Genomic DNA, 55,703 nt, shown 5'->3' on the forward strand with positions numbered 1-55,703 from the left:
AATGGAATAAAAAAGAAGTGTAAAGAAGAGTGTAGCAATCATCACCTAAGATATTTATGGGTTTGATATTAAAGGGACGGTTTTTATTCTTGCCACTTAGACTATTTTTGGGTCAGCAAACAAAATATCTTCCTTAACTTGGCTGATGACGTGGACTTCCTCTGGTGGCAGATTTTAGGTCTTAGATATTTTCATCTCAAAATATCCTTCAACCACGTGTTGTCCAAACCTCTTAAGTTGAGATATCTACTTTCACTTTTGCCCCTAAAATCCTTATAAACTACAGAAATGCCACCACACAAAAATGAAATGATGATTCATTAGTAGTAATGTATTTTTATGTGTTAAAAATATATTGTTTTTTTTTTCAGTCTAGAATTGATTGTATCTCTTTTATTTCTAGGAGTTATACATTTCATTTTTCCTCTTTTAATTGGTCTGTATTATTAGATTAAAATAAAAAAGTATTAAAATATAGAGTATCAAATATAGTTGGATTTTTCAATAATTGTGACTTTTATGTTAGTAGGGTGAAGTTTTTGTGATTCTTCGGTTAGAAAATATAGTTATGTGACTTTTGTGTTATTGGGGTGAAAATTTTGTGACTTTTCTATTAGAAAAACATAATCTTGTGACTTAGGTGAAAAAAAAAAGTCTGACCATTTATGAAATTTACTCCTTTTAAAAGAGGTAAGTTTATAGTTATGTTACATTTTTAAATAGCTTTTAAATATTTCGAGAATGAACTTTAATGTTCCTGTCAGAACCTTCTAATGTGTAATTTCTTATTTTCTATTTCTAGATAATGACAAGTTAACCTTTGAGGTCCAAATTTCTCTTTATCATATAAGGACTGATTTGAGTTGAAATTATTAGAATTTTTTTTTATTTAAAATGAAGTGTGTACTTATTAATTCACGGCAAATAAAACAAATATTTTAAATGGAATGCATATCATTTAATCATGATTATTGTTATTGCTCGGTTTTTTATTCTAAGACCTTCTTTTATGTTCTTTTTAATATGTCTTTCATCCATTTATGAAAAATACAAAAGATGAGATTTAAACCCTTGCTCCTTTTGATAAGCACTACACAACGTTAAATCCAAACTATATACCAAAAATGAGTGAAAAGAATGGTTATTTTTTGGAAGCTTTGCTTATACTTTTCCTTAACGAGGAATCCATTATAGTAGTACTAGAATACTTAATTATTGGTTGGGGCAACTTAAATATATTTTAAGTAGCTAGACAGCTAATTAACCACTAATATAATCCTATGTTCCTCAAATTCTAGTAAATAATTCAATTTTAAATGTAATCAGTGGGTCAAGTGTGACAATGGCATCCATATAATTTATCCTTTCTAGTTCATTTTTTAAAAGTTCAGCAAAATATAAAATCAAACCCTGCTAGTAGTGCATATAAATGTGTATGTTACACCATTTTATATACCTTTGTGTATAACATATTGGTATAATACTATAATAACAATCTCTTATTTATTTCACTTAATTTACCTCGTATATGTGTATACAAACAAGTGCTCCCTTGCTACAAAGCCTAGAATCTAGATATAAAATATTTTTAAATTTCTACTTCAGTACGTCAAAAAAGAATGAGCATGCTTACTGCACAAGAATCAAAATATCCAACCTTGTACCCAAAAAAAAAAAAAAAAAAAAAAAGAAGAAATATTCCCTCCGAATAAAAAAGAGTGTCCATTTAGCCTTTTTTTTCTTGTGTTACAAAAGTGTATACTTATCAAATTAAGAAAGAATTAACCTTATTTTTTCAGATTTATCCCTATTAAGTGCTATGTGATCAAATCCAATACATATTTAATTACGGGGAGTTTAGTCAAATTACTTACTATTTTTTTTCTAGGAATTAACATTTTCTTAAGGAATGTGCAAATAATTAAGTCGACATTCTTTTTGATCCGTTGGGACTATTAACTTTTAACTTTTTTTATCTATTTATATATAACATAAAAATAATATGAATCTTAACTTTATATTATAACTAAGAAGTTTTAAAAATTACAACTCTCTCACAATAATGTCATATAAATTAAGCCAGCTGAAATCGTTTTCAAACTAAAGAATTTAGGACCCGTTTAGCCATGATATTCACCTTTTTCGGAATAATTTTTCACTTTATTTGATAATCAGTGTTTGACCATGAATTTCCCCCATCCAACTTTGAATCTGTATTTCAAAATTTGAAAAACAATTTATAACCTGTTTTCCAATTCACTATTTACTTTTGAAATTATATTTAAGTACATTTAAGCATAAACATTATTTCAAATATTCTTCGCACATATTATAACCATACACAACTCCATCTTCAAATCCGAGACCATAAATATCAAATAAAGTGAAAAATACTTGAAATATGACTAAGAGCCCGTTTGGATTGACTTATAAGTTGCTTATAAGCTGTTTTCAGTTTTTTTGAGTGTTTGGCTGGCCAACTTAAAGTCATTTTGTGCTTAAAATAAGCTCAAAAAAATAATTAGGCCCATTTGACTTAACTTATCTAAAACAACTTATAAGTCAAAAAAAAAAAATTAGACTAGCTCAACTTATTTTTTTTAGCTTATAAACTGCAAACAGCTTACAGGCATAAACCCATCCAAACAAGCTCTAAACGCGTACTAAAACTGTTAAAAGATACTTTGTTTTTCTTTCTTTAGGCTGGTGCAGATATTAAACTAGAAGGTATATCCGTAAATAAGTTCAACATTTGGTCTATTTATCCAACACAGCTCTACAACATATCTCTAAACTGTAACATATTCACTAAAGCACAAGAGATATTTCATTTCTCAAAAAAAAAAAAAAAAAAAAAAAATGGGTGTAAAGAAAATGGAAGTTAAAGAAGAAGAAAACAAGCAAAGAGGAAAAAGATTAAAGTACACAAAAAACATGGATGAATATGAAGAAGAAGAAGAAGAAGAAGAAGAAGAAGAATTTGTTTATGATTATGAAGAAGAAATGGATGAAAATATTGAAGTTTTTTCTTCACAACAACAACAACAACAACCTGTTGGGTTTTTTTATCCTTTAAATACACCTTCTTCAATTGTTGTATCAGATGCATTAGATCCTGATCTTCCAATTATATATGTGAATACTGTCTTTGAATTATCTACTGGTTATCGTGCTGATGAAGTCCTCGGTCGTAACTGGTAAGTTTTAAATTCTGTGTGTCGCAATAGTAATTCAACCTAGTACGTGAGAGCAACTGTTGATTCATATAATTGCACTCATCTAGCTTGGTTATAATTAGCTGATCTTAACAAAATGCAGGGGTTAAGAATTGCAAATAATGAAAATTTTAACACCTAATAATTTAACTTTAAAATGTCTATTTTACCCTTAATGAAATGATCTGTAGCCCCACTCAAACGTCTATTATGAATTATTTTAGACCATGAGTTTTAAAATTCTTTCTTAAACTTCATGTCTAGTTAAAGATATTATTTTTTTTATCTTTTTGTGTTTTGTTTATTTGCTAAGTTTGTGTAGTTTGATTGGTGAAATTTGCTGATTTGAGGTTATATATTGGAAATAATTTTGGCGATTTAGATTGCATTTGAAATCCATTTTACCCTTAATAAATAATATGCAGCCGCACGAACATCTATAACTTATTTTAGACCATAAGTCTAGTCCTGTTTGTATACTTTGGAACTCTTTGGACCTTTTCAACTGAATTTTTGAGGTTTTCTGTTTAGTTTGAGTCTCTGTGCTTGATAAGCTGTTCTCACTTTATATAGGAACTAATTTTGGGTGATTTTTTAGTATATTGTAGTTTGAACAAAATGTTGTAGTTTGAATTGCTAACGGAGAAAAATATGTCAGGAGAATTTAGAGTTTTTTTTTTTTTTTTTTTTTTTAAAGTAGCTTGTGATTGATTTTAGATTTAAAAGTCCATTTTTTTGGCTTTCTTCCTGTTATTGAATCTTTACAGCTATTCCATGTAATTTGAATTTTCATCTGCTTTCATGGAAACAAAATCTAGTTAGTCAATCAATCAATCAGTCAATTATGAGTCATTTCCAAACTAGTTGGTGTCGGTCATATGAATGCTCAAGAAGCTCTATACGGGTTCATTTCATTCCGATATTTTTCGTCTCTTTAAGATTTCTTGACGCTAAATCTATAATGTATTGCAAAAAAAGAAAAAGACACAGGTCACTTTCTATATGTTTGGTCTTCTGATAGAACTCAAGATATGATGCGATATGAAGTGCAGTTTGATTGTCACATAGTAATTAGATAGAACCAGTTTTTTTGTTTTTTGAAATGGAGATATGCCTAGTCTCTTCTTAACTTTTGTCAAAAAGAAAATTACATGTGCCTAATGCTAGTATATTAGAAAATTTATTGTAACTTTTTCTGTCCCTTGACATTAGAATTGTTTAATACAGATGTTATATCTGATTCTTTGTTTACTTCTTTTCTAATGTCTCTCTTTATTTTTGATTTGATACATTTTTATTATTTGGATATTTTTTACTTGTGGACATATTCGATAAGCGCTCTCTTGCATTTACCATTGATTTCAACATTACTAATATTGAAGCATCCATCTAATGATCTACTATATGTTGACATCATTTACTGTTTGAGGAATCTTGACACGTTCACTGAATTATTTTCAGTCGGTTTTTACAATTTAGAGATCCACGCGCTCAAAGGCGGCATCCTTTGGTGGATCCTGTTGTTGTTTCTGAGATAAGAAGATGTCTTGAAGAAGGTGTTGAATTCCAAGGGGAGCTTCTCAACTTTAGAAAAGACGGTACACCTGTTGTGAACAGGCTAAGGCTAGCACCAATACATAGTGATGATGGCACAGTTATGCATATTATAGGGATTCAAATGTTTTCTGAAGCAAAAATTGACTTGAATACTGTGTCATATCCTGTTTTCAAAGAAACTTGCCAGCCTCACTGTGATGAGTCCAGCGAATACTCCATTAAAAGCGGTAATACATTGCATTGTCAGCACCATGAGATATGTGGTATTCTTCAGCTCTCTGATGAAGTTCTAGCTCACAACATTTTATCTCGATTGACACCAAGGGATGTTGCATCCATTGGTTCTGTTTGTAGAAGGATACGCCAATTGACGAAAAATGAGCATGTGAGGAAAATGGTCTGTCAAAATGCATGGGGAGCTGATGTCACGGGTGTGCTGGAACACATGACAAAGAAGTTAGCTTGGGGGCGTCTAGCTAGGGAGCTAACCACTCTTGAAGCGGTTTGTTGGAAGAAACTGACAGTTAGAGGGGCTGTAGAGCCTTCGCGTTGCAACTTCAGTGCATGCGCTGCAGGGAACAGGCTGGTGTTATTTGGAGGGGAAGGTGTTAATATGCAGCCAATGGATGACACATTTGTTCTCAATCTTGATGCTGCTAATCCAGAGTGGCGACGAGTGAGTGTCAAATCATCTCCACCGGGACGTTGGGGCCATACTCTCTCGTGTCTTAATGGTTCTTGGTTGGTGGTGTTTGGTGGATGTGGGAGGCAGGGATTGCTTAATGATGTGTTTGTTCTTGATTTAGATGCTAAACAGCCCACGTGGAAAGAAGTATCCGGTGGAACTCCCCCACTTCCTAGGTCTTGGCACAGCTCTTGCACGATGGAAGGCTCTAAGTTAGTTGTTTCAGGTGGATGCACAGACGCAGGGGTACTTCTCAGTGATACATATTTGTTGGATCTCACCAATGACAAACCTACCTGGAGAGAAATTCCGACTACGTGGGCTCCTCCATCTAGATTGGGACACTCACTCTCAGCTTATGGGAAGACTAAAATTCTTATGTTTGGTGGCCTTGCCAAAAGTGGTCACTTGCGCTTAAGGTCAGGTGAATCATACACTATTGATTTGGAGGACGAAAGGCCACAATGGAGGCAACTTGAATGTGGAGCGTTCACAGGAGTAGGAAGTCAAAATGCTGTTGTTCCTCCTCCTAGACTCGATCATGTTGCTGTAACGATGCCTTGTGGCCGGGTTATCATTTTTGGAGGTTCAATTGCCGGATTGCACTCTCCTTCACAACTATTTCTACTGGACCCTTCAGAGGAAAAACCGTTATGGAGGACTCTCAACGTACCTGGACAACCTCCAAAGTTTGCTTGGGGTCATAGCACGTGTGTGGTTGGAGGAACAAGGGTGTTGGTCCTAGGAGGCCATACCGGGGAAGAATGGATTTTGAACGAATTATATGAATTGTGCTTAGCGAGCAAGCAAGATTCTGATGCGTGATGTGGTTAATTAAATTCGTGCAGAATTGATTTCTGGAAATGCTCGTGGAGTAATGGAGAAACTTTGCGTTTTCTTTAAGAACGGTTCCACTTTGTAGACACTGGAATACGCCATGCCATAGATTCGAGTAGCTTATGCAGCTTGTGTAAATAAGCTTTTGGTCTTGCTGTTTGTAGTCCCTTGTTTGTAGTTCATTTGGTGGCTGTGGAATATTTATGCTTTTTGCTTTGTATCTATGTATTCTATTCACTGATTTCTGAGTCTTCATTTGTAAATTATTATCATTTTGCCAAGATAGTTCATGCTCATATCATTTTGCTTAATGCGTTCTTTCACAAAAATAATTAGTTTATATTACTGTAATCTTAACCAACTGTTATGAAACATTGGAAAGGGAAAGTGGATTACACTCCCAAGAATGTCACTAAAAGGGAGAGTCGGAAGAAAAGATCAAGAAGAATACAACATTATATTATGGAAAACAGGTTAGATAAAATATGAGAAAATGACAAAAAAATGGCCCCTTATGTTTGTCGGATAGGTTCAAAGTAGTCCCTTAAATATATTCTTGAGCAGTTTTGGTCTTATAAGTTTGTTAAAAATAATCACTTCTAGACTTCGCCAAATATTTTAATAAACTTTGTCCGTTAGATTTGAGCGAACTACGTAAAAAAAGATTTAATCAAAAACACGAGTCCCATCAAATCCTAGAAACTTCAACACAAAGGCCAGCAAAAGGTCCACCAGACTCTAAAAACTAGATCAACTTTTGACAAACTTAAAAGACTAAAACTGTTTAGGCATATATTTAAATGACTAATTTGAATCTATGTCAAATATAAGGGCCAACTTTTGTTATTTTCTTGACATTAGACAATAACTTGTACCCGTGAAATACACCAGGCCTATAATTCATGAAAAATAACTTCCGATGCACTTTCTATAATAAATTGGTGCCCATGACATTTTCTCGAGAACACATTTTTTAAGATATTTTGATCAACCAAACATGAAAAAATTAGATATATCAAAACACCTTAAACAGAAGTAACAATAGTTTCCACCATTTCAAAACGAAAAATAGACGCTTTTTCTAAGCCAAGTAACATATACTGTACTACATATATAATAGTTCCTTCTTATTTCTTGGCATGCGATGCAGCTCACCAGTATGAGCCAAATTGGACTAATTAATCCCTTAAAATTACAAAGAATGAAAGAATGACAAATAAAGAAATAAATCCTGGCAGCATAGCTCTATGCTCCTAATAATTTTGTTCACCAACAAATTAAAAAGATTTTACCAGGTAAAACATTTTCGTCAGGAACTCTGTTTGAAACTGAAATCCTTCCAATAAGGTGCATTGGCATCAAGAAAAGAACATGCTCGTTAAAATAAGCCACCGGCCATACGCTCGATAACAATGCCTTCATTTCCTACCACTTTATTTTATACTCTATCAACGATGAGATTTTTTTTTTTTCCAGATAGCCAGTATGTTTTTCCAAAGTAAAAAATGGGATTCATCATTTCCATGCAACTGCATCAATCTCATCTCTGGCTGACTTATATAGCTCAAGCCTTTTGGCTATGGACTCTCTTTTTGACATGAGAGAAGGATCCTCGTCCAACATTTTGCCTAGCTGCTCCTTCTGTAAATACATTTAGAGAATATGACTTATTTTCTTAGAAATATCAAATATTTATCATTTTCCCTTCACCAACAAACCTGTTTCCCTTTGTGGGCTAAGGTTTTCTCACAAAAGATCTAGGAGTCATCTGTTCCAGTGGCGTACGTAGCCACAGTGAAGAGTGGTCAGTTAGTTGAACACCTTCCGTCAGAAATATATTGTGTGTAAAAAAGGTTATATTAAGTATATAGGTAAAAAGTTACTTTATATACATATATATTAAATCTTGCACACCCTTAGCAAAATTCCTGACTTCGCCAATGTTTTGTTCAAATACTAAAAGTTATAGATCTTGACATTTCGATGAAAAGTGAGATATGAAAGCTCTGGCTCTATTATTTTTAGTTTCTCTTTAGTGCTTTTACTTTATCCATCATCCATTTTCCATTAGCATCTCAAAATCTAAATATTCTATCGCATTTGTTGGGAAGCAAAGCATCAAATGCTGTTCGTAATGGAGACAGGATCAAACAGAATTCCAGGAGGAGTTTTTGTCATGATGATCAGATAGAACAATTTATGTCGAGTGTAAGATTTTATTTACCCTTTTTGCTACAAATTCTCCCAGGAAATAAAAATAGTGGAAACAAGTGAAAATTCTTGAATACTTTACCTCTCTCCTTCCGACTTGAGAATAGAACTGATTTAACAATGACCTCTTTGCTTCTCTGACTTGACAATAGACAACAGCCTTTGGAATAGTATTCCTCAAGGTTTCACAGACCATATTAATATAAGCAGAGACATTTGACCCTGTATCAGATGAAGCAACAAAATTTAGATACAGTTTCTCTAAGTCGCTTTTATCTACTTTCATAAGAACAGAATAGAAAATGTTTCACTAAAAGTATCCTACAGGGTGGACGAGGCGTAAGATCTCTTTCATCACATCAGAAAAAAGATTATCTTTGAAATAGAGAATGCAAAACAATATACTCCCTCTGTTCAATTTGTTTGTCTTACTTCCGTTTTTAGTCTGTTTAAAAAAGAATGCCTCTTTCCTAATTTGGCAACTCTTTAATTTCAACTTTCCGCATGGCATGTTTAAGACCATAAGATTAAAGGGAATTTTGATACATTATTCATATCTTTAGTTTAAGACTACAAGATTTCAGATCTTTCTTAAACTCCGTGCCCAATTAAACTAAGACACATCTATTGAAACAGAGGGAATACTAATTACCATTTTTCTGAATATGATAACATCTCCAATTAAAGTATCTTATGTGGTGAACTTCACATGAGACGTCTGTGATCTCAATTTTCATATCACGAAAAAATTATCGGTTGAACAAAAAAGGCGAACAATCTGATACTTGCCAATTCTCCTTAGATGATTATCTGTATACCGGTCTGCATTTGCCGCCTGCGCCTGTGCTTGTGCCTGTGCCTGGTTTGGGGGCGGTTTTTCTGGTTCAGTCTGAAGCTTCCTAAAGAACTCAACTGTCAGGTAAGAAGACTCCATCTCTACCAGCCTTGAAACTGTCTTTCGACTCTCATCACGAAATCTGTCAAGAGCCTCATTCGCTGCGGCTGCAATATCAGATTGAAGTGACGGAAAACGTTTCAATTCCTGCATATGGATTCTAGGTTAGAATTATTATCATTCTATCTTTAAATGTCACCTTAATGTTCCAATTGACCTAATATTTTCAGGTTCATAAAAGATCGATAGGCAAAAGAGTTGCTTCTTGTTTCTTTTCTGTACATGAATCATAATCTTTAGTTTGAGGCATTTTACCAAGAAAAGATGCAATTGTAGAAACTACCATTTAGATTCTTAGTTAACATAAACACAATTCGAATAATTAGCAAGTAATTGTCATGATTTTTAAGCATTCTGCAACAACACTAAGAAAATGTCAGGGAAGAGGTTGTATAACCACGAGCTTTTGGGACAACTCCACAAAATTCCAACTAGCAGGACAACAACGGGCAAGAAACATAGAGCCAATACTACATTCTTCTTCTTGACAAAATTTTGATAAACAGGAAATCATGTGGGAAGAAAAAAATATAATTCCACTCATTGCAGAAAGGTTTACAAGAAGGCCTTCTCCTTTACCTGTGTTTCTGCAAGTGACTTCCTCACAAGTTCTTTCAGAATGGAATGCACCTGCAAATAAATAAAAAGAAAAGCTTTTATCCTTAAAGAAGTAAAACTCGACCATGATACATGCTAGACCCAAACGCTTCATGAGAAATCCAAACCAAAATAGTAATAACTGGTTAAAAGTACAGAAAGTAATATGAATATTTTAACATTCATAGGGAGGCGTTGCAACAGAAATACTTGTCTCTAATTTGTTTTCCATGATTCGAGTGCTGAAGCAGCGTATTTTCTAGAGCACATGATTATGTGGAACTCCTTGTGATTTACGTGATCATCAAGAAGAGTTAGTAGCGGAATTTGGAACTGCTTAGGAAAGGGGTCGAATAAATTGTTGGGGAGTGAAATAGTCTATTTGGGGATAGAGAGACTTGAAGCCTCACGACTTTTAAAGTCGACGGATTTTTGAGCTGAGAGGGTTCGGACTGGGATGATTTTGCGTGCAGATGGCTCAGCAGTCAAGCAATCAATCATTCTTTCTATCAGAACCTTTGAGACAGTAGAAGTTTGACCTTCCCACTATTCGCTGAGGGCCTAAGCATATTGAACCAAATATTTATAATCTTCTGCAAAGAGAAATTTTTCATGTGTGCGTGTTTGGACAATTCAGATTACCTTATAATTTTTCTCCTTTTTAATTCATATACATCACAGTGTTTGAACTACCTAATTGATAGAACTCAAATCTTTCTCACTTCCACAAAGATTTGATGAAACTTTCAGTAATGTCTACCACAAAGAGCATATATAAAAACACTTGAACAAGTAAAAGCATTTGAAACAGGAATCAAAATCAAGAACTTCACTGCATCAACTGAGGCTTCAGCAGGGCCCTTGAAGAAGCCAAGGGATCCATCGATTAGCCTTCTGTAACCTTGCTCAGGAGCAATTAAGTGAGGCTGGTATCCATCTGCCTCAGAAATAACCTTTTTGACATTACTCGTTGAAAGATGACGATCAAACGGAAGCTTCTTAAGAGCAGCTGGTAGCTGATGGTCAAAGACCCCGTATATTCTATCGCCACCCGGCCTCCTGAGAAAAAATAGACATTGTAGCTAGTAACACTTTTAGAAGTAAATAGAACACTTCACATCATGCAATATAGAGCTTGATTCTCCTGGCCCCTTGAACTCGGGTAATCTGTGTAACTTCTTCTAATAAGTTCAGCGTGTCAACTCATTCTCATAAAACAAAGATTCGATCAATCAACTACGTCCTCAATCCCAAATTAGTCGGTGTATATGATTCCTAACTCCATCATTGGCTGCCTCAGTCGACTGTGATTCTAAACTAGGATGCTCACCCACTTATTTATTATCTAAAATAGATTTTATTATAGTTATAAAGGGGAAAAAAGAGTGTGTTACAGAAGCACAGGGGTCTTAAACGTAAAACATGCCTACTCAGAATGGACTACCTTATATTATTGACAGTGGAATTGAACGTCAAAAGGAAGATGCTAGGAAGGAGGAGGAAGGAGGAGGAAGGAAAATAATTTAATCACAGTATGATGTCCAATAAAAGGAAAGTGATATTGAAGACTCTTGAACTTTCATATAGGAACAAAACTAGGATAACAGACGGCAGCATTCATTTAGAGTTATAGCAAGCCCAAATCTGACGGCAACCCTATAGTTGAGACATGCACTATGAATTCAATCAGTCAATCACTTACACAACTTTTAGACATGCATCACCAGCCATTGGGTATATTTTAAAAGTTTTGGATAACACATGAACTTATGGTTGTAGACTTCCAATCAAATAAGTAATGATGCATTAGACAGTTAGCCTTGACATCGATGCCATGAAGTCAAAATCTAGGTGAGAAATAGCATTTTCAGGTTACTGATATTCCACAATGAATTTAGACCTGGATCTATAAGTCATACTTCTAATAATGCATTGATCTTACAGATAACATGTGAGAAATGGAAGTATATTGCACTTTTATTCCTAGTTCTAATTCTGATTTAGCTTTATAATTTTAGAGTACATTACCCTCAAATTGCCAGTAAAGACCAAAATGGAATTAACCATGAATTGAAGGCAAGAACTAAGAATCTGACAACTATGTGTCAACATTAGAAACCGAGTTAAGAAATCCTTTCAAGAGAAGAGATAAGGTAAACAAACTACCAGAAGCAAATTACCAGTTGGAATCTCGTTGCACCCTCAAAGCAATGGACAGAATGAATATATGAAGTTCATTTAAAGACATACTAGCATTCTGTGATGCTATTTATGAAGTAGTAAAATGTTAAGCATTACCCGCCTTCCAGGTGTTCCTTAAATATTCGATCGAATGCACGACACATCTCCAAGATTGTGTATAGTTGTGCCTGTAGAAATAACAAATTAATTCAAATTAATAACAAAGACAAGTAACTCCAGGTTACCATTAGTCCTCAAGTTTAAGCATATACTGTTCATTACCCCTCCATCTACACCAACAGGTCGGCCAATTCGGTCCAACTCAGCATTAAGCTCATCGATTGTCTTATTTATTAGAGCAATAATGCTTGGTATTCGCTGTCTGATCACAGTCTCCAAGTGCTATAATTTCAAAAAGGAAAAGGGAAAAGGTTAATAACGGCTACTCAGGGAATATTAAATTCTTAACCCAAATGTAAACATTTGAAAGCCAAAAAGGGAAACCAACCACACCCAAGGGTGTGGCTTGGTGGTTAATGAAGTGGGTTGAAAACCATGAGTCTCAGGTTCAAATCCCAATAGAGATAAAAACACTAGATGATTTCTTCCCATTTGTACTAGCCTTGGTGGCAGAGTTACCTGGTACCTGTTGCTTGGCGGGAGATGACAGGTATTCTGTAGAATTAGTCGAGGTGCGCACAAGCTAGCCCCGACATCGACAACAACAACAACATATGCAGTGTGATCCCACAAGTGGGGTCTGGGGAGGGTGGAGAGGTGTACGCGGACCTTACCCCTACCTTCGCGGGGTAGAGAGGCTGTTTCCGATAGACCCTCAGCTTTGGACACCACGGTTATTAAAAAAAAAAAAATCTAACCTTTGATAAAAGCTTTGCAAGATATTCAGCTCCCATTTTATGAGCAAGATGCCCATATTCAGGACTTGATTCGAAGTATTCCTGCTCCTTCCGACGAGCAGCCATCATATCTACATTCTTGTTGATATCAGCCTGTGAACGGTTGACAATTCCAACCCATGGATGTTGGAGCTTGTACGATCGACCCTCAAGTACCTTAAAACATCAATAAAACTAAAAATAAGTAAAGAATATATTAGCAACAACTTTCGCAGGGATCAGAATATTGTATAATTTGAGCAACTTCTGAAAAAGGATTAATCGGTCATACATCCAAGGCATTGGTTCCCTTATCCATCAAATCAAGTTTTGTTATAACTCCAAATGTTCTTTCACCTGAAATATGAAATGGAATATATACAATCAGATAATTCAATGTCAGCCACCTGATTTTGCAAAATTAGCATATCCGGCTACAGACAATAGTACCTGAAGGATCAACTTCTCTTGCAAGCTTTATCGCATCAGAAGTTGCAATATCTTGATTGGCAGGAGAGATAGCCAATATGATGCAATTGGGCTAGCACAACCAATAAGTCAAAACTGGTTATAGATAGAGCATGATAACTCGTGCTATTTTGTAGTTGAAAAGTATAGTTTACCAAACAAGATTATGGAAATAAGAAGAAAAAATAGAAATCAAAGGAACTGCCTTTTCAGAGAATAAAGTCGGAAAGTACAGTTGGTAACTCCACATGATGCCTACTATTTAGGACTTTGTGTATCCACAAACTTTTAAATTCTTAAAGATTGGATCGACTCGTTAAAAGTTCCGGGGGACAACTATTCCTCAACTAAACATTCTAGATATAACAGTTTTTGTGGTTAAAGAGTTCCAATCAGACAAGGTAATAAAGTTACAATGACAATGTGGCAGTAAACATAATGCAAGATTTAAGACATCATATCATTTCCAAGTCCAATAATAGGAGAATGTTCAAGTGGTTATAACAGTAAGTACCTACATATATTCCACTGTTTTAATAGAAACCAGAAAGAAATTTGGACAAGTCTTAGTTCCATCACTTATCTAACTTAGGAACAGCCTATAGTTCTTGCAGCTATTGCACCTTCATATATTTCATTATTTGGTAGCAACCGAAAGAAGCTTGGACAACTGGATTTCTCTCATTTTTCTAGCTTAGAAACATCCCTAAATTTCTGGCATCTATGTATTATCTGCAGATATGTACCGTTTATGCTTATGAGCAAAAAGTGAGGCTATAAATCGCGTTAATAAGCATGTTGCAAATAAAGCATCAGAACTATTCCAGATGTCTATTTTCTTGTCATCAATTTAGTGAACCTCAGGTTGCATGAAATTATCACATCCAGCTGGCTCCATTATCATCGAGATGCCGAAAATTGGAGCTTTAAATTTCTTTTTCCACGTTTGCTCTAGCTCCTGATGTGCTTAAGAATTCTTTTCGATCGCCCTATGCCTATAAGTAAAGCAGCAAAAACTATATTGTATTTCCTAGAATTAAAAGTCAAACCAAGACTTTTGTATTAATGATGGACATGTATTTAAATGACAGATGTTCAAAGGTTGCACAAGTGAATTGCAAACTCCACAGCCAACTTTAACTGTTGGCACAAAGCCAAATGCTAGTTCAACAAATAATGGTTCTGTAATTGTGATAGTAAGTTATTCCAGCTTGAACTTAGCCTTACTTTTTCCACATAAGAGCGGACCATCATTTCAATATCTTCAACAATGCTTTCTGGTTGTCCCTCTGCAGAGTTCAAAATTTATCGTTTCAATTTCTTTAACAGCTAAATAATACAGTAGCACAGGAAGATTGGCTCCTTTTCTATACCTATAGGAAAATAGTGATTTCGTGCTCACCTACAGCAACCTTTGTCAATCCAGGAAGATCAATGAGTGTTAAATTTACCACTGTAACACAAAACATGCACTTAATAGTCATTAAATAGAAACATGTAACTATATCAATATGGATATTCACAATTCAAGATTACAGAAGAGGGAACGATAGAAAGAATCTTTAGAAAGGAAATCAAAGATAACCAACATAACACACAGACATTACCTTCTATCAGGTGGACTATAGGTTGTCCATTAATGCAGTTAATATTTGCCATGAATACTTTCTCCATCAACTACAAACTTCGATAAACTATACCCATTCAAATGCCTAACTTTGTTCAAGAGTTACTGATAGGTCATGAAGGACTAGATTGATATAATCCCTCCGTCCCATTTTATGTGTAGCAGTGTAGGTGTTACTATTTGGGGAGTTAAACCATTTTTTCTTTGACTATATTTTAAAAAAATTATTAAATATTTTGCATCATTAGCTATGTTGACTTGTAGTACTTTTGTGTAGTTTTCAAACATGTAAAAAATTTTATAAATATTTTTGAAGAATCTATACCCGAATTCATAGTCAAAATTAAGTGTTTTGACACTCATACTCCGAATTGCTTCACATAAATTGGGACTGAGGGAATATGTGTTAAAACTGATGTAAAACATAAAAACAAAAGTAGACACAATGCTTTAAGATTAGTTGGCTGACTAGAATCCTCGAAGATTCTGTTGGGAAATGTGACATGGCAAGATGGTCAACTTCGACTATCCCCATACCTCAATAATTGTATAAGTGGTATCAGCATAGCAAGATGGATAAGCTGGCAAGGATGCAGAACACATACCATTAGGAGAATAAATGCTCAGATGAATTGGAACATTAGAAATTTGCTTGGACTTCCCCGTTATGCGGTCAGTCTCATCTGCAATCTCTTGACGTACCGAAGCTGCATTAGCAAAAATCACACATTAAAGAATGAAATTTTTTCATTTGAATCGATGATTGTGTTACATCACACATCAAACTTCTTTTTTATAACCGTGGTGTCCGGGCCATCTTGCGTGCACCTCGACTAATTACACAGTATCTGCTACTTCCCACCAGCACAGGTAAAAGTTTCTTACAGTATCAAACTCACCGAAGTCGGTAAACTTCTTTTTTGAAGCATGTAAAAACTCCGCATATTCAGATCCTCCGTCAATCTTATGGAGTTGAAGAACCAATGGCCTCCTTGTGACAATGCCTTTCAAATTTCAAGAGAAAACACTAATTAGAACAAGTATAAAGGGAAGCATATAGCATATAGGGAAAAGGTAATTAGCAGAAACAGAAATGCTAGGATATATATGCTTAACTTCTTACTTCAATTCATAGAAAGACAATCGCAAGTTTGCAATGAATACTTTTTAATCTCAAAAAGCAAACAATCCTGAGAAATTTATGAGAGCAATGATCAATAATATGGTTAGAGACTGGTATATCAGTATGGGAATAATTGTGAGATTTTCTGAACCTCTAAATTAATCTTATAAGACATTAATTACTCACTATGCTTCAATTTATGAGTCTTACTTTCATTTTTAATATGTTCCTAAAAGAATGCCACTTTCTATATTTAGAAACTCATTAACTCTAACATCCTACATGGCATGACATTTTTAATTTAAGACCATAAGATTCAAAAGTCTTCCTTACTTTTCTTAAATTTCATGCCTAGTCAAACTAAGACACATAAAATGAAATGGAGGGAGATTTTGTATTGGAATGAAATTGGTCCGCATAGAGAAAAATGGATGTAGAGGATCCGTATAGCCGATGCCAACTAGTTTGGGATTCAGAGCTATTGAATGTTTTAATGATCAATTACAGACCTACCCAAGCTTTATATGACACCAGTAATTGCACTATCACTTTTCATTCCCATGAAAACAAAGACTTTTGGATCCTTAGCTTAGAGTCAATGTTCTGCATTAGGCTTCTACTTATCAATAATCATAAATCAGAGTTCGACACATATTAAGCTGAAATTCAAAAAGTTTAACAATAGTAAAATTACCTGATCCACGAGGCAGGAAATCTCTACCTACAACACTTTCCAACACCGATGATTTTCCAGAGCTCTGATGATTATCACACCAACAGTCAGAAAATAAAACATTCCCAAAAAATGCATGTAACACTGTTATAATGTAGAGATTCATATCGCAGATCTCAATCTAGGATTTGAAGTTTATGGGTTCTGGAGACCCCTCAATTGTGACCGAACCACTAGCGCATTTATGCTATTGTATTCGCAGGTTATTATAGGTATATATATTTAGTGGATTTCTCAACATATATACAAAATCTAGGCTAAAGCTACAATAAACTGTGTTTCCGCCCCCAAAATCTCCAACTAGTTAGAGATTGAACTATCAATCGACTGTATTACAATGTAGTACATAAGGAAGATGATTGATTAATTTATCTTTCTTGAAAAAAGAAAATCATGTGAATAGAGTAGATTACACTTGTGATTGAGATGTAATTGTTCACAGTGGTGGATGGAGAGTATAAACAACCGATTCAACTGAACCCATCATTTTCGACACAGAACACAAATATTTGTGAAAAGTAACTAAAATTTATAAAAGATATCAAACGAACCCATAGTTTCTGAAATTAATGTGTTCTGTGATAAGAACCTGAACATTGAGCCTGTAAAATTTAAATCCAGAATCTGCCTCTGATTGTTCATAGATTGTTATGAGTAATGTAGAAATTGAGCGGCAAGTAAAAATTCATGGCAACATATTTGGGATTGAGATATTGTTGTTCACAGTGACCGATAGATTATAAAACAACGGATTCAACTGAACCCATCATTTCGACAGAGCACAAATATAATGTGAAAAATTACTAAAAATAATAAAAGACTATCAAGCGAACCCATAGTTTCAAAAGCCTAATATGTTCTCTGATAAGAAGCTAAACACTGAACCCATAAAATTTAATTCTTGAATCCGCCTCTGATTGTTCATAGATACTTATGAATAACACATAAATTGAGAGGTAAGTACTCCTTCATTACACAGAGCACAAATATATGTGAAAAATCACTAAAATTTATTTTAAAATATAAAATTTGAACCCATAATTTCAAAATTCTAATGTGTTATGTGTTAAGAACCTAAACATTGAACGAATAAAATTTAATCTTGAATTCGCCTCTGATTGTTCATAGATTGTTATAAGTAACACATAAATTGAGTGCAAGTACTCCTTCATCCTTGACCAGATGTCTGAGAGTGTAAACATGAATCCAAACTTACGTGAAAACACTAAAATTTATAAAAAATATCAAATGAACCCATAATTTCAAAAGCCTTATATGTTATGTGATAAGAACCTAAACATTGAACCCTAAAAAATTTAAATCCCGAATCCGCCCCTTATTGTTAATAGATTAATATGAGTAACATCGAAACTGAGTAGTAAGCACTGCCTCATCATTAACGAGATGTCTTAGGTTCAAGCCCTACTGGATACAGAGTCGCTTTTGTTGGGGCCGTTTACACTTTCCAGGCCAAACCCCCATCATTTTCAACACTGAGCACAACAACAACATACCCAGTATAGTCCCATAAATGAGGTCTGGGGAGGGTGAGACAGAGCACAGATATATGTGAAAAAATCACTAAATTGTATAAAAATATCACAAGAACCCATAATTTCAGAATCCTAATGTGATTTGCGATAAGAACCTAAACGTTGAACTCATAAAATTTAAATCCTCAAAAAAAAAAAAAATGAAATCCTAAATCTACCTTGGATTGTTCATAGATTGTTACAGTAACATAGAAAATATCCGGTAAGTACTCCTTCATTTAGTCGGGCCTCAATACGCATACTGAACACCGGGTGGAAAATAAACAAAAAAGAACATAGAAATAAATACTAGCCTGGCCACCGACGACGGCAACGGTAGGAAGAGCTTCCCATAGGGACATTCCTTCACCACCATGATCTCCTAAAATAGTACATGCACGTTGAATTCTGTTAACCAATCCAATCAAGCTTTCTAACGTAGCCATTGATGCACTCTTTATATTATTATTTTTTTATTTGAGAATAAGATTGAAAATTTAAGGAATTGGAATTTGAAAATGATTTGTGTGAATCTTGATCTGAAAGAGAAAAGACGAAGCAATGGAAAATAACGAGAATAACGGTTTAGTTGTTGCAACGTGCCATTTTTCTTTCTTGAGGACTCTTATTTTTTTAACATATACTCTATCCGTTCACTTTTATTTGTCTATTATATTAAAATACTTTTTCATTTTTAGTTGTGACTTATAGCATTTCAAGAGAAAAACATACATATAATATTTTTTTTTTTTCATGTTTTACCCTTAACATTAAATAGTAATTCTCAAATCATTTCTCAAGACCTAAGACTAAACATCAATTATATGGACATTGTGGTAAAATATTCATGTCAATTAATATTTCCTAAAAGATGTGAACGGAGAGAATATTTACATATATGTTTTAGGCTTTTAGCTAACAGTGAAAATGTGAAACTTTTCTCTTGTCACAGTTAGGGGTGTACCTGGTGATTTTTTTCCTTAAAAAAAGAACCAAATCAATTTTTAAATATTAAAATTAAATTAAACTAATTAAATTGGTTTTTATTGGTTCGTTTTTATCAATATTTTTGTCGATTTAATTTTTTAAAAGTATGTAATATATACGATCAAACATATATTCTAAGGATTATATTCCAGCATAACACTACCTACTCTTTAAGAAAAGCAGAAACTATAGTATGTAATCAACTACTCCATATATGCAGCTTTAGCTGAAAAATTGTATGTATGATTTAAGAATTTAGTTATTCCAAAGAAACTTAACTCTGTCATTCCTTTATTAACTTGTATAATGAAACAAAGCTTTTTAGCATCTCTTACATCGTAAATAAAATGAACAGAAACTCTTTAGCATTCGAAATGCTCTTATAATGAAAATTCTTACAATAAATTCTTTTTGTGCAAAACAAAAAAAAAAAAAAAAATTAAAGAATTGTCATTTACCAAAACATCATAATGATAATAGAATTAAATCATAAGTAATGAATAATTCAGGGATCCAAAGACAAGTTATTTTTAATGTGAAATAGATTCTTGGACTTGATAAAGTTTAATACAAAGACTACATTTATGAACAAATAGCACATTTTTCATAGTACAGAAGCAAGCAAATGAATCATACAAGAGAAATAAATACAAAGCAAATTACAATACATTGATGTTTCAGTCTTCTTATCAAGTAGTACTAATAAATATGGACTCAATTTTTCTTATCTTTTCCATTTGAGGAAGACTTGAACCATGGAATCCACACAGAAGTAGTCTTTTGGTAGAGCTTATATGCATCAGCTCTGTAGTTATCTCTAACCATTTTCTTCTCCACAAGCATAGTAACGTATCCCAAGCAAATGCTATTTATAAGTGGACCAATAAATATCCAATTTTGGCCCAAATTCCATGTAAATAAGGCCAATCCCCACCACCACAATTGTTCACCAAAATAATTTGGATGTCTTGAGTAACACCATAGGCCTTTTTCAAGATTTGGAACCATTGGCTGGCCAAGTTCTTTCAGTTTTTTATTTCTGCATTTAAAATTGTTGAGCTGTGTATCGGCGTAAAAGGCTATTGTAATGCCGGAGAGGCAGATGGCTATGGCAATGAAATCCAAAAAGCTCCATGGCTTATCCACTATATGGACGATATACATAGGCAGGCAGATCCCTATCTGTAAAACCTGCAAATAGTAGCGAAGTCAGAATTTTTACTGAGGGGATTCAGAGTGTACAAAAATAAACACACGAAGAAGTCACGGGAATTTAACGCTATTATATTTACATAAAAAGAAATAGCTCCGTTAAGGTGATTCGGATGAACCCCCCTGCGCCCCTGCCTATAAGGGCAAATGTATTCTTTTCTTCTTGTCTTTGTTTCTCCCAACTCACATAATGCAGATGTGATTTAATGTTTTTTTTCAGTTATTATGAACATTCAAATTTGATTGCGAAATGAAGAAAGCAAACAAAATCTTGATAATATTAAGGATCTCGATGTTGCGTGTCGGATCCTCCAAAAATAGTATATTTTCGAGAATCCAACACGAGTGCGGCAAAAATGTTGGAGAGTCCGAGCAATATTGATTAGAACAATTAGAATAGACAGCTGCTAGAGCTTGGGGAAAGGCTAAGAAGGTTGATACTAATTAAGTTAATAATCTTGCCACGTTCCCTCTATTTGGTTCAACACTTGTTTATGTGTTTGTTGTGGCTTCAGAAATTGCATATTGCAGATAAACTCAATCAAAGGCTAATACTGCAAAATGATCTATGAAAAACCTGTAGAATATTAGAATATTTTGAAACATGTTAAGGAATGGATATTAGGCCTAAACCTTAAAGCTAGCAAAAGTGGGGATTACCCAAATCCATATGAGGAGACGACACATATTATCAACAAGCGTGGGACCCTAAAAAAAACCCCACATGCCCAGAACAGGAATTCTGAAGCATGGATAACATAAAATTAGTGCCCAAGATTGGATAAACGAGAATAGGAAGTGGTCTAGTACTGATATTATGTGTTAAGAAAATGAATCTAGTGGACTTTGAAACTAGCTCAAAACCAAAAAGTAGCTTATGATGTCATGGGAGGTTCTAAAGTGTAACATCTGTGTTCATGTGGACTCAGTAGCTTTTTACTATACCCTAGTATGTATTAAGAAATCACTAAATATCTACAAACATTTGACTGTGAACAGAGTTATCATTGTATATATTAATTTGAGGTCGCTACAGGAACCAATTACTTTAAATCCTACATTCGACTTGAAATGAGGACTGTCCAAAACCATACGATGAAATAACAACACATACCCTCAACCAATGTGAGCCTCTAACTATTTCAATCTACTAGATTTTTCACAAACAACATAACAAAAGAAACAGAATCATTTTGTCATAATTTCATCAACCAAAAACATTACAAATGAAAGAAAAGAGTTAATACTAATCAATTACCTGCTGAGAGAGATAAATTGCAAAGAAAGAAATCCACCACCAGTTCTTTCCATATTGGTGGCTCATATCTATGTATCTCCAGTCTTGCCTAGCTCCCAACTGCCAATTTTCCCTTCTGAAGTAGCTATGAATCATCCTAATACTCCAAATACATGTCAAAATTGTCACAGTCCATGACCTCAATTGATTGTACTGTGCCATTGGATGATTTGCATAGAAATGTAGCAGCATTACTGGAATCAACATCCAGTACAAACCTATCATCTGCAAAATCAATTTCGCAAAACAAAAACAGGCTAAAATTAAGTCGATTAATCAACTTCGTCTAGATTAGTTGGAAGTGTACATGAATCCTTTTAGGAAAATTAACTTAAATAGTCGTCCGCAAAGAAAAATAGCCGACAAATGCATAGTAATATACAATTAGTACATAACATATGCATATTGATTAGCAACTGTAAGTATTTTAGTCAAACGGTCAAATGTGTAACTTCCCCTATCTTTTATGTACATTACTATCATTGTTCATAAAATCGTGCACATTTGGCACAAAACAAACAATATCACATCACGTTAAAAAAAAAAAAAAAAAAAGTATATTTAGGCTGACTTAGTCCAACACCTGTGATTATACATAATAAGATATTTTCAACTAGTTGGTGTTTTAATACTATGCTTTTATTATATTTGGCTAAAATTTAAAAATAACCACTTTTTAGTTCTTGTACTTGAAAAAATAGCCACTATCATGACGTTTCAAATTTACGGGGGAAACTTCCAAGATATTATCATGTAGTTTTACTTGTAGAATTTAAAACTCCATAATAATTAACTATTTTGCAAACACATTAGATAAATTTGTATTGATTCCAAGAGACACCGTAATGCCTTATAGAACTTCCATGGAAAAAAAGAACTTAAGTACTTAATTCATCAAAGTAAAAATAAAAGAGTTAATTACCCAATGGAGGCTTGATTGAAGAAGAGAAATGAACCAAAAGAGGACATTGACATTGAGGAAAAACATGATATTAGCAAGCAAAAGTGGATGGTGATTGCACCAGTTCCACAATGAGTTGTTTTCATTGTGATGCTGAAGGAAAGAGAGGTAGAAGAGAATAGAAGGAAGAGGGGCTAAAAATGCAATCAGTGCATTCTTGAAATTGCTATGAGTAGCCATGTTAATTTCAGTCATTAGCTAGTAATTAGTATCCTATGTTGCTTGTGAATTGTGAGGGTCTAATTTATACAGGATTCTACGAGCCATGGCCCAAAGAAAAGAATTTTAATATGATTCTTTTTTGTTTGTCTAAAAAAGAACAATAATTTCGCATCCGTCTAGATATTTGTGGCACGACTGGGCACAAATTTTCAAAAAGAATCCGAGGTTTTTGAAATTTATGGTCTAAAATAAGCATTAAATATTTATGGCTAAATGCAATTTTTGAAGTTAAATTACTTCTACATGCAGAAAGATGTTGAGATAGACTAAAAAGGAAAGTGTGTTATATAAATTGGGATATAGAGAATACCTTTTTGTATTTAGGAACCATTTAATGTTAAACTTTCTACTTTACCTTTAATAAGATAATTTATAATTGCATAAATGTCATGGCATATTTAAGATCACAATTTCCACAAGTCTTTCTTTTTCCTTTAACATCAAGCACATTTACATAAAATGAGACAAAATAAATATTAAGAGGCATGGTAAACTGATTAAGATTCCACACTCGACTAGAGATCTCGAATTCTCCTGAGAGTGAAAAACATTTTAGTAAAGAGCACTATACCAGGGGCGGAGCTAAAAGAACGAAAAGGAGTACGGTCCAAACCATATATATATATATACATATACGATCAATTTTTCTGTGTATATAGTAAATGTTAAATTTCTTAGCGAAATTTATCCCTTAATGGACTTGCACAAAGCGAATATAAACTAAATACTTTTAAAAAAATGAGTATGGACTGGTCCAAGAAAGCAAAAAGGGCTACTTTACATTGTCCATTGCACTATCTTTCTGATTTGAAAGTTATGATTACTTCCCGCTATCATTTTTTCTTTATTGTTTTCCAACTAGCATGCGTTTCATCTTTTCTTCAATACATTTGGACGTACCAATTTTGCAATTAATTAAAGATGATAAATTTGATGCTGTCATACTTTAGATTTGGTCAAAGAAATTTCGTTGATTTGATCGTATATTTATAAATATTAATGTGAAGGAAGTTATATTAAAAAAACTACAAGTATGATTGAGTTGTTTGATGATGTCTATATCAATATGTTGAGAATACTGAGTAGAGAAATTTCAATAAGTGTCAAGTTACAAATTTTAGTGTTGAGTCGTGACAACTATATATAAAATAATATCAAGAAAATTCAAATAGTTATCATATATGGTGAAAAAAAAAATTATTATCAAATAATACTTTATCTGGCTCTAAATTTTCAACTCGACTTAGAAAAAGAGCTCATACAATAATTTTGACTAATATTGGCCAATCGAACTTCAAACTCAAAGTTTTCATTACAAGATTATATATTTCTGATCCAAAGTTTGATATTCTTATTCTCGTGAGGATTATCAAATAGGAGTAACTAGATTTCGGCCTTCCATTTTTAATCCAATTGTTTGGTGGTAAAAATTAAATTATCATTGCTACCTTCACTACAAACACAAATAGTTAATAGCAAACCATAAGTCATTATTGAAGTCCCCATGCAAATCCAACATTATTGTACGAATAACTAGGATTACTCGTAACGGTGATATTAATGATTATTGTAGCTCACATTGGTGGTGTTAATCATTTGCAAGAATCATAACTTACCTGGCACCCATAGCGCGCCAAAAGTGTATAAAGGTCCCATCTAAACGGCTGCCCATGGTCCTCTTTAAAAGAAAATTAAACTTTCATATATTTAGGTTTTATCCGGTGTCTGGTATCTGCTTTGAGATTCAACCAATCCAAATTGGGTGTTAAGAATTCCCTATCAATTATAGTGGCATACGCAGAATTTTTCATAACGGTATCAAACCACAGGAGAGATAACCAACACACGTTTCCTATCAATTATAGTGGTGTACGCAGAATTTTCGTAACATTATCATTTTTTTATGACAAGAGAACCCGCGTCCACTACTTTTCGGGTGCGCATAGGGTAAACCTCGCTCCTGTGCAATAGCCGACCGCAAACCACACAAAAGAGATAACCCACACTAGGAAAGCCCCGTGCGACAAGCTGGACCCAAAAAGCAAATCCCCTGCTGTCGCAGACAGGGAATGTCGAACCTGAGACCTCCATTATGGAAGTCTCGTGCTCAACCAACTGAGCCACCCTTGCGGGGTATAACGGTATCAATATTTGAAGAAGGAAGAAATGAATACACTCTATGACAACAAGTGATGTCACGTATATCCACTCATGCTACAGAGTTTAGAATGGAGGGATACTTACCACCTCACTGGATTCTATTATAAACTTAAGAGAAAACTGGCATGCAATATATATGTATCAAATTAGGTACCAAACCAACAAACGCACAACATATTTAAATTTCTAAATAAATGTTTATTACTGAATCGTTGAAAATTAACATGGAAAAAAGTACCCACCATGTTGTTTTACAACGATTCAATAATAAAATTTGATTTAAAATTTAAAATACGTTGAGGAATATTGAATTGGTTCATAATCTCATACATGATACATATTGCAGGAAAGTTTTCTCTTAAAATGGGTACTTCGCACTTATAGATTAATAGAAAATTTAAGAAAACAGGAATCTTCTAAGATTTATTCTTTTAGGTATAACAATGTCTTTTTCTTTTTTCCTCTTTTATTTTTATTTTTTTGGTAAAAATTCAAGTATAACACTGTCAAGGTATCGTTCGTTAAAATTTCCAAATTTTATAGCGAAGGACTTTAAAATTCAAAGTAATTATTCATGATAAAGGAAGAAAAAATAATAAGCACAATGAACATAACTTGTAAAATGTTTTGAATTTTTAACTTAGAAAATTAAATTAACTTATTGACTTGATAGAATAAATCTCCCCCTCCTACAACTCCCCAAAGACTCAAGCTGCAAAACTTTTTTTTTAATCACCAAAGGATGTGGTGGATGGGTAGAATATCCGACACTAATAAAAGGTCTCGGACAGTCTTGTATATGAAAAATATCCCAGTAAAATAAGTCTTTCGCCGCGATGAATTAGCCGAAGCCCCAGTAAAAATATCAAATATAGAGCCTGTTTGGATGGGCTTAAAAAAATAAGTTGTTTTCAGCTTATAAGCTGCTTTAGATAAACTAAGTTAAACGGGCTCAATTAATTTTTTAGATTTATTTTAAGCACAAAATGACTTTAAGCTGGCCAGCCAAACACTCAAAAAAGCTGAAAACAGCTTATAGGCAACTTATAAGTCAATCCAAACAGGCTCATAATTAGATGGAAACCAAAAGAAAAACTTTTCTTCATAAAATATTCTTATTTTTTTCTCCTAATCATAAGCTTTCTTGTGAATATACATCCAACCGTATAGATTGATTCCATAATCTTAATATAAATCATAGGGTGGAAATCACGAGCAACGGCAAAAGATGCTTTTCAGGTGGCTTATATGATTACTTGTGATGGTTCTAGAAAGGTCCACAAATTGAGCATCCAAAGTTTTTTTTTTCTTTTCTTTTCTTTTAATTTTCTTTGGATAAGTTTTCTACTAAAATGATGTACCCTTATCAGTCACGCTACTAAAAAAGACAGGAGTTAGCGACAGATAAATTTTGCAGCTAATAAACAGCAAAATTCACACTAATTCTACTTAGCGTGGATTATCAAAAAAATTGTTAGCTACGAGCAATTCAGTGATGGAGTAGCGACGAAGTTCATAGCTAATTTTAATAAAAAAGTTTTAGTGACATTCTCGGATGCAACACTTGGTGCAGTATTCTTGAAATGGTTAAGTACCGACACAGTGGCTATTAACTCTTTAGCTAACTTGGTGCTATTATCATTCCAAAAGTTCAGATTTGGCCTATATTATAATGCAAGAAGAAAAAGAAGCAGGATAGTGAAGAATAAAACGAGAAGGAGCATTGAAGTAGCTAAATTTTAAATACTTTACGAATGTTAGCTATATTTTAAATAGCAGTCCTAAAACTATAGTGTCATTTCTACTCCAATAGTAGTTGGCCAATTCGCAGGAATGCCCTTATTTTGGGGCGATCTTTAATTTTTGTCCATTAAATTGGTGGTATTTATTTTTTGTCCTTCGTTAGAACCCCTTGGTTTTGGGTTCAAACCCCCGCTCAGTCAAAAATTTTAAAAATATTCACAAGGCAGAATTTGGATTCGCAAGACAGAGTTTTGCATGATTCGGGCAGAGTTTCAAACTCTACCTTAATTTCAAAATTTTGCCTTGCGAAATTCCTTTTTTTTTTTTTATTGAGCTGGAATTCGAACCCAGAACCTCAGAGTATTAGGCGAAGGGCAAAATTAAAGACCACCAATTTGAGGGACAAAAATTAATGCCTACCCCAGAAGAAGGCCAATCCGCGCAAAAAAATGATAGTAGTTAGGGTTTTTGGATTGGGCCTTGGCCCTCTGTTCATAATAAGTAACAGGCCCAGAACTAATCCCTTAGGGTCATTTGCACTTTTTGTTTCCTGTTTTGTGCTGGTCTTGAATTTTGGTCCCTCAATGCAAACAACATTTCCACAAGGTATAAGTTTATATTCTGATATCATAATATCTCACAAGTTATGCCCCGCAGCCTTAAAGAACTTATACCCCGGTTGACATAAGTTCGATTTTGACGGCCAAAAAATTAAGAAAACAGTCCATTTGAAGGACAAACCGTGCAATTTCTTCATATCGGAGACATTCTCACAATGGACATGATTAACAAATGACATATCAATATCAAGGTGGTTATATGGCTCAAAATGGAAACATTTCTTTTCAAACTCTGCTAATTATTTCAATCGTGACTAAATCATTGCCTTTAATAGGCAATACAATGGTTAAATTGTCACAATTCCGATGTAAATGCCCTAACTAGTATTGTCCAGTTCCTATTCCCCTCTTAAGCATGTTTAAAAAGGACAAATCATTGTTCTGGCTATGAGTTGTGACAAATATCAGACACAAAACATATTTTGTTTGCTTGCTTGCATATTGTAAGTTTGATTTTAGCAAGCCTAACTCCATACCTATTGTGTAAAGTTTGTAACTTCAAACCCGATTTTTTTTCAAATTCAGTCATGCTGGTCTGAAGTAGCTAAACCTTGCAAAATTTATAAACTAAGACTACTTAAAATAGGGGTCCTAAAATCGATTTTCGCGCTTGTGCCTGCTATAACTGATATATATGTGTCAAATTTCATTATAAAAAAAGGAAGTCCGATGCACAAAGCATCCCTCATCAGTAGGGTCCAAAGAAGAGCCGCACCCCAAAGGATTGTGATATAGACAGTCCACCCTAATACGAACATTAGTAGCTACTTCGACAGCTCGAACCCTTAGCAAAAAGAATGGCAAAGCCTTGAAGTTTCAGCTTAAAGAGCCCAAATAATGTGCCTGAGATTAAAGCTTTTGCTTGCTTATCCTTTTTCATGGAATGTCTCTTTGGCATATCTTATGTTGGACTCAAAGGAATGGGAAGCACATGAAGTAGCGTGAAGAAAACTGACACAACCACAAAGGTAAAGTGGACATCATTACTACATGGGTCTATTTGCTTTGTTTTTTGACCAAGTAAACCATATACATGTGCTCCCTCTGACAAAGATTATGCTCTACACAACAAATCCCATAATCCCTCAAAAGTGACGTTTGACGTTTAAGAAAACAAACAAAAAGCTAAGGCCCCCAACGTCAATTACCAACCCCACCCCCCACCTATCCAAAGGAAACAACAACACATCAAGGAAAGCTAGGATGAAAGATATGATCTATCCAGACCTTATCTCCACCTTTGTAGGGATAAAGAGGCTATTTCCGATAGATCACAACAAACTCCCCAAAAAAATAACGAGAAACTCACAAGAATAACTTATTCCCAATAAGTCTTCCAAACCCAAATTTTGCGATCCGCAAAAACACTAAGTGATTTCTTCTCATATGTTCAATTCTTAGCCGACAATGTTACTTGTTACCAGTCAATGATAGAAGGTAGCATGAAATTAGTTGAGATGCGCATACATTTACCCACGCACTACAGTTACCAAAAACAAAACAATAGCCAATTGATCCACTTATAGGAGCTGGCCACTTTGTACATTGATGCAACTTAAGAGACTCCGCCATACTTGTAAACTTTAAGTAATGCTCATTTTGTGGAAGTGCCAAGAATTCAAGTCATTTCTAAAGCACTATAAGGAATAAGGAAGTAGATTACTACTAAATCATTTCTAAAGACTTAATTGGTTCAGAAACATATATAACACAAATACTCTAATCGAAATATCTTGGATAGTAAAGATCAGAAGGGGCAAAAAATTATCAGCCTTCTCTGATTACAAGAATATTGACAAAACATGAACCAATAACATATCATCACACTAAAGCTGCAGATTACAAGACTGCAAACAAGTTGAGAAAAGAGTATAGCAAAGTAAATGCCAAAAGCTACCTATACAACCACACGACCACTGCCACTCAAGCTGTTCGGCGAAAAAAGTTAGCTCAACTTTGCTAACTTGAGTATCTTTCCAGCTAATATCTAAGCAGAAGGGGATCATAGTCAAAGTCAGAAGCACACCACATTTCATCTACCGGCCTTTTCCAGTGTTTGGATAGGACTTTGATCACAGCCATTGGCATGCTTGTTACGATTTTAGAATAAACCACTAGTGGAGAATAGTAGAGTTGTTAAGTAGACTAAGTAGGAGAACACAGGAGTCTATGCAGAATATCTTCTCGAAGCTGTAGTTGGGGTTTCTTCATGTCGTTATTGAGTGTTGCGTGTTAACCCACTTCGTCCTACATTTCTGCAGATAATACAATAATATAGTAAAAAAGGAGTTTGTAGAACAAAGGAATCAAGAACCATGCAATTAAACAGAAGCAGCATTTTCGGGTAATGGTGAGAAATTGGAATGTTGGGTCAAGTTGGACGAATTAATTGGGAAGACAGTGAACGGATTATAACCAACTAACCCAAATTTAAATGAACAAAAAATAGATTGGATCTAGATAGGTTCAATGGTAGTCATAGCACAAGCAACCCCCAAAATTATACTTCCATTTCTTTGTTTAGTCAAGTTACTACTTAACACGATCATATGTAAATAAAGTAAAATTCCAACACATTGAAAATTGGGGGTCACAATTTTATGGGTCAAATGATGCTCCTAATTTTGATCAACGTGAAATCTATTGCCGCAAGGTTTTAGGTTGGATGATCTACTCCAGTCTTTAGGCAACTTCCATTATATGCGGCCAACGGCAATATCAGATATTTCACCATGAAACAATATGATATCTAAGAAGGACATCCAACTTCCAAATGTCAATGCACTTCCGAACTTTAGAGAATGGTTGAAACAAGAGCTAAAACTTGAACATGAAATAATGCAGAAGCTATATCCATATAGGTGCATCTCAAAGCAAGCAACAAATAAGAGCTAAAACTTGAACATGAAATAATGCAGAAGCTATATCCATATAGGTGCATCTCAAAGCAAGCAACAAATACTAAAAAGTATTCTGTCCTTTCTTGAGTAAAACTAGTATTAATCAAATAGATTATATTAGACATCATGAGATGACATGTAGATATTGCAAGATTCCAACAGCAGACTGTTTTTTCTCACCAGTTGTTGAGCATAGTTCAGAATAGAATGGGCGATGACAAGTAGAAAAGGGGGTGTTTACTTTCTTCTTTCTATCCAGTTAAAATGGGTTATCAAGATCTTGTCCGACTGTTAGTATCAGTTAAGGGGTTGCAAGTGCACATGCCCATCAAGAGTTAATTAGCAACAACAACAGCATCAACAACAACAACAACAAGAAGCCCAGTATAATCCCACCATGTGGGGCAAGAGTTAATTAGCGAATATCAAATAACTTACAGCTTTATAGATAATTGGTTGTAACATAAAATTGCGTTAAAATGAAAACTAAAGGCATACCTTCCTGGAGGCAGCTGAGAACTGCTCATTGGACCCTTTGAATTTCCAAATCTTTTGGCCCTATTCTCTTGGTCTTTCTCAACACGCATGGCAGCCACCTCCTTCTCCATGGCAGCAACCTCCCTTCTCATTTTTTTAGCCTCAACCTCCATGGCTTTCGTTAAAGTCTCTACTTTCTTAGCTAACATCTGAATTACAAAGAAGACAGTCAATCATAGCAGAAATATCACAGTGAATAAAGTCATAATATAGCTGAGCAATCAATCTTAACCTCAATTGCGTCATCCTTGTCTTTAAGACTTTGATCCTTCTCATGACCTGCTTTCCTTAAAGCAATTACTTCTTTTTGCAGCAAATCATATAATATTCCAGGTATAGTATCCTCTCTTTCTGTTACTTGTGTGTCATTTGTTTTTTCAGCTTGACTTGCTTTCCAGGAACTATTCTCAGTCTCATTGTCTTTGGCTACATCACACGACTTGCTGCTGTTGAAATTTGGACCTGTACCATTCAGAAGGTTTTTGCCCCTGTCCAATGACCTTGAGCCACCATCAAATGACTTTGATGTCCCTTTAGCATTCTTCAGCACGGTACTGGACCCAGAAGATCTAAGCTGAAATGATGGTGATCTCTTTGGTAAAAAGCCATTGGAAGCGCCTCCCAGTGATTGCCGACGTGAAGGACCGTTGCTTGGACTTCTACCATCTGGTGTACTGCGAGTAGCTGAGCTGGATGTTCTTAATGTCTCTTCAAGGACCTTTAACCTCAGTTGATATCTCTCCTGAGGAAAATGAACAACTTCAAGTTATAACCAAATTGGAACAGTAACATAAAATTACACCCCTTTATTGGACTGAATTATTACTTTTAACATGGCTTCTGATTTTGCAGCTCGTTCAGTGACCGCTAGCTTGTCACGCAATGTTTGCATCTCACCCTGTAGCATAAGATTTTGGAACACCAGTATGAGCTCATTAAACTACATAAACAGAATGCAGTAAGTTCTATCAAGACAACAGAGTGTACTATCTCCTCATAGTGATCAAGTAATACCCCTATACCTGCAAAAACCTCCTTTCTTCAAGCCACTGTTTCACAGGCATTACTTTATCATTGGCATCTTTCCACTCATTAGCAACCACAGTTGCTACCCTATTAGCTGTTACCTTGGCACGTGCCAGCTCCCGATCAAGAGTTTTTCTTTCTTCCTGAAAAATAGATAAATATAAACATTTGTGCACTTAAATTTGTCCACATACTAACTACTGTATAGTATAATTCAGAAAAGTCTAGCTAGGATAGATTACATTCATCTCTTGAACTTTCCGTTGATAATCCCGGACAGCATTTGCAGCTGCACCACCAGCAAGAACAGCCTCCTCAAGCTCACGTACCGTTTGGGTAAGCTTTTCAACCTCTGCAACCTTTTGGCGATGCATTCTGTCCAATATTTTATTTTCTTCCTGATGTACGATTGTAATAGAAACAAGATTAGTAAATAGTGAATTGATGCTTTAAACAAAAAGCTAAAACGAGAGAGTGCTGCAATGTCAAAAACAGCAGAATGCCATTCCGATGATTAACATACCTGGCATATTTCTATCTGTTTCATCAGCTCTTGGTTCTTGTTCTGAAGGTCATCCACCATAGAAGCTTTTGCTAATGCTGACTGCACAGTTCTCTCAGCATCAAGTAAAGCTGCCTCTTTTGACTTTGTAAGACGGTCCAGTGCTTTATTATCATCTTGCAGCTTTGCAATCTGGGCAGAAGGAAGGCGAAAGAATGAGAAAATCCATGAAGGTGAGCTTTGACCTTACTACAACCAGTTTTTAAATACATGCACACACCTCTTGACGTGCAAGCTTGAGTTCAGCCTCCAAAGGTGCAAGGATGGCTTCAATAGGCGGCATATCATCATCTTTTTGAGCAGCATGGACCCTTCTAAGAGTGGCTTCTGCTGCAAATTGAGCTGCCATGGATGCTTTCTTCTCATCATTAATTTTCTTAATTTCAAGATTCTGCCAAGCAAGAAAAGTTACTACAGTTATAGAAAGTTCAAAAACGGAAAGAAAAAAAAAATCTTAACGAGAAGAGTTTGCGTTAGTACCTTGCTTTCTAAAAGAGATTCTGTCAACTTAAGCTTCTCATCAACCCTTGACAACTCATCAGTGAGCTAAAATTAGGACAAATTTAGAAATCTATATCAGTTTTTCCTCTTGAACACTGATGAATAGCTTTACAATTATCAGCAGCAGTATTCATCAATCAAAATGCATGATTCAATTTATAAGGGCAAGACTAAAGCTAGAACTTTGTTTCCCATAGCACAGCATAAATGCAATGATAATCTAGACCTGCTTGAAAGCTAGATTCAAATAATGACTCCAAATTAATAAAGAGCATACTTTTGCCCACACTTCTTGAAAGCTAACTCTCAAACCAGAAGACTTTAACACATTGATTTAATAACTGCAAATCTCATTCGATTTTGTTCAAATCAATTTGAAATAAGACAAGAACGCCAATGGAGATTACTTCATAAGGAACGCGGCCAAGTGATTATCCAAATCCTATGATATCCTTTAACATTATGATTTATGAAGACTGAGAAAACAATTACGTATTAAACACTCAAAATCCTACAATTCTCCACTTACCAATATCTCTCACAAATTCTGCAATCTCTACGCAAGATTATTCAAATCTTATGATATCCTTTAACATTATGATTTATGAAGACCGAGAAAACAATTACGTATCAAACACTCAAAATCCTGCAATTTTCCACTTACTGATATCTCCCACAAATTCTGCAATCTCTACGCGAGATTATCCAAATCCTATGATATCTTTTTACACTATGATTTATGAAGACCGAAAACAATTAAGTATCAAACGATCAAAATCCTGCAATTTTCCACTAATGCAAAATCCTATTGATATCTCTCACTAATTCTGCAATCTCTACACGAGATTATCCAAATCCTAATATATTTTAATATTATGATTTACGAAGATCTCAATTACGCATCAAACAATCAAAATCCTGCAATTTTCCACTTAATCCAAGATCCTATTGATATCTCCCACAAATTCTGCAATCTCTCCACGAAGGCGTTGTACAAAATTTTCAGATATGGTGCTCGCATTGTGCTATAAAACAACATTCACCAGTAATAAAACCAAATAAGTAAATATTCAAAACAGCAGAACCTCCTCAACAGCCTTTTCTCGTAGTCTTTCGGATAGCTTTAGTGCCTTGATCTCCGCTTGAGCTTCAGTCAATTCCCTGTCCTTATCTGCAAAACGATAATGCATCAATCAATTGTTGGAAAATAATTCAAAATTGTAGGATTTAATTCGTATCTAAATAGGATGATAGTCAAAATAATATTGGAATATACTTTCTTAGCTAAACTAGATTTTGCACTATTATAAATAGGGATGTTGCTACCTATTTTAATAGGTAGTAGAGAACTGTAATGATCGTTAAGAGTTTTATGAGTTTATGAAAAAAAAAGAATCATTCGCAACCAAAAAGATAATGTATCAATCAATTGTTGGAAAATAATTCAAAATTGTAGGAAACTAATTTTGTTTAGGATTCAATATTTATTTAATTCATATCTAAATAGGATTCGTTGTCAAAATAATATAGCAATAGATTTTCTCTTAGCTAAACTAGGTTTTTCACTAATACTAGTATTCACAACAAAAACAACGGCCCTTATTAATAATCGGCTTTAGGCTCCTAATTTTACTGAGCCGCCCTTGAACAAAACAAGGATACAGTTCTAATACACTATAATTAACAAGTGTGAAAAAAAAAACATAGGCTCTTATTAAAAGAACTCTTGTTAATTATCAGCTTTAGGCCACTAATTTTGTTGAGTCATCCTTGAAAAAAAAAAAAAAAAAAAAAGACACTAGACCAAATATGACTTACCTCTGACTTCATTCAATCAATCACAAAATTCCATAAAATAAAAAACCTATTCACAAACAAAAACAGGAGTGGCTAAGCCTTTGCTTTAGCCCAGATATTTGAGTCCCCAATTTTTTTAATAAGAAAAAAAAAAACATAAACTCTCATTAGGTCTTAATTTTATTGAGTCACCCTTGAACAAAAAAAAAAAAAAAAGACACCGTTCTAACAGCAAATCAGCATTGGATCCAGCTAGCATGATTGACCTAATGACTTCATTATCGAGTTGACTGAGCTATATCAATCAATCACAAAATTCCACAAGTAAAAAAAAAAAAAACTATGAAGTGTTTGCTTTAAGCCCCAAAAATTTGAGTCCACCTTTTTAAATTAATAGTGAATTTTATCTATAAATAACAAGTGTTAAAAATCCATTTCCAGACTACTAATTTTATTGAGCCACCCTTTTATGATTCTACACTATAAATAACAAGTGTGGAAAAATCGATTTCTAGGATATTAATTTTATTGAGACGCCCTTGAACAAAATTAATTTTATTGAGACGCCCTTGGAACAAGGACACGAAATGAGCATTGGATCCAGTACAGGTAGCATGTATAACAAACCTCTGAGTTCATTCTCGAGTCGATTAAGCTCTAACTTGACCGGATCCGAACCATGAAGTAGATTAAAAAACTCATCTGCATCTAAACTCGGCCTCATCGCCGCCGCCGCTCTCCGCCGTGAACTACTCTTCGTTTCCTTAAACGACGCCGACACCGTCAACGGCGTCGTCGTCGTCGTCGTTTCACGTACATTGCTACCGCTCCCGTTGTTTTCGCCGGAAATTAACTCGCCGGAAAACTCCGACATCTTTAACTTTTTTTTTTGTTTCTTCCTCCTCTTCTCTGTCACATCAAATATATATATATATATATATATATATAATTTGTGTATTTTCTAGAGAGAGAAAGTGTGTGTGTTTGGAGTTCAAAAATGATAGTACTACTTACTAGTGAGTTTGTTGTTAAACAAACTAGTATTTGTGTTCTCTCTCTAGAAAATTTGATTGAGAGAGAGAGAGAGAGTGTGTGTGTGTGAGTTGTGTTTTAGCTGTGTTGTGATCTGAGATTTGATTTGAGTACACATTATGATATTTGGACTATGTTAGAACTTGATTTGACTATAGTGCCCCTTGTATTTGACTTCTTTAGAATTTGAAAATAACTTGGATTTTGGTTTCTAAATTTTGCAATGACAATAGAGTTTTGTCCTATCTTGATTGAATTCGGATTCATGCTCGAAAGTTTAATTTAGGGGTAAAGCGCGTATCCTGATAAAGGCAATTTTATATACAGTTTGAATTAAAAATTTCTGGTTAAAAATAAAGAATGTTTGATACCTGTATTAGGGGCTCCATTACATTCAGTTTCGCGTCGGAAAATACTGCACTAGATGTGAAACGCTTTCTAGTAAAGGTGATTTCATGTGTAAAATTTGAACACGAGATCTCTATTCTATTTGACTTCATTAAATTTTAACTTACCTTTTGGTTTCTAAGTTTTGTCTCATTTTTGCTTGCAGTATCTGCTCAATTAGTTTAAATTCGCGCCGGAAAATGCTAGTTAAGAACAAGGAATGTTTGGGGCCTGCATTTTGGCTCCGTTAAATTTGATTCGCGTTTGGACTCCAATACATTCAGATTTCTGTCGGAAAATCCCTACATTAGATGTGGAGTGCCTTCTAATAAAGATGATTCCATACATAAGATTCGAAGCCGAGATCTCTAGTTAAGAATAAAAAATGTTGTAATCTGCATTAGGGCACTATTAATTTCTGATTCCTGCGGGAAAATCCTATACTAAATGTGAAGCACTTTCTAATTAAGGTGATTTCATACATAAGACTTAAACCCGATATCTTTAATTAAGAATAAAGGATTACTTATTGTTTTACCGCGACCCTAATTGATACTACACGTAATAATATTGATATTTGGACTCTGTTAAATGTCCTTTGGACCTGATTTGACTAAAGTGCCCCTTCCATTTGAGTTCATTAAATATTGCAATAACGATAAAGTTGTTTCATTTTTGTTTCTAACTCTGTGTGTGCCTGCACTGAGGTTCGATTATATTTAGATTTGCGTTAGAAAATATTTTTCACATTAGAGAAATGTTTCCTAACAAAGAACAATTCCATACTTAGGATTCAAGAATTTTTTAAAAAGATAAAGTTTTGTTTCATTTTTGTTTCTGACTCTGTGTTTATCTGCGCACTGATGGTTCGATTAAATTTGGAGTTGTGCTAGAAAATTTTAGGCAAAAGTCATAGATAGCCCCCTAAACGTTGCCACATTTTCCTCTGGGTACCTAAACCGAGGGTTGTACCTATTGGGTACCTAAACTCCTCTGAATTTATACCCATTGAATACCTTTTTCACAATAATCAGCAAAATTAAGAGTGTGTATTACACTCTCCATGACATGACAACTTTGTCCAATGAAAATGTGACACGTGACACTTTAGTAAAATAAATCAAAAATATATTTAAAAACTTTTTTTTAATTAACCCAAACACCCCCCCTCCCCTAATGCATTTCTTCTTCCCCATCGAACCCCATACCCCTGCCCACCAGCGTCGGCGCCAACACAACTCCCACCGGCTGCCACCTCCCATTTCACCTTCTTCCCAACTAGTAACCATTTTCCCTATCCCATTTCCCACAATTACGAGGAGCAAGAACGGACTTTCACCCGAAAAAAATAATTAATTTGTGTCAATCTTGCCAGAAAAAATGGAGCTTCGCCAGAAATTTTTGAGACCTAAATCTGATACATATTCCTAATGAACAAAATACACAAAAACTAAAAAAAAAAAAAAAAAAAAAGATAGAAGAAGTCGAATCGAGAGAGATGACGGGAATGGGGGGGTGGGAAAATAGTTGGATGGAAGAATTGAGGAGGAAGACCGGTCCAGTTGTCTTCCTCCTTTTTTTAAGTTAATTTTTATGAACAAAATATAAAGAAACTAAAAAAAAAAAAAAAGAACTGAAGAAGACAGAAGTGGAGAAGACGAACAGGGAAGGAGGGGAGGTGACTGAAGAATGGACCAATGTTTTTTCTTCTTCTTAAATTTAATTAAAATCAAAAGGTTAGTTTTTAATGAAAAAAAAGAAAAGAAAAGTCAAAAGATGAGTTTTTAATCAAAAAAGAAAAAAGAAAATTAACATTTAAGAGTGGGTCACGCGTCCAAGGAAAGTGTATTTCACTTTTTTTGTCACATCAGCAAAAAGTATCCAATTGATACAAATTCAGAGAAATTTAGATATTAAATAAATACAATTCTCGACTTAGATACCAAAAAAAAAAAAAGGTGACAAAGTTTAAGTGCTATGACTTTTGCCAAAGTTTTAAGTAAAACGTTTTCTAACAAAGAATAGTTCCATACTCAAAAGACTCGAGATTTTTAATTACGAATAAACAAGTATTATTATTGCACTTTGCACGGCAACTTTTCTTTGGTATAATGCGTAATGATATTGATATTTGGGCAAATCTGTTGAAATGCCCTTTGGACTTGATTTGACTACGGTGCCCCTTCTATTTATTTGACTTCATTAAGTTTGATCTTTTCTTTTGGTTTCTAAATTTTGCAATAACTATAAAGTTTTGTCGCATTTATGTAGTCAGCATCAAAAGCACCAAAACTCGAAAAGTATTTATAACAACTATAGTTAAGATGATTAATTCTAGTAATAATCGATTAGTACTGGTAAGAAATCTTTATACAACAATCGTTCAGATGATTAGTTCTAGTAATAATTAATTAGTATTGGTAAGAAATCTTTATATAGTATTAGTAATTAACTATAGTTGTGATGATTAATTCTAGTAACTAGTAATAGTTCATTAGTATTGGTAAGAAACTTTTATGGCTGATCCTGAATTAGAACTTTTAGACTAGTATGTCGATTGTACGTTTCATTTATGTTACTTAACATGTTTAACATTCAGGATTAGAGAAATGATGGAATAGGTAACTCTCTTGATCTCATAATCAATTGAAAAAAATGAGATAATTACTGTTAAAACAATTAAAATATCAAAAATAAAACAAAGGCAACATGGGTAGGGTTCTTCTAGCATTTTAAGAACACACAAAATCCAAGTTTGGTTTGCCGATCCTATCAGGACACTAGTTTTGGTTAAACTAAATAAAACATGATTCAAATTAAATTCTAGTTTCAAGGAATTCTAATCTAAAGGCGTAGCTAAAGTTCACAAGTTTTTGCAGTTTAACCGTTTTAGACATATATATTTGAAGTTTAATTTGGCTTGTTAAAACCTCTTGTATGGGTAAAAATTTCGCCTAACACGTGGACCAATATGTGACTGAAACGTGTCAGTTAAAAATAATGGTGTAGAAAGATCTAATGGTAATGCCAAGAATAGCATTCACGGAAAGGTAGTTAATACCGGCGACATGGTCAACGAAGAAGAACATCAACAGGAGCAACATATGAGACCCTCTTGATTACGCATTAAATGGAGTTAATGCGGTAACGGCGAAACAGTTTCTGATAGCCAGAATCAAGGAATTAAATGACAATCATTAATTCAGCAATTCAGCAATCTTTTTTGTTTCTTCCTCCTCTTCTCTGTCACATCAAATATATATATATATATATATATAATTTGTGTATTTTCTAGAGAAAGAAAGTGTGTGTGGAATGTGTTTAAGTTCAAAAATTATAGTACTAGTGAGTTTGTTGTTAAACAAACTATTTGTGTTCTCTCTCTAGAAAATCTGATTGAGAGAGAGAGAGTGTGTGAGTTGTGTTTTAGCTGTGTTGTGATCTGAGATTTGATTTGAGTACACATTATGACATTTGGACTATGTTGAACTTGATTTCACTATAGCGCCCCTTCCATTTGACTTCGTTAGAATTTGAAAATAACTTGGATTTTGGTTTCTAAATTTTGCAATAACAATAAAGTTTTGTCCTATCTCGATTGAATTCGGATTCATGCTGGAAAGTTTAATGTTAGAGGTAAAGCGTGTATCCTGATAAAGGCAATTTTATATACAATTCGAATTAAAAATTTCTGGTTAAAAATAAAGAATGTTTGATACTTGTATTAGGGCTCCATTACATTTAGTTTCGCGTTGGAAAATACTGCATTAGATGTGAAACGCTTTCTAGTAAAAGTGATTTCATGTGTAAGATTTGAACACGAGATCTCTATTCTATTTGACTTCATTAAATTTTAACTTACCTTTTGGTTTCTAAGTTTTGTCTCATTTTTGCTTGCGGTATTTGCTCAATTAATTTAGATTCGCGCCGGAAGCTAGTTAAGAACAAGAAATGTTTGGGGCCTGCATTTGGGCTCCATTAAATTCAGATTTGCGTTTGGACTCCATTGCATTCATATTCGCGTCGAAAAATCCCTACATTAGATGTGGAATGCTTTCTAATAAAGATAATTTCATACATAAGATTTGAAGCTGAGATCTCTAGTTAAGAATAAAAAATGTTGTAATCTGCATTAGGGCACCATTAATTTCTGATTCCTGCAGGATAATCCTATACTAAATGTGAAGCACTTTCTAATGAAGGTGATTTCATACATAAGACTCAATCCCGATATCTTTAATTAAGAATAAAGGATTACTTACTGTTTTATCGCGACCCTAATTGATACTACACGTAATAATATTGATATTTGGACTCTGTTAAAATGCTTTTTGGACCTGATTTGACTATAGTACCCCTTCCATTTGACTTCATTAAATTTTGCAATAACGATAAAGTTGTTTCATTTTTGTTTCTACCTCTATGTGTACCTGCATTGAGGTTCGATTATATTTAGATTTGCATTAGAAAATATTTTTACATTAGAGAAACGTTTCCTAACAAACAACAATTTCATAGATTCGAGATCTTTTTTAAAAAAAATAAAAAGATAAAATTTTGTTTCATTTTTGTTTCTGACTCTGTGTCTATCTTCACTGATGGTTCGATTAAGTTTGGACTTGTGCTAGAAAATTTTAGGTAAAACATTTTCTAATAAAGAATAGTTCCATACTCAAGATTTTTAATTACGAATAAAGAAGTATTTATTATTGCACTTTGCACCGCAACTTTTGTTTGGTACAATGCGTAATAATATTGACATTTGGGCAAATCTGTTGAAATGCCTTTTGGAGCCCGTTTGGATTGGCTTATAAGCTGTTTTCAGTTTTTTTGAGTGTTTGACTGGTTAGCTTAAAGTCATTTTGTGCTTAAAATAAGCTCAAAAAAAATAATTGGGCCCATTTGACTTAGCTTATCTAAAGCAGTTTATAAGCTGAAAACAGCTTATAAGCCAAAAAGAATAAGTTAGACTATCCCAACTTATTTTTTTAGCTTATAAGCTGTTTGCAGCTTATAGGCATAAGCCCATCCAAACAGGCTCTTGGACTTGATTTGACCACGGTGCCCCTTCTATTTGACCTCATTAAGTTGAACTTTTCTTTTGGTTTCTAAATTTTGCAATAACGATAAAGTTTTGTCGCATTTATGTAGTCAGCATCAAAAGCACCAAAACTCGAAAAGTATTTATAACAATTATAGTTAGGGTGATTAATTTTCTAGTCTAGTAATAATCCACTAGTATTGATAAGAAATCTTCAGTGGCGGACCCAGAATTTAAGGATCTTGGGTGCAACTAAAAGATAATTACATTTAATATTGTTATTACCAAATCTGAAATGTTGACCAACAGGTTCGAACACAGGTCCCCTTCTACTCAAGCCTTTAAGTTACACCGGGAAATTAAAGCACCCAGCAGTCTTATTGGTTTCCAGGATGTTTTTTTAACATTTATACCCAAATTTCATATATTTCTTATATAATTATACCTAGTCTACGTCGGATTTAACGGGTGCTGGAGCACCTCGAAAAAGCACATAGGTCCGCCCCTGGTTTACTTTAGATGATTAGTTATAGCAATAATTCAATAGTATTGGTAAGAAATCTTTATATACAACTATAGTTGTGATGATCAATTCTAGTAACTAGTAATAGTTCATTAGTATTGGTAAGAAACTTTTATGGCTGATTGCGAATTAGAACTTTTACCCCCTGTTTGGATGGTGGTTTCTCGTGGTTCATTAATGCATGGTTTTCTATGAAACCATATTTGTTTCAATTGTTCTTAAAATTATGTGATATGGTGTTGTAAACCCGTGGTTCATTCCATGGTTATATAACCATGAAAAGTCTCAATTTTTGAAACCACAAATTTGGTGATTTTTCCGTGGCTATGTATTTCATTTCTCCATTATACTCCACTCTCCACCATCCACGCCACCAGTGGCGGAGCCAGGTTTTTCATCCAGGGGATTCAAAAATTCTAAAAGGTAAATACACGGAGAAGTCAGGGGGTTCAACATCTACTATATATACATAACAAAATAATTTTAACTTTGAAAATACACTGTAATTTTTTGCCGAGGGGGTTCGAATGAACCCCCTGGAGCTAATGTGGCTCCGCCCCTGCACGCCACCCCACCCCTACCCCACCCCACCCTACCACTCAGCCCCACCCCACCCCCACCCTACCACCCCACTCATCTGCCACCCACCCCCACCACCCACTACCCCTCACCACCGCCCAACCGCACCGCATAACAACTCACCCCCACCGCCACCCTCATCCTACACCACCCACCCCTCACCACCACCTAACCCCACCCCCATAACCACTCACCCCCACGCTACTACCCACTACCCCCACTCTCATCCCACAACCACCCACCTCACACCACCCCTCCATCCACTACCTACTTATTTTTTAAAGTTTCACTTTATTTTTTACGTGAGTTTTATTAATATATATAAATTAATTTATAATTAAGAGTTAAGGGTATTTTAGTAAAACTTACAAGTTATTATACAATACCATACAGTCAAACCAAACAATACAAATGTTACTAAACCACAACAAACAATACAGTCTATCCAAATATTGTGTTCATTAATACAGTACAATACAATACAACACCATACTGTACCATACCATACTGTACATTAATGAACCATGGGAAACAACCATCCAAACAGAGGGTTAAAGTAGTATATCGATAGTACGTTTCATTGAGAGTTATTTTACTTAACATGCATGTTTAACATTTAGGATTAGAGAAATGATGGAATAGGTAACTCTCTTGATCTCATAGTCAATTGAAAAAAACGAGATAATTACTGTTAAAACAATTAAAATATCAAAAATAAAATAAAGGCAACATGGGTAGGGTTCTTCTAGCATTTTAAGAACACACAAAATCCAAGTTTGGTTTGCCGATCCTATCAGGACACTAGTTTTGGTTAAACTAAATAAAACATGATCCAAATTAAATTCTAGTTTCAAGGAATTCTAATCTAAAGGCATAGCTGAAGTTTATAAGTTTTTGCAGTTTAACCGTTTTAGAGATATACATTTAAAGTTTGGCTTGTTAAAACCTGTTGCATGAGTAAAAATTTCGCCTAACACATGGACCAATATGTAACTGACACGTGTCAGTTAAAAATAATGGCGTAGAAAAATCTAATGGTAATGCCAAGAATAGTATTCACGGAAAGGTAGTTAATACTAGCGACATGGTCAACGAAGAAGAACATCAACGGGAACAAAATATGAGACCCTCTTGATTACGCATTAAATGGAGTTAATGCGGCAACGGCGAAACGGTTTCTGACAGTCAGAATCAAGAAATTAAATGACAATCATTAATTCAACAATTAATGATTGTCGTTACATACATACAACGGGAAAGGCACCATATAGGACCAAATAACTATAAATAGGACTTTGACTTGTATATCTAGGCATCGAATACTTACTGAAAAAATAAATTATTCTTGATTACTTTCTACTTATTATTATTATTATTATTATTATTATTATTATTATTATTATTATTATTATTATTATTATTATTATTTCTCTGATCTTCAAGCTCTTGTTCATTCTTAACAAAGGAGAAATCCATTAATGTTATTCATCACAATTGGCATAAGTTTACTTTTTCTCTTTATTTATTTATTTATTTATTATCAACCTTTAATAACTTACTTGTGTTAATTCAACCATTTTATCAAATTGCTACCAATTGTGGTTAACCTTATTCAACTTCTTAACTATTTGGGCAAAGTACGATTTTTGACTCAAACACCTGTACAAACCTGAATTTATAGGATGATTGGAGTGTTTATAACGACATAAACAAATTGGCTGCTTTGCAAATTCCTCTTAGAATTTCCGCTCTGACCGACTACGCCTACAAGCTAATTGTATGCTTATAACTTCCTAGTTAACTACCCAATTCAAAAGAATGTGATAGTTAAACTATCGTGTAATAATTAAGAGGAAGAACGAATTAGGAGGAGGAGGAAAAAGAGGAGCAGAAGAGAAGGGGAACAACGTTTTTGTTTTATGTTTGTCAAGAAGAGGAAGAAAAAAAAAAGAGAAGGAAGAAAAGGAAAAGGAAGATGACGTGGAGGAGGAGGAAGAAGAAGAAACAATATTATCGTTTTTGTCTGTTATTAATGACTATCAATTAAATAATTTTGAAAAATTGGATATATTTTAATAATTGGTGTGAAAAATGGCCATCATTGCAATTTAAACCAAAGTCGAATCAATAGTCTGTGTACTTCAGACACTAAATAATTATACCAAAAAAATGGAACAATGGCATTTGATCCCACTTCAATTTTAAGATCTAATTGTCCCTTTAGCTAAGAAATCAAATTAGATTAATTCTCATGAAAAAAAAATGTTTCAATAAATTAAAGATTATACTCTCAAGAAAGGAAGTGTCAAGTAGCTTGGATCTATTATACAAGGAATGGGGATATTGACGATGATGTCGCGCACCTTATTGGTGCAGGGCGGATGAAATGGAGGCTTGCTTTCGGAGTGCTGTGTGATAAGAAGATGCCACCGAAACTTAAAGGTAAGTTCTATAAAGTGGTGGTTAGACCGACTTTGTTGTATGGGGCGGAGTGTTGGCCAGTCAGGAACTCTCACGTTCAGAAGATTAAAGTTGTGGAAATGAGAATGTTGTGATGGATGTGTGGGCACACTAGAAGAGATTGGATTAAAAATGAAGATATCCGGGAAAAGGTAGGAGTGGCCTCGGTGGAGGACAAGATGCAGGAAGTAAGGCTAAGATGGTTTGGGCATGTGAAAAGGAGAGGTTGGCTATGGAGGGTTTCGGGAGAGGTAGAGGTAGGCCAAAGAAGCATTGCGGAGAGGTGATTAGACAGGACATGTCGCAGTTCCAGCTTACCGAGAACATGACCTTAGATAGGAGGTTATGTAGGACACAAATTAGAGTAGAAGGCTAGTAGGTAGTCTCGCTTACCCTTTTATACTAGCAGTCACAGTTTTGCCCTATAGTCTCTTGTCATTTGTTTTATGCTACTATCTGTCGTGTATTGTACTAGATTATTTTATTTATTTGTGATAGCTACTGCTCCTTTTTTTTCCAGACTGTCTTACCATGGTTTTTCGCTTTTGTTATTTCATTTTCATACTGCTTTGAATTGCTTATTCTTCTCTGACATTATTTTTTTTGTCATGCTTTCTCTTGAGCCGAGAGTCATTTGAAAACAGTCGTCTTACCTTTCAAGGTCGGGGTAGGGTATGCATACACTTTACCTTTCCCAGACCTCACATTGTGAGATTTCAATGGATATGTTATTGTTGTTGTAAAGATTATACTCTCAAGTTTTCTCATGAAATCCTGTCTGAAGTTATAAAAAATATTTATCAGAATATATGGACTGTATCAAATTAAAGGGGACACCTTTTCTTTTTCCTTTTCTTTTTATTTGTCTCAATTTACTACTATTAAGAAGAGTGAGTGGGAATCACTTTTTCGTCGTTCGTTGTGGGCCAACAACTAATATATATAAAAAATATAGGCCCCATAATTAATATATATATCCGTTCCAATTTAATTGAAAAAAAAATTGCGGGCCCCATATATATTAAACAACAACTAATATTAAAAAAATAGTGCAAATTAATAATATCAAAAAAAAAGTGCACCCTGTATTAAAAAATCAAACAATATTCATGTAATTTTCAAAGTATCTTATTAAGTCAATAATGATGGATTCATTGCCACGTGTGTATTCGTAGCAAACACTAATATAATAAGTTTTAAATACGGAGCACAAACTACAATATTATATTAATCGTGTTTTGAACATAGTATCTCATATTGACAAAATCAAGCAATATATTGTGGGCCCCATATATATTATTTAAACAACAACTAATATAAAAAAAAATTGTGGGCCCCATAATTTTAATATATATATTTCCATTCCAATTTAATTGAAAAAAAATTGTGGGCCCCATATATATTAAACAATAACTAATATTAAAAAAATAGTGCAAATTAATAATGTCAAAAAAAAAGTGCACCCCGTATTAAAAAATCAAACAATATTCATGTAATTTTCAAAGTATCTCATTAAGTCAATAATGATGGATTCATTGCCACGTGCGTATTCGTAGCAAACACTAATATAATAAAGTTTTAAATACGGAGCACAAACTACAATATTATATTAATCGTGTTTTGAACATAGTATCCCATATTGACAAAATCAAGCAATATATATATACATACATATATATATATATATATATATATATATATATATATATATATATAAAGTGAATCCCATATTAAAAAAATAAACAATGTCAAAAAAAAAAAGTGCAAACTTTGTATTCGTAGCAAACACTAATATAATAAAGTTTTAGATACGGAACACAAATTATAATGTTATATCAATCGTGTTTTGAACATAGTATATATATATATATATATATATATATATATATATATATATATATATATATATATACATAAAAATAGTACAAACTAATAATGTCCAAAAGGGTGGGCCCCATACTAAACAACACCAAGCAATATAAAAAAGAAAAATAATAATAAAAAAAAATTATATAAAGCATGGGTTTAGACCCATGCTTCGTCGTCCGTTGTCCCTTAAAAAAAAGTGTGGGCCCCATACTAAATAACATCGAGTAATAAAAAAAAAAGGGAAGAAAAAAAAGTGGAACTCACCATCTCTAAACTCATGGGAAAAAAAAGTGGACCCTATATTATCAAAATCAAGCAATATCAAAAAAAAAAAAAAAAGAGTGAACCCCATATTAAAAAAAATATAATGTTAAAAAAAAAGTGTTGGCTTTATATTCGTAGCAAACACTAATATAATAAAGTTTTAGATACGGAGCACAAACTACAATGTTATATTAATCGTGTTTTGAACATAGTATATGTATATATATTATATGCATAAAAATAATACAAACTAATAATGTCAAAAAAAAAAGTGCCCCCCATAAAGCGTGGACCTCATACTAAACAACATCAAGCAATATAAAAAAAATAAAAAATTGGAACCCACCATCTCCAAACTCACTGTAAAAAAAAGTGGACCCCATATTAACAAAATCAAGCAATATAAAAAAAAATGAACCCATATTAAAAAAAAATAATGTCAAAAAAAAAGTGCAGACTTTGTATTCATAGTAAACTCTAATATACTAAAGTTTTAGATACGGAGTACAAACTACAATGTTATATTAATCTTGTTTTGAACATAGTATATATATATATATGCATAAAAATAGTGCAAATTAATAATTTAAAAAAAAAAGTGCACTCCATATTAAAAAATCAAACAATATTCATGTAATTTCCAAAGTATTTCATTAAGTCAATAATGATGGATTCATTACCACGTGCGTATCAATCAATTAGCGGGAGCAAATGAAATTGTTTTTCTTCAAAAAGTTAAGTAGTCAAACCATACAGTTTTTTTTATTTTTTTATATTAGCCTGAGATCTAATCTAGATATTAAACTGTTGTATTTGCTATTCCGCCATGTCATTTATTTGTTATGTTCAGTAAAATAAATATACTTAAAATATTTATATTTTAAAATAAGATAGAATTTAATTACTTTTTTATTTTTATTCTTACTCTAATAAATATGAAAAGAGATTAATGTCGTAAAGAAAAATATATCAAATGGAGATCAAATAATGAATAAGGTAAATTAGTCAAATTATAATTCTATTCGACGTTTTCTTAAAAAACCATGTAAAAGACAACATGACAAGTAAAATGAGCTAAACCGAGAATATTTACCAAAAATTAAAAAATAGTATTTCTTCGTTTAAATAGACAATCAATTTCTACTTTGTTTCGTTTTAAATGTGTAAAATTAATTTAATGATTTAAATTAGAATTATCCAAATCAAAATTTGATAAAAAAAATAATAAGTATTTTACACCTCTAAATTAATCGAATTAAAATTGAAAGTATCAACTGATGCTTAAATATTGCTATTGCTTTATCTCAAAAAAAGGAAAATAGTTTCCTTTTAAACAAGTCTTATCTTTTAAAAAATATTAATAAATCTGCCGATTTTTTATTCGTAGCAAACATTAATATAATAAAATTTTAGATACCGAGCATAAACTACAATGTTATATTAATCGTGTTTTGAACATTATATATGCTCTCTATATATATATATTATATATAATCACTATTTAAAGACAACTATATACATATAAATGCATTATAATCTAAAGTGATGAGCCTGTGCGTACGTAGACCGTCTAGTCTATTAACAACACATACCAATAAAGATAGCAATAGTTCTTAGGAGACAGAATATTTTGTCCCGCATGCCTTCAGTCTCAATTTTCAAGACCAAAATATAATTATTTGGCCAATTCGTTGTGTTGTCACTTTCTTAATTATTAGCTTCCCTATACATGAAATGCAAAAGTCCATAAACTCCAAACACAACAAATGCCACTAATTATGCCAAAAGATTATGATAAATAATAATTAATCACAAGCTAAAATCAATAGAATATATGAGTAGAATCCTAGGAGCTACCTGACCAAATTCCCTTTTAAAAAAATTTCCCTGCATGATAGTAACCTAAGTTTGATTTGGATTAAATTAACTGAATAATTTTGATTGATATCTATTATAAAAAAAAGATAGACCAGATGATGTGTCGATTTCCTTCAAGTTAAAAGCCAGAAGGCACGGGAAAATCAATAATTAGGAGTTTGAGTACGTCAAAAGGAGAATTAGCATTAGTACTGTAAGCTTCGAAACCTAAATATTGTAGTTTAGGGCTAAGAATGGGGATGGTTAAACTACTTACCTTTTCAATAAGTACCACCCTGCAGCGAATATGGTGAGATGAATAAGATCCCTCTACGGCTTCACCCTTAATGAGAGGTTTGGTTTCGAGTCTTAAAAATAGCAAAAAATCTTGATATTGAACATTTCCCATAAAATTATCTTCGATGGTCAATTTTTGGATAACTTGTTAATATTTAATCACCATTTGAAATGTAATTTAGAAATAACTACCTTTAAGCAAAAAATAATATCCCAACAAAAATACCCCTAGTTAAAACTCAAACTTTAACAAGTGAAACTCTAACACAATGTGCTAGAGTTCGAAAATTCGCTGGAATTTCAAACTCCATAAACGATTCATGAAATTTAGATCTTTATCAACTCAAATTCACATAATTCAAACTTTCATAATTTAAGGGGCTGCTTGGACATGATTTAAAATCAGGTTGATTTGAATTTTGAAGTTAAATTTTGTTTGGACATGCAATTTGGATTTTTAAGTTGTACTTATTTTTTTCTCATAAGCATGAAACCCCTACAATTTGTGAAAACTATAAAACCTTCCACAACACTTATACAATCTTACCGAATGAGCAAATATATAGTCCATAAATAAGGTATCGGAATATCCTAAAGCACCACATTATATTAAAAAATCGCATATAATCATGTTCCTTTTATAAATAGATGTTTGCAATTACATGCTACTACAAACATTCAAATACACATAACTTTACAAAAATTCACTAGTATAATAAATCAACATTAGTAGTAACTAGCTATTCTTCAATATAAACCTCTCATATGGTACATGCAATCTCTTCACGTCGAGCAAGAGTCTTTCTTTTTTTTTTTCGCAAAATTTAAAAGATTGGTCTTTATTTGCAAAATATAAACTTATGGGTCAAGTATTTTTTTTTTTAAAAAAAAATCACAATTTGGGATTTGAAATCCTATTTTTTTTGGAGAATTTGGGATTTGAAATTATTATATGAAATTGAAGTTTTATGCAGATTTTATATAGAAACGCTGGTGTCAAATCAAAATTTGACATTGGGGTCCCAAATCCTATGACCAAATGCCTACTAAGAGCGAAAAATTTGCTGGAATTTCAAACTCCACGAACAATTCATTGAGTTCAAACCTCTATCAGTTGAAATTTCAGGAACGATTCATGGAGTTCAAACTGATAAATATTCAAACTCAAGTATGAATTTTCTGTAGTTTTTTCGTGTTTTAACTAAGGATATTTTTGTCATTATTTCGTATTAGAAAATGGCTAAACATTGAATAATTTTGAAATGTTGATTATCTTTAGGAAAACTAACTGAAATACTGCCCAAAATAAAATAATTACCCATCCCATGCCTCTTCTAAACTTATTACCCGTCGTATCCCCTCGCCCAAAACTATTTACTCGACGTGTCCCCCTCGTTCAAACCCCTTCCTCCATGATATCATCGCAGTATATTTATATATCATGATGGTATCATGGAGGACTAAGCGAACGACTGAAGCAGTCCTATATGATACCGTCTCAGTATGTTTATATACCATGATGGTATCATGGTCCTGAAGAGTTTCTCATTGAAGGACTGAAGCGGTCGTTCATGATACCATCACAATATATGTATATAAGACGATGGTATCGGAGAGGTTTTTTTTCGAGAAAAGTGTGTCATTTTTAATAAATGAACATGATCATTCATAATACCGTCTCAGTGTATTTATATACCATGATGGTATCATGGAGGACTAAGAGAAGGACCGAAGCATCTCCCATGATACCATCTCAGTATATTTATATACCATGATGGTATCATGGAGGACTAAGAGAAGGACTGAAGCATCTTCCATGATACCATCTCACTATATTTATATACCATATTGGTATCATAACTGAGGGGCATCTCGGATAAATATTTTTTATTTTTTCTGGGAGTACGAAGATTATGGAGGTATGAGCCAGAGGCGAATCTAGGATTTCTGGAGCATGGGTTCACCACTAAAAAGAACAAGAGCAAAATGTATTAAGCGGGAATTGATCCCTAGTCCCTTAGGAAGGGTGGCGGGGGGGACGGGACGGGGACTTCTTAAAGGGGGACTTTGGGGGGACGGGGCCTTTGGGGGGACGGGCCTTTGGGAGACTTTTTGGGGGGCCCGTCCCATCCCACTCCAAGGGGGGACGGGACTGGGGGGGGGGGGGGGGACGGGACGGGCCTGGGGGGACTGGGGGACGGGGGCCGGGGGCTTTTTTTTATAAAACTTCAAACTTAACATTTAAATTGATAACTTATTAGCTAATATTAAATTTAGTCTTTATAAAAAATTTAAAGACTTGGATTTATTTTTCGGTATTTATATTTTATAATAGGAGAAAATAATTTCAAGTAAGAACTATTTATTTTTTATAACTTATAACTTTAAAGTCTTTAAATGTATTTAACAACGGCTATTTTTTGAACTTCTAAGGGCTATTATTTTTAATTTATTACATAATATTAAATATACTTTCAAGTCTTTATAATCTTTATAAAGAATTGCATTCTTTTTTGTAGTTATGTAAAGAAAAATAATTTCAAGTAAGAAATTTATGTTTATTTATTCAAAAATCAAAATAGATCTTTTAAATTTCATAAAACTTGACTCAAAGTCTCAAATACAAGAAGAACACCTAATCTATACAGCCACCTTCTAGGAAGGGTTCTGTTTCAATTAGGCCTCTAAGTTACAATAAGATCACCTAATCTACATAGCCACCTTCTAGGAAGGATTCTGTTTTAACTAGGCATCTAAGCAGTTAATTATAAATTATCATACTAAAACTTGTACGGATCTATGTACATTTTTTCTAATTGTCGTATCGCTTCCGTTGCATTCAATTCTGGAATTGGTATATCTCCTTGACGGTCCATAAGTTCCATGCCATCATCGCTATTAGTGTTGATTATCTCTTCATATTCTTCTTCTTGACGGGTTAATTTTGGTAGCCCACGATTTCTTCTTTCTGCGTTGATCCAATCCCTGAATAAGACAGAAATCTCCAAGCTATCTTGTGCTAATGAATGTCTGTGATCTCCGAGTTGAAATCTTGTTGCGCTAAAAGCTGCCTCCGAAGCTATTGATGATGATTGAATAGTTAGGATATCTCAAACCATTTTTGAGAGTAATGGAAATGCCTTGCCACGCTCCCTCCACCATCCTAAAATATCTTCATTGTCGTCGTCGTCGACAGTGATGCTTTTCAAACCCTGATCAAGATAAGATTCAAGATCACTTTCATTTTGAGTATTAGCAATACCAAGCCATGCATCATCCATTGATCTATCAAATTTTCTATTGCCAAATTTAGCCCTATTTTTTTGTGAAGGACGTTGATTTCCACTTCTACTTTCTTCATTTTTATAATTATTATACATTAATTTAGCTTTTAATTCTATGCTACGTTTACACTCTTCAACATTTGGATGTTCATTAGGAGGAATATCTAACTGCAAATAAATTTTGTCAACAAGTCCATGAGCACCTCTTAATTTTAAAGACAGGTCAGGTATACAAGCAATCAAATAAATATCGGGAATAGGAAAAAAATACTTTTTAAATTTGAAAATCATTTCATCAACGGCTTCCTCATGTTTGTTTGATTCTCTATATTCCGCAAATAGTTTTGTAAGCCCACAAATATAAAATAACATTTGTGCAATTGTAGGATAGTATTGACCGGAAAATGCTTTTGTTGCAATATAAAATTTTTCTAAAAAAATACACAGTCCTTCAATTTCATTCCAATCACTATCTTGTATTTGTTCATGGGGATGATAATGATGTGCGTTAAAAACATATTGAAGGGGTTTTTGATATTGGTGAGCAACAAGTAGCATTTCATATAAAGAATTCCACCTAGTACAAACTTCTTTTGGAATTTTTCTAACAGGCAAATTTTGCTCAACACAATATTTTTTAAACAAATTAATTCTACTTTGCTTATGAGTGCTAAAAACACATTGACAAGCATATTGTATTTTTTGTAGAGAACCCTCAAATAAATCAAGACCATCTTTTACAACTAAATTAAAAACATGGCATGCACATCGGACATGAAAAATATCAAGGTTAATTGGGCAAATTCTTATAGCCATAAGTTCATCACTCCTAGTCATGGAAGAAGCATTATCAAATGTAACAGTTAATACTTTGTCAACAAGACCATATAATTGCAAAATGTCTAGAACATTTGTAGGAGTATAAGAACCTGTTTTTTTCTCATCAATATATTTATAACCAACTATACGCTCTTGCATATTCCAATTATAATCAATCCAATGTGTCGTAACACATAAATAATCATTTCCATTAACACTGCGACCTATATGAGAAGTGACAGACACTCTAGTATCTAGGTGATGGAACACACAACAAATATATTGACAATAATCACTTTGAAATTTAAAAACGTCGGCTCTAACAGTGGATCTGGGAATGCCTTGAAAAGTAGGGTTATACATACCTCTAATATAATGCACAAAACCGGGGTTAGAAGGAAAACTAAAAGGCAAGCCACAAACCGCAACCATTTTAGCTAGTTCTTCGCGATCTCTATCTTCACTATAAGCCATTTGAGTGACAGCGGGGTTAGAAAAATTTAAAGTTTGTTGGACCATATTAGATCCCCCAACGGATCCACCGGGAGCGACACTAGTAGCGCCGGTCGGTGTGTTTTTTAGTCCTGTTGCTAATCGAGCATCTAAGTATGGTTTTCCAACACATGTTACCAAGTGTTTAGCTAAACCACCCGTCCCACCCACCCCTCCACCGCTTCCATGTTTTTTAATTTCTTTACATTTGTGACAAATAGCCTTAGTTTTAGTTTCATCTAAAGTCATGAATTTCCATACGACACTAGTTCTAGGACGTTGTGCCTTAGTCGTACCCCGAGTAGGAGGTATAGGGGGACATCCAGCTCCAGACTAAGATGTAGTCTGAGTTGGAGCTTTGGTAACGGGACTAGTAGGTGTCTCATTTAAATCTAATTCCTCGCCTTCTTCTACTTCTAAATATTCCAAATCATCAAATTCTAAATTAGCATAAGCTCTATTTAAGGATTTAGTTTGTAATTCTAAATCTTCTTGAATAGGAGGAAAATCGGGGGAACAAAAAATTCAGTTTCATCAACATGAGTGAAATCTTCCGTATCGTTTCTAAATTGAATTTTAGATTTACTAGAAGAACCAGATTTACCCTTACTACTAAGGCTAAAAGGTTTAGGGATTTCAACAGTTTTACCTAGGACCGGGATCTTAATTTTTTTAGACATATTATCAAAGTATAATAAAATAAAATATGAAAATTAATTGAAAAAAGACGCAAATAAAATGCAAGAATTAAATAAATTAAAGGATGGAACGAGTGTACCAAACGTCTGCGTAAAAGCAGACGTGACCGTAAACGTTGAAATTGAAATTATCTTACTCGAACCTTGAAAGTTGCTCCAAAATTCAAATATTGCCCACTTCACCAAAATAATAATAATAATAATTCACCAAATATTAAAGAGAGAATTAGTGGATGATTTGTGTGAAAATGAATAAAATGAAGAGATATTTATAGTTTAGAATTCGGATTAAAATGCAATTTATTAAACTTTGGGGACATTTTTTTTCTTTTTAGGAGAAGGGACTCCAACTGCTGAAAATCAGACCGTTTGGAGTCCCAAAATATTAAGTTGGCAACCGTCAAAAGGGCAAAAAGCTGACCAGCCTTAAAAAAAAATTAATAGTCAATTTTCCGGCGGGGCGGGACCGGTCAGCCGGTCCGGTACCGGGCCTCACTGGGACTTTTCGCCCCTTCCACCCCCGTACCCGTCCCCCTCCCCCATCGTTGACCGAGACTGGGACGGTCCGGTGCCGGACCGGGCCGGACACGGGGAGGGACCGGGACCGTCCCGTCCCCACTGACACCCTTACCCTAGGTAAATAACTCAACTTTCAACCAAGTGCACCATTTAGTCTTTTGTAGTATGTGTTTCAGTAGGTAGTATTATACTAATTTTAGAAAATATATACATAAAATACCTAGTTTTACGGCGAGACCATGTGTTCACGTGCTCCAAAAATAGCGCCTATAATCGCCTCTGGTATGAGCGGGTAATTATTTTAGTTTGAGGGGCATCCGTGATCTTTCCTATCTTTAATGAGTCTGACAGATCCAAATTAATTTGAACTTCGAATGTCGAATAGAAAACAAAAATACTTTTCAATTGGGACCATCTGTTTGCCAAAAGGTTAGTGAAAT

The 55,703-nt window shown here is 33.8% G+C and overlaps 4 protein-coding genes across 4 annotated transcripts; 1 reads left to right on the top strand and 3 right to left on the bottom strand.

Moving 5' to 3' along the window:
• The first annotated feature begins 2,814 nt into the window (after positions 1 to 2,814).
• LOC132625858 (adagio protein 3) lies at positions 2,815 to 6,605 on the top strand. The gene is made up of 2 exons (XM_060340453.1): positions 2,815 to 3,197; positions 4,677 to 6,605. Exons 1-2 carry the CDS (start codon positions 2,860 to 2,862, stop codon positions 6,280 to 6,282), a joined length of 1,944 nt encoding a protein of 647 aa, XP_060196436.1. The 5' UTR covers positions 2,815 to 2,859; the 3' UTR covers positions 6,283 to 6,605.
• Positions 6,606 to 7,319: 714 nt separating this feature from the next.
• Positions 7,320 to 19,127, bottom strand: LOC132629216 (phragmoplastin DRP1C). The gene is made up of 16 exons (XM_060344931.1): positions 18,932 to 19,127; positions 17,047 to 17,110; positions 16,129 to 16,233; positions 15,835 to 15,936; positions 15,005 to 15,055; positions 14,830 to 14,891; positions 13,585 to 13,675; positions 13,427 to 13,491; positions 13,117 to 13,311; positions 12,521 to 12,640; positions 12,356 to 12,426; positions 10,891 to 11,116; positions 10,040 to 10,090; positions 9,295 to 9,547; positions 8,588 to 8,727; positions 7,320 to 7,935 (listed from the first exon to the last, which is right to left on the bottom strand). Exons 1-16 carry the CDS (start codon positions 19,061 to 19,063, stop codon positions 7,810 to 7,812), a joined length of 1,854 nt encoding a protein of 617 aa, XP_060200914.1. The 5' UTR covers positions 19,064 to 19,127; the 3' UTR covers positions 7,320 to 7,809.
• A 1,058-nt stretch (positions 19,128 to 20,185) lies between these two features.
• Positions 20,186 to 23,306, bottom strand: LOC132625859 (uncharacterized protein C594.04c-like). The gene is made up of 3 exons (XM_060340454.1): positions 23,036 to 23,306; positions 22,075 to 22,338; positions 20,186 to 20,795 (listed from the first exon to the last, which is right to left on the bottom strand). The coding sequence occupies exons 1-3, from the start codon at positions 23,267 to 23,269 to the stop codon at positions 20,319 to 20,321; spliced, it is 975 nt and encodes a 324-aa protein (XP_060196437.1). The 5' UTR covers positions 23,270 to 23,306; the 3' UTR covers positions 20,186 to 20,318.
• Positions 23,307 to 29,466: 6,160 nt separating this feature from the next.
• LOC132625860 (microtubule-associated protein 70-2-like) lies at positions 29,467 to 36,257 on the bottom strand. The gene is made up of 11 exons (XM_060340455.1): positions 35,770 to 36,257; positions 34,431 to 34,516; positions 33,325 to 33,390; positions 33,065 to 33,235; positions 32,806 to 32,976; positions 32,525 to 32,680; positions 32,279 to 32,425; positions 32,083 to 32,154; positions 31,489 to 31,998; positions 31,218 to 31,405; positions 29,467 to 30,074 (listed from the first exon to the last, which is right to left on the bottom strand). The coding sequence occupies exons 1-11, from the start codon at positions 36,014 to 36,016 to the stop codon at positions 30,035 to 30,037; spliced, it is 1,854 nt and encodes a 617-aa protein (XP_060196438.1). The 5' UTR covers positions 36,017 to 36,257; the 3' UTR covers positions 29,467 to 30,034.
• Between the last annotated feature and the right edge of the window lie 19,446 nt (positions 36,258 to 55,703).

The sequence above is a fragment of the Lycium barbarum genome, chromosome 2, assembly GCF_019175385.1.
Source record: "Lycium barbarum isolate Lr01 chromosome 2, ASM1917538v2, whole genome shotgun sequence".
Taxonomy (NCBI): Eukaryota; Viridiplantae; Streptophyta; class Magnoliopsida; order Solanales; family Solanaceae; genus Lycium; species Lycium barbarum.

Bases quoted from the DNA above. Each gene is read 5' to 3' on its own strand.
- LOC132625860 (XM_060340455.1), bottom strand. From the start codon at position 36,016: ATGTCGGAGTTTTCCGGCGAGTTAATTTCCGGCGAAAACAACGGGAGC. The intron at 34,517-35,769 runs GTTTGTTATACA...ATCGTTTTGCAG, and splicing joins ACTCGAGAATGAACTCAGAG to ATAAGGACAGGGAATTGACT. The intron at 33,236-33,324 runs GTACTAACGCAA...CTTGCTTGGCAG, and splicing joins AATCTCTTTTAGAAAGCAAG to AATCTTGAAATTAAGAAAAT.
- LOC132629216 (XM_060344931.1), bottom strand. From the start codon at position 19,063: ATGGCTACGTTAGAAAGCTTGATTGGATTGGTTAACAGAATTCAACGT. The intron at 16,234-17,046 runs GTAATTTTACTA...GAAATTTGAAAG, and splicing joins TTTCCTGCCTCGTGGATCAG to GCATTGTCACAAGGAGGCCA. The intron at 7,936-8,587 runs GTAAAGTATTCA...ATGTATTTACAG, and splicing joins CTCAAGTCGGAAGGAGAGAG to AAGGAGCAGCTAGGCAAAAT.
- LOC132625859 (XM_060340454.1), bottom strand. From the start codon at position 23,269: ATGACTGAAATTAACATGGCTACTCATAGCAATTTCAAGAATGCACTG. The intron at 22,339-23,035 runs GTAATTAACTCT...TTGATTTTGCAG, and splicing joins TTCAATCAAGCCTCCATTGG to ATGATAGGTTTGTACTGGAT. The intron at 20,796-22,074 runs GTAATTGATTAG...TACTATTTGCAG, and splicing joins CAATTTATCTCTCTCAGCAG to GTTTTACAGATAGGGATCTG.
- LOC132625858 (XM_060340453.1), top strand. From the start codon at position 2,860: ATGGGTGTAAAGAAAATGGAAGTTAAAGAAGAAGAAAACAAGCAAAGA. The intron at 3,198-4,676 runs GTAAGTTTTAAA...AATTATTTTCAG, and splicing joins GAAGTCCTCGGTCGTAACTG to TCGGTTTTTACAATTTAGAG.